Source organism: Chiloscyllium punctatum, chromosome 24, assembly GCF_047496795.1.
Source record: "Chiloscyllium punctatum isolate Juve2018m chromosome 24, sChiPun1.3, whole genome shotgun sequence".
NCBI classification, from domain to species: Eukaryota; Metazoa; Chordata; class Chondrichthyes; order Orectolobiformes; family Hemiscylliidae; genus Chiloscyllium; species Chiloscyllium punctatum.
The window spans coordinates 86,583,877-86,655,965 of NC_092762.1; the positions used below are offsets into that span (position 1 = coordinate 86,583,877).

A 72,089-nucleotide genomic window follows, 5' to 3' on the forward strand; every position below is an offset into this window, starting at 1 on the left:
CTATTCAACTAACATGACCGGTTCCTTAAACCACCTGCCCCTCACAAAGGTGGAGTAAAAGCGGAGGACTCTTCCAGTGTTATCTGCCACTTACAACTATGGTCACCATTCACTCAACATTGTCGCTTCCTTCCGCCATGGGCCCCTCACAAAGATGGCCGCGGACGCCCGCCTTCCATACAGGGAGCGAGATCCTTGAGGACCCCAAATTGTCCGCCGCCTCTGCAGCCACCCTTCCAATCCACAGCGAAGCACAAGATAAATTGTTGTCACAAATATTGGGGAAAAAGGGGCCCTGCTTTAATGAACTGCACTCAGCACACAGGCACCTGAATAGATAGGTTCTTGTCGTCATCAAGAGGCGCCAATGACAGAGAGTCAGCTGCTGGAGTGAGGTGCATTGAGTCCGTGAGTAATTCTACCTCTGATTAAAGACCTTCAGTCTTTAAACTTTTTCGTTCTTGGACTATTTGTTCTTTCATTATCGGGGTTTGGTGATGATGTGCCCCAGACGGTGAGGGCGGGGCGGGGGAAGGTTGTTGTCATGGTTACCAGGTGGGGTGAGCTCTGCCTTGGCTGTAGTTGCCATAGAAACTTTCAGTCTGAGCCTATTAGTTTTTGTCAAATGCCAAATGCGGCCTCACCCAGTTTAGGGGTTAAAGATTCTGCTGCATCCCCTCCATCGCCTATTCTCCTCCTCCTCCTCCTCTATTATCATCATCATCATTCCTGATCTGCAGTGGATCCCCTACATTGGCTGCAATTCAAGTTTACCAGCCATTTTTCTTTGGGCAATCCTTCTAGCTTTAAGTCAGATCTTTTATGGGTTCAGCTCTCACTCTGAAGACCTGATCTGTGTAATCAAGGCTGAACACCTCCAAGAGCAGCAGCGGGGTGGTGGTGCGCTGTTGGAGCTGTAGGTTTTTAGATTGTTTTCACAGATTGTTTGTGAAAGATTCTGTGACCGTTTTGGAAAATAACTTGGGAGTTTTCCCTCAATCAATGTCACTAAAACAGATTACTTGGTCATTTATTTAATTGCAGTTTGTGAGATCTTGCGGTGTGCAAATTACTTTACAATCATGACCACACTTTGAATGATACTTGGTTGACTGTACGACTTGTAGGGATGCACAGAGATTCTGAAAAATGCTGCAACAATGCAAATCTTGTGCCCTCCTCTCTCAAAACCTTAAGTAATTCTGGGATTCCAGAGAAGATCTATAGGAATTTACTAAAATGAGAGCTTATCTTGATTTAGTATTTTTTTTGAAGTAGAAAAATTCCCAGGTGCTTCACAAAGACTGAATCTGATAAAAATAAACAAAATAAAAAGACAGTGAAGAGGGTAAACTGAACCTTAGAATATGAATTATGGGGGTAGTTTACTTCAATAACTGTTAATGTTGATGCTGGAGATGACACAGTTCATGAAGGACCGTGTTGACCATTTGTTATTTTAAAATTCGTTAATATATGGAAATCTAACAATGACCAGGACATTGCTGGAGCTGGTCAGTTTATGAATTGGATTTTCATAATCAATTCTTCAACTCAAATTCTGCAGCATAACTTGAAGATGTGACAGTGGAAAGACTGGGATCCTGGTCAACCACAGGGACTGCTAGTGTCTCTCCCAAGTCACGAAACACAAGGATTGAGGGAAAGGAATGATAGAGAAGGAAATCAGCTGAATTAGAGTCAACATAGATACAGAAAAAGAAATAGAGAGAGAGAAATATTTGAAACAGAGGGGAAAATAATTCTTGAAAACAAAAAAATTGAAGTTATTCAGGAGCAGTTTCCTATTTGCCTGAGTAAGACTCCACAATTTCAATTGTTCCCTTTCTGGACTTCTGAGAATAAGTGATATAACTCTCATTAGCAAAACCGTGAAGCTATGAAATATCAACCAGAAGTTTCTATTTCGGGGTTAATTCGTATTTACTTTGAATACATGACAAATTCTTGAAAATCTTGGGATAGGTGATACCAAGACCTGTTTTCTAACAGTGGAATAATGTCAATCATCCAGCATTGTACAGCAATTCACTAACTCTTGGTATATTCACAAGTTGGATTCATTTTATTCACAGGATGACAGTGTCTCTGACTGGGCCAGCATTTATTGTCTATTCTAATTGTAGTTGAGAAGGTGCTGGTAAGGAGCCTTCTTGAACCCTGTAGACCATGTGATATTTGTATAATCACATTGCCGTTAGGGAGGTGGTTGTGGAATTTTGACCCAGTGACCGTGGGAGAAGGGCAAAACGGTTTCAGCTTAGGATAGTGAGTGATTGGAGGACATGATGATTCTATGTATTTGCTGCCCTTGTCCTTCAAATCTAATGACAGTAGAGATTGCAGGTTTGGACAATGTTGTGGAAGAAGCCTTGGTGTGTTGCTGCAGAGCATCTTGTAGATCATATACACTGCAGCTGCTGTGCACTGGTGATGGACAGAGTGAATGTTGAAGATGGTGGATGTGGTGCTAATCAAGTGAGCTGCTTTGTCCTGGAAGGTGTTAAAGCTTCTTGAGTGTTGTTGCAGCCGTACCCAGCCAGGTGGGTGTGGAGTATGCCACCATCTCTGACTCGTACCTTATAGACGGACAAGCTTTGGAGAGTCAGGTGGTGAGTTACTGGCTGCAGGAGTCTTGGTATCTGACCCACTTTTCTAGCTGCAGTAATTATATTGCTGGACAATAGCAACTCCCAGGATGTCAATGGTGGAGAATACAGCGATAGCAATTCCACTGAATAAAAAGTGGGATTCTTTCTTGTTGGAGATGCATAGTGCCTGTCATTTGTGTGATGTAATATTACTTGCTCCATATCAACCCAAGCCTGAATGTGCTCCAGGTCATGGATATTTCAGTATTTGAGGAGTTGCAAATCATGAGCAAACATTCCCACTGCTGACCTTATGATGGATGGAGGGTATTCGATGATGCAACTGGACATGATTAATTCTAGGCATTGCCATAAGGAATTAAGGTGTCTTGTATTATAGTGGTAGTGTCCCTACATCTGGACACTGGGAGGCCCAGGTGCAAGTCCCATCTGCTCCAGAGGTGTCATAACATCTCCGATGCCATCTTGATTAGATGATACCTACCCTGAGGAATTCCTGCAGTGATAGCCTGGAGTTGATTGATCTCCAACAACTACCTCAGCCTCTCTTTGCCAAGTATGACTCCCAACTGGTAGAGAGGTTTCTCCTTGATTCACCTTGACTGCAATTTTGCTAGGGCTCCTTGATACAATACTCAGTCAAATGTTGCTTCCCCCAAAGCAGCCACCCTCATTTTCCCCTGTTGAGTTCAACTTTTTTGTGTATGGCCCAAGCCTGTAAGAGATCAGGAGCCAAGTGGCAGAACCCAACTGAGTATCATTGAATAGGTTATTTTTGAAAAGCACTGTTTGATAGCACGATCATCAACAACAACTTTCATCATTTTGCTGATGACCAAGTCTAGATTGATGGGGCGGTAAATGGCCGGGTTGGATTTGATCTGTTTTTTGTGGACAGGACATAGCTGGACAATTTTCCACATTGTCGGATAGATGCCAGTATTGTAACTGTATAGGAATAACTTGGCCAGGGGTGCAGCTAAATCAGGAGCACATGTCTTTGATATTATTGCTGGAATATTGATAGGGCCCATAGTCTTTGCAGTATCCAATGGCTTCAGACATTTTTTGATATTGTATGGAGTGAATTGAATTGGCTGAAATCTGGTATCTCAGAAGGCCAACATAGATAATGGCCTTGGTACCCCTGGCTGAATGTTGTTGCAAATGCTCAACCTTATCATTTGCAGTGGTGTGTTGGCCTTCTTCTCCTCCCCCACACACATTGCTGAAGTTGGAGATTTTTATGGAGTCTTTTTCTCCAGTGAGTTATTTCATTATCCACCACCATTCGTGACTGGATGTGATGGGACTTCAGAGCCTAGATCTGACCCTTTAGGTGTCGAATTGCGTAACTCTGTCTATCACTTGCTACTTTGGCTGTTTAGCTTGTAAGTATTCTTGTGCTTAAGCTTCGCCAAGTTGCCTGGTGCTGCTCCTGGCATGGCCCTCCTGTACTCTCCATTGAGCCAAAGTTGATCCTCTGGCTTGTTGGTAATGGTAGATTGGGGGATGTGCCATGTCACCTCAGCTGTTCAATCATGTGATTAAAGCCTTGGACAAAGAGGTCAGTTTTAAGTAGTGTCTTAAAGGAAAAGAGCTTTAAAGAAAGAATTCCTGAACTTAGCTTTGTGCAGCTAGGTATTAGAGGGAATCGCAAACAACATGATCTTTACAATGAAGAAATTGTTTAACCAGGAGTGTGTGTAGGTCCACGAGTGTAGCAGTGATGGGTGAACGGGCCATGATGAGAGGAAAGGACATGTGCATCAATATTTTGGATGAGCTGAAGTATATGGAGGGTAGAATCTCGGAAGCTGGACAGAAGACTGTTGCCTTGTGGCTTGACTAGTTGAACAAAGATATGGATGAAGGTTTCAGCAGGAAACGTAGTGAGGTGAACGTGGAGCCAGACAGTGTTAAGAGTTAAAAGTAAGTGATGACTGTAGGGATGGTATCGATATATGTTCGAAAGCTCATCTTGAAGGCAAACCAGACGCCCAGGTGTATGTTTAATGCAGTAATAACAGGAAATGCCATTGTACCCACTATTGACCCTGAGTTTACTGGGAGGTTAATGTGTTTGGTATTATCACCTATTCATGGTCATTCTAACCTTTTTGAGAATGTTGTGACATTCAGTTAGATCTTGGATGATAAGTACAGAATATTTTATCTCCATCTACCCATGGTTTCTTAATCTTTTTTTCTTAACCATAACAGTTTAGTTTTAAATTATTTTAATAAGTAATTTATGAAACATTAGAGACATACAAGGAAAACGAAATGAGGAAACTCCTTTTCTGACCTACTTTACACAACTTTAATACAGCACTGGGAATGCTGTGTGGGCCTACAGCAATAAAATTGTATAAAATACTGAGTTTATCCTTACACTGTTACAGGAAATGGCAACCGTTGAGCAAGCTATGCTAGTTTGAAACACTGAAAACAATGAAACTTATCTTATTACAAATTTTTTAAAGCTACATTAGGAGCCAACCACAAACAGAATTTTTTAAAAAGTTTGATAAGATGGATCTTTGGGGATTGGAAATCTGGCTTGGTTGAGTATTCCTACTGTTGCAGACTTTACTAATATCTATATGATTCAGATTGTTATGTGTAACTTGGTCATTTTTATTATTTTAAAAATGTGTTGCTGGAAAAGCGCAGCAGGTCAGGCAGCATCAAAGGAACAGGAGAATCGATGTTTCGGGCATAAGCCCTTCTTCAGGAATGAGGAGGTTGTGCCAAGCAGGCTAAGATAAAAGGTAGGGAGGAGGGACTTGGGGAAGGGGCGTTGGGAATACGATAGGTGGAAGGAGATTACAGTGAGAGTGATAGGCTGGAGAGGGGGTGGGGGTGGAGAGGTCGGGAAGAAGATTGCAGGTCAGGAAGGCGGTGCTGAGTCTGAGGGTTGGGACTGAGATAAGGTGGGGGGAGGGGAAATGAGGAAGCTGGAGAAATCTGTGTTCATCCCTTCTGGTTGGAGGGTTCCTAGGCGGAAGATGAGGCGCTCTTCCTCCAGGCGTCGAGTTGCCATGGTCTGGCGATGGAGGAGGCCAAGGACCTGCATGTCCTTGGCGGAGTGGGAGGGGGAGTTAAAGTGTTCAGCCACGGGGCGGTTGGGTTGGTTGGTGCGGGTGTCCCAGAGGTGTTCTCTGAAACGTTCCGCAAGTAGGTGGCCTGTCTCCCCAATGTAGAGGAGGCCACATCGGGTGCAGCGGATGCAGTAAATGATGTGTGTGGAGGTGCAGGTGAATTTCTGACGGATATGGAAGGATCCCTTTCTCCTAGTTCACTTTTATTATTTACAATCAAATGTAACAAGATTAAGCAGCAAATGAGAAAAATGAAAAATGCTAGAGAAATTCAGGAGGAGAGACAAACTGAGTTAAAGATTCTTATTTGGAACCTATTGGACACAAAAACATTAATTCTGATTCTCTCTCCATAGATGCTGCCAGACCTGAGTTTTTCTAGCATTTTGTTTTCATTTCAGGTTTCCGGTGTCCACAGTATTTTGCTTTTATAACATATATATATTAATCTCTTTTGAAATTTGAAATTGACCATCAAGCTGTAATGTTTTGGGAGGGAGAGCTCTGACATCACTCCCGAATGGCCTGGCATCAATTTGAAAGGGTTTCCCTGTGCTCTGGTTTCCCCATGAAATAAAACATTTTTTCTCTATTGCTTTGATCTGCTACTTATTAAATTTTCATTACTTCAATTGGACTACTTCATAACCTTCTCTGAATGTGGCAATAAAAGACCAATCCATGCAATTTGACTGAATATTTAACCATTTCGAACCTCAGCAGCTTTTTGGTAAAACACAGAAAACAGGGACAGGAGTAGGCCATTCAGCCCTTTGAGCCTGCTCATCCATCTCAGTATCCTGTTCCCACTTTCTCCCCAATTCCCTTTGATCCCTTTTAAAATGAAGAACTATATCTACTTCCGTGAAAACATTCAATGTTTTGGCCTCAACAATTTTCTGTGGCAGAGAGTTTTACAGGCTCCCCACTCTCTGGGTGAAGACATTTCTTCCCATCTTGGTTTTAAATGCCCTATATCGGATCCTTAGACTATGTCCATGATTCTGGACCCCCTTGCTATCAGGAATCCCCTGCGTTTAGCCTGTGTAGTCTTGTTAGACTTTAATAGGTTTCTGAGATTCTCTCTCTCTTCCCCAGCAAGCACAAGCCCCTCCCACCACCCCAAGTTATGCCAAACACCTGTGAATATAGTCCTAACTGATCCAGCCTGACTTCATACAAAATCTTACCACCCCAGGAATCAGTCTGGTAAGTCATCTTCATTGCATGGCAGACGGTGGAATTTGAATTAAGTACATGTCTGGAATTTAGAATTTAATGATGACTATGAATCCATTGTTGGCTGTTGGAAAAACCTGCCTGGTTCATTAATGTCATTTTGAGGAAGGAAACTGCCATCCCTACCTGGTCTGGCCTACATGTGACATCAGACCCACAGCAATGTGGTTGACTCTCACCTGCCCTCTGGGCAATTAGGGATGGGCACTAAATGCTCGACTAGGTAGTGACACCCTCAAACTGTGAATGAATAAAGAAAACTCCCTCCATAACCAGTCATCCTTCCTCAGGCAAGGAGATCAAAATGCAATTTTTGTGAATTTTTGTGTTTTGCTTTTGCTCCAAGGTTCATACACTCCTTAACAGGTGCATAATTATGGTGAACTGTTAGACTGAAATTGTTTCCATGGAAGCCCTTAAATCTATTTATCAGAATCGTTTTGAGGCATATGGAGTTTGAGATTTCACAAAGGAGGTAAGGAAGCATTTGGCAATGAAAGCCGTGGAGAGGAGCGTGCTGGTGCATGCGAAATGATTGAATATTTTAAAGTTGGAAGGAGATGGGTTCTTTTTCAGGCAGGAGAGTTGAGGCTGGATGGAAATGTAGAATCCAGAACACACACCAGCCAGGATTATGTTGGAGTGGAGCGGGCCTGAAGGGCTGAATAACTAAGTTCTTCTCCTTATTTTGGGCGTTAGTAGTGAGCAAGCATAAGATGTGTGAAACACTCTAAACAGCATTACAGAGCCACAGGATTGTTATGTTGGAGGTGGAAGCCATTTAGACTGAGATGTATTGCATAAATGCTATACCCTCCACACTTCACATCAGCTCTGATGAAGGGTCATCTAGATTCAAAACGTTAGCTTGCCGTCTCTCCACGGATGCTGCCTGACCTGCTGGGATCACCAGCATTTGTTGTGTTCAGTAGATTCCCAGCATCTGTAGTAATCTGCTCCTATATTATGTCTAAACTGGTTCTCTGAATGAGCATTCTGACTTAATGCCATTCTCCTGCTTTTCCCTGTAATCCAGCAAATTTGGTTCTATTCCTAGAAACGTAGAGCAAGTGTAGGCCATTCGGCCCTTCAAGCCTGCTCTGTCATTCAACATGATAATGGCTGATCATCCAACTCGATGCCGTGTTCTAGTTTTCACCCTGTGTCCTTTGATCCCTTTAACCCTAAGTGCTATATCTAATTCCTCCTTGGAAACATTCAGTGTTTTGGCCTCAACCACTTTCTGTGGCAGAGAATACTACAGGCTCTCTGCTCTCTGGGTGAAGAAATCTCTCCTCCTCTCTGTCCCAAATGGCCTATGCTGTATCCTGATTCTAGACTCCCTGGTGGGGACCATCCTTCCTGCATTTAACATGTTTAGTCTGATTAGAATTTTATTGATTTTTGAAATCTCCCCCTCGTTCTTCTAAACGCAAGTGAATGCAGTCCTAACCAATCCGGTTTCTCTTCATCATGTCAGTCCTGCCATTTCAGGAATCAGTCTGATAAACCTTTGTTGCATTCCTTTCATATCCAGGACATCCTTGGAAGGAAAGCAACTAACGGATGATAGTCCATTCAAATAATCATCCAGTACCACTTGAATGCCTCAATTGAACTTACCTCCACCAGTCTTCCAGCCAGTGCATCCCAGACCCCTGAAATACTTCCAGAAATTTTTCTCACCTTGCATTTGCTTCTTTTGCAAACACTTTAAAGCTGTGCCCTGTAGCTCTTGATCCTTTTTAATGGGAACAATTCCTACCTTTCTGTCCAGAAACCTTATGATTTTGAAATATTCGATCCAATCTCCTCTTCGTCTTCTCACCAAGGAAAATAATGCCATCTTCTCCAATCAGTTTATGTAACTGCTCCTTCTTGTCGTTGGACTGGTCTTGTAAACCTCTTTATTCTGTCCAATCTATTCAAATCCTTGCAAGATTGTGGTGCTCAGACTGTACACAATCCTTCAGCTGAGGTCTCAACAGTTAGCATACAGCAATCTAGAGGATACGCCAAAAATGCTGGCTCAGCTAATGATGCCCTCAACCGGTGAATGATTAAAAAAAAAGTTCTGTTTTCAGAAACAAAAACAGAAATCATTGGAAAACTCAGCAGGATCCACTGACCCTTCTTCAGTTCTGTATTCATATATTCAAATGAAGAACGGATCATGTTTAGACAGCACCCATCACATTCTAGAAGCATTCCAAAGTACTTCCACTGTCTGCCATAGTGAAACACTGGGGTAATATACCAGTGAGGAAAGGTCAGTCTCTATGTAACACTGGAATACAGTATTGGTGGGGACAGGTCTGTCACTATATAATGCTGGGGTACAGTACTGGTGGGGACAGGTCTGTCACTGTATAACACTGGGGTACAGTACTGGTGGGGACAGGTCTGTCACTGTATAACACTGGGGTACAGTACTGGTGAGGACAGATCAGTCTCTGTTTAACACTGGGGTACAGTACTGGTGGGGACAGGTCTGTCACTGTATAACACTGGGGTACAGTACTGGTGGAGATAGGTCTGTCACTGTATAACACTGTGGTACAGTACTGGTGGGGACAGGTCTGTCCCTGTATAACACTGGGGTACAGTACTGGTGAGGACAGATCAGTCTCTGTATAACACTGGGGTATGGTAGTGGTGGGGACAGGTCTGTCACTGTATAACACTGGGGTACAGTACTGGTGGGGACAGGTCTGTCCCTGTATAACACGGGGGTACGGTACTGCTGGGGACAGGTCAGTCACTGTATAATGCTGGGGTACAGTACTGGTGGGGACAGGTCTGTCACTGTATAACACTGGGGTACAGTACTGGTGGGGACAGGTCTGTCAATGTAAAACACTGGGGTACAGTACTGGTGGGGACAGGTCTGTCACTATAACACTGGGGTACAGTACTGGTGGGGACAGGTCTGTCACTGTATAACACTGGGGTACAGTACTGGTGGGGACAGGTCTGTCACTGTATAACACTGGGGTACAGTACTCAGGACGCAGGTCTGTCACTCGAGATGGGAATAACTTGTGGTAATGTGTTGAGGTTTCATTGGCCTCCATGTTCTGTGTGTTTACATTGAAACAGCAGTTGGTGTTTCATGGAGCATGACTCCAGGCTGCATTGAGATGGCAGAAACACAATGGGCCAAATGGTCATCTATTGCTGTCTCAATCAATTGGTTCAGAACCAATCCTGACAGGTGCAGGATCCAGTCTGTGATTCCTGGTGTGAAAGAGGAGGCACCTTCCACCAGTCTGAGTGGAGTTAGTCAGCTAAAACATGTTGGACTGTTTAAAAGCCACAGCTTCAAGAAATGCAGGCAGTACAAGTGGTGAACCTTTTGTCCTGTGGCCAGTGTTGGATGAATTTTGAATAGGCTGTATATTTGAAAAGAAAATGAATAATTTTTTAAAGGAATGGAATAAATACTTGAAAAGGGGAAAATAATACAGTTTTAGGGAAAGAGCAGGGAATGGGGTAACTTGTTTCAAGAACCAGTGCAGGCACAATGGGTAAATGGCCTGTTGTCCTATAAAGTACTGTTCTATTCATCTGTTGCTCTATTTTCCTTTCGTTTGACAGTGTTTGAGATACGTGCTTTGCACAATGGAGTAACGTTCTTAGAGATTTGTGCTTTTGCTCTGTGAATTGGCCCTGCCTTCTTTCAGCCAGGTTTTGTTAAAACTGCAAAGTCATTCTGTGCAGCTTGACCACAGGCAGATCCTGTTCTGTGTTGTTGAACATCCTGATTTGTGTCAGTCTTTGAGTCACTGTGTATTCCTTCCTGTTTCTCCCCTCTTCACCCTCCATCTCAACCCTGGTGAGTGCTGACTCTGGCTGGGATTTATTGTGTGTCTGGGTGTTAAATTTAAAAGATTGAACAATGACTTAACCGAGGTATTTTAAAATGATAAGGGAATTTGATGGATAAAACGAATTCTGGATAAAACAAAACAGATTCTGGAGATCTGAAACGAGAACAGAAATTGCAGCAGAAACTCAGCAGGGCTGGTAGCATCTGTGGGAAGAAGGCAGAGTTAACTGGTTGAAGAGTTACTAGACTCAAAACGTTAACTCTGTTTTCTTCTGAAAGAGTTGGATGGGTAGATTAAAAGAAACTGCTTCCTCTCCTAGGGGAATCCCGATTCTTAGAAAAAAAACTTTAAACTGAAAGACAGCCTTTCATGAGAGAAATCAGGAAATGCTTTTTTCACAAGATAACAGTTTGTGAAATTTTCTTCCCACAAAACACTGGCTTAATTATAGTTTTTAAACATGACACCAGTAGAGTTTTGTAAATAAAGACATTAAGGTACGTGGTGCAAAGGTGAGTGCAAGGAATTGAATTGTAAATAAGCCATGGTAGTGAACTAGAACAGGTGGAAGGGGATGAATAGCCTCCAATCTCTATATTTTGTGGATACAAGTAGTTCTTCTATAATGCGATGGTTGTGTTCTTGTTCAACCCCACATTATAGAAAGGTTGCACTTTAGAAAGAGCACTTAAAGTGTTGGCAATGTAATGTTACAGCCAACACACATTTTAAAAGTTCGTGCTTTAGAAAGAGTGTCCTCAATTTGTCAATTGCATTACAGTGAATACATGTAAGCAAAACGCATATTATAGCAGAACGACCTGTATTGTCTCGGGGAGCAGTAAGGCACATCATCAGATTTTCGATGATTGCTTCATTAATATTTTATTCTGGTGAAGATGCCACATGCATACATATTGTTATCGTGAGTAAAAATTGCTCTTTAGAGAGATTAGAATTAGGGACTTCAGTGAGAGACCCCTTGTCTTTAAGACTTAGGGTGGTGAAGATGAGGTTTGTTTCTGGCTTGGTGCATTGAGAGTCTATGGAAATCTCTTCCCCAGAGAGCATTGGCGGATCGTTGAGTATTTTTAAGATCGAGATTTGTGACGAACAAGACAGTCAAAGGTTAAAGGGTGTAGGCCGGTACGTTGAGTTTGCAGTCAGATCAGTCGTGAATTTATCAAATGATGGAGCAGTCTTCAGAGGCCAAATGGCCTATTCCTGCTCCTGATTTATGTGTCTTATCGATAGTGTCGTTTGGGTGAAACTTTGTGTTTGGTTGAATAATAAGACGCCCATTAAATATTGAAGAATAGAGGGAGGTCACCTGGAGTCTTGGTAACATTTCTCTCTTAATCCCAGTCACAGAAAGTGGCCATTACCCAGCCGCTCACCTTGCTGCTGATTGATGCATCAAGGGTGGTACAATCAGCAGCAAGATGAGTGGCTGGGTAATGGCCACTTTCTGTGATACAATGCGACAAAATGCACATTTTTCTGTCACCGATGCTATAGGCTTTCAGGACTTGGCGGTAGAATCCAAGAGGGTTGCAGCACAGAAAGAGGCCGTGTTGGCCATCCCATCTGTGCCAGCTCTTTGAAAGAGCTATCCAACTGGATCTTGTGTCCTAAGCTTTACCCTGTACCCCTGCAAATTAGTCCTCTTCAGGTGCAAATTCACCAATGTTTTCAAAGTTTCTGCCAGACCCCAGATTGCTCCAGGCTTTCTCAAATCTGCATTCCAAATCTGAACTGACCTGTGGTGGGGCGGGGTGGGTGGGGGGGGGGGAGGGGGGAGCTGGTGGGGAATATCTTGCCCTATTTCCTCATTAACTGTCAATCCACTTGCTCTTTAAAAACCTCCTGCTTTTGAAAATCTCTATTAAAGTTCCAGTTAAACTTTTCTGCTCTAGGGAGAATAATTCCAGCTACTCCAGTCTCTCCAAATCATTGAAGTCCCATGTTCCTGGTGACATTGTACTGCAACTCCTCTGTAACCATCCAAATGTTTCGTACAATAGAATCATATCATTCCTTTAATGTGGAAGCAGACGTTTTGGCCCATCAAGTCCATACTGACCCTCTGAAGAATCGTCCACCCAGCCCCATGACCCCCACCCCTTCCCTGTAACCCTGCATTTCCCATGGCTAATCCACCTAGCCTGCTTGTCTCTGGACTGTGGGAGGAAACCAGAGTACCTGGAGGCAACCCACACAGACACAGGGAGAATATGTAAACTTCACACAAACATTCACTAGGGGGTGGGATCGAAACTGGGTCTCTGGCGTTGTGAGGCAGCAGTGCTAACCACTGAGTCACCATGCCGCCCATATCAATACCCAACATGAACTTAATCTATTCCCTCACTTGATCTAATCTCTGGGTTTGTTTTGTATGGGCGTTGCATTGTAAGAAAACCATTTCCAACATTTTTCTATTGAGTCACTCCATGAGTGAACCACAGCATCTGATGTTGACACTTTTTAAGGCTGTACTGAGGAAGGCACTAGCCTTCAGTTAAAACTGAATCTCTGTTTCCCCTCTCCACTGGAAGTAAACGATCTCTACTTTGAAGGCAAACAGGGAATTTCTTCCAGTAATAAATGCAAAATACTGTGAATGCTGGAAATCTGAAACAAAGACAGAAAGTGCTGGAGAAACAGAGTTAACGTTTTGAGTCCAGTGTGACTTTTCTTCCGAATGCATTCTTCCGTGTGTCGTGGCTGTTATTTATCCTTCATTCAGATTCCCCCAATCTGACTATTTGAACATTACCAAGTGGGCTACTTGTGGGAGCTAGCTATGCACATTATTTATGATTTTAGATCAGAGTGGTGCTGGAAAAGCACAGCAGGTCAGGCAGCATCCGAGGAGCAGGAAAATCAACGTTTCAGGCAAAAGCTCTTCATCAGGAATGGAGCCTCCATTCCTGATGAAGGGCTTTTGCCTGAAACGTTGATTTTCTTGCTCCTCGGATGCTGCCTGACCTGCTGTGCTTTTCCAGCACCACGCTGATCTAAACTCTGGTTTCCAGCATCTGCAGTCCTCACTTTTGCCTCAATTATTTACGGTTCCTACACAGCAATAGTCACGATAATTCAAAAGTACTTCATTGACTTTGAAGGTGCTTTGAAGGTTCTGGTGGTCAAGGAAAGACAATATGAAGTCTTTTTTTTATCAGATTGCTACTGATTGTGTCTGACTGCATTGGTCAGTTATTGTGGGACTGCGTGCCTGTGTCTGACTGTCCTCCACAACTCAAGGCCAACCCCACCTTCTCCCCTTCCCCAGAGTGTCTCTGAAATCTGTGCCCTTTCTTCTGGCAGGTGGCAGCGGAGGGATGCCCAAGAAGTTTCAGGGAGAAAACAGTAAATCAGCAGCTGCCAGGGCTCGGAAAGCAGAGCAGAAGGCAGCAGCAGACGCCAAGCGACAACAGGAGCTCGAAGACGCCTACTGGAGAGATGACGACAAACACGTGGCAAGGAAGGAGCAGCGGAAGGTGTGTTACTTCATCTGAGCCCTTTTCTGCTCTCACACTGTGTCTTTGTTCCAGGCTGAGTGCGCGCGCGCACACGCACACACACGCGCGCGCGCTTTACACTGCTGAGTAAGAGGCCAGTTTACAGTCTGTGCTTAGTTAAATGATTTCACCCTTTGCATTACTGTCTCCCTTAAGCACTCCCAGGACAGGGACAGCATAGAGTTAGATACAGATTAGAGCATCCTCTACTCTTTTAAACAAAAAAATAAAAGGTACCTTGCACGGCAAATGGGCCTTTACTATTTTAATCTGAAAGTAAAGCCACCTCAGCATCGTTCCCATCAGACGTTCCCAGACAGGGACAGCGCGGAGTTAGAGTGAAGCGCTGCCTTCACTGTCCACATCAAACACTTCAGGACAAGGACTGCACAGAGATAGCTATAGAATAAAGTTCTCTCTACACTTTCCATTGGACAGGGGCAGCACAGGGTTTAGATACAGAGTTAAGATCCCACTATTCTTTGAAGTAAAGTCACAAACTACGCTGACCCCATAAATCACTCCCAGGACAGATACATACAGGTTAGATATAGAGTAAAGCCTCTTCTACACTGTCTCCATTAGTCACTCCCAGGATATGGACAGCACAGAGTTAGCAAGCGTAAAGTTTCCTCTATTCTTTTAACAAAGTAAAGCTCTCTTGATACTGTCCCCATCGGACACTCCCAGGACAGGGACAACATGAGGTTAAATACAGAGTAACACACTCTCTACTCTTTTAAACTGAAAGTAAAGGTCTCTCTATGCCAATTACATCAAACATCTGAGAACACCTAGAGATATGAGGCAAGTGTCACACTGTTGGAGGTGCTACCTTTCAGATGAGACATTGAATTGAAGCCCCATCTACACTCTTGGATAGAGCGAAAAGGTATTACACAGTATTTCCAGGTAGAGGAGAGGTGTTCCTCTACATCCTTGGATCAATATTTATTTCACAACCAGAGATACAAAAGCATTCAATCATATTCTGCTGTGGGATCTTGGCTGTGTATAATTTGATTATAATTATTATTTTGGGTTAAAGCGACTGGACTTTGTTTAAAAAAAGGTTTTTGGCTGCAAACTACTTTGACACATCCTGCGAATGTGAAAATTCCTCCTGTTTATAAATGTAAATCCTTTCATGTCAGCTGCTGTGTATTTTTGGCACCGTCTCCCTGTGGTGTATGCACACCCACGAGGCAGTGTATCGGAAACACTGGTAGGTAGGGACTGTTTAGAAAAGCCAGTTTGGAGCTATTGGATTGTGTGTATTTGCAGTTGTAGACCATTGCCACAGAGTGGCAGAACTGCTCCAGTTATTGCTGCCAAAGCCCTTTTTCCCAAATTATTAAACCTATGTCCTGAATTTGTGGAAGAATTCTTCTGCAGCTCTATCTGTCTCTGTGTCCCTCTCCCTCTGTGTGTCCCTCTCCCTCTGTGTGTCCCTCTCCCTCTGTGTGTCCCTCTCCCTCTGTGTGTCCCTCTCCCTCTGTGTGTCCCTCTCCCTCTGTGTGTCCCTCTCCCTCTGTGTGTCCCTCTCCCTCTGTGTGTCCCTCTCCCTGTTTCGGTCCCCCCCCCATCTCTCTGTTTCGGTCCCCCCCCATCTCTCTGTTTCGGTCCCCCCCCCATCTCTCTGTTTCGGTCCCCCCCCATCTCTCTGTTTCGGTCCCCCCCCATCTCTCTGTTTCGGTCCCCCCCCATCTCTCTGTTTCGGTCCCCCCCCATCTCTCTGTTTCGGTCCCCCCCCATCTCTCTGTTTCGGTCCCCCCCCATCTCTCTGTTTCGGTCCCCCCCCATCTCTCTGTTTCGGTCCCCCCCTCTCTGTTTCTTCTCTTTCTCTGTCTCTTCTCTTTCTCTGTCTCTAACGAAAGATAGTGATCCAGAACAACTTGTATTTGCACGTAGCCTTTAATGTAATAAAAACAGAGACAGTAGGATCAGGGTTGCCCATTCAGCCCCTTGAGCCTGCTGTGCCATTCAGTATCATCATGGCTGACCTTTGAGCTCATACCCTATTCCTACCATTCCCTGTATCCCTCTAGCCACAAGAGCTATTATCTACCTCCTTAAACATTGACTCTCCGAAGAGCATTCCACCCAGATGCACCCTCCCTACCCTACCCTATCCCCGCATTATCCATGGCTAATCTATCTAGCCTGCACACCCTGGGATATAACAGACAATTTAGTATGGCCAATCTGCTTAACCTGCACATCTTTGGACTGTGGAGCGAAACCCATATGGATATAGGGAGAATATGCAAAATGTACACAGTTAGTCACTCAAGGTTGGGATTGACCCCAGATCCCTGGTGCTGTGAGGCAGCAGTGCTAACCACAGAGAGAGAGAGAGAGACACACACACACACACACACACACATACTTGATCTTAGCCAGTTACTGGGAGAGGGCTAGGATTCATAACTAGGGAAGAGATTGAGGAACCAAAAACAGTTGTTTTTATCTTTCCAGTAATGGATGGATGTCAGATAAAACTGTTGCCCAGTTGAGAGAGATGATGGTGAGAAAAAGCTGAGTACATGTTGAGGGAGAATCCACGTACCTTTTCAGCAAGACAAGGTTCTGGGTGACAAGTAACATTTGTGCCACACCAGTGCAAGGCAATGATCATGTCCTACAAGAGAAGATCCTACCATCACCTTCTGCATGCAGTTGGTGAAGAAGTCAAATGGGATATTGGCCTTCATAGTGAGAGGACTCGAGTATAGGAGCAGGGATGTCTTGCTGCAACTGTACAGGATATTGGTAAGACCACTCTCGGAGTATTTTGCCCAATTTCAGGTCTCCTTATCTGAGGAAGGATGATCTGGTTATGGGGGGTCTGCAAAGAAGGTCTACCAGACTGATTCCTGGGATGGTGTGACTGAGGTACAGTCAGAGACTGGATTGGTTAGGACTCTCTTCACTAGAATTTAGAAAAATGAGGGGGGAGTCTCATCAAAACAACGTATAAAATTCTAATAGCCCGATTCTGGGTAAACACTAGAAAGACATTCTCAATGACTAAGGAGTCCAGAAACATGGGTCACAGTCTAAGGATAAGGGGTTTTAGAACAGAGCTGAAGAGAACTTCTTCACCCAGAGAGAGGGGTAAGCCTGTCACTGGAAACTACTGAAGCCGAAACATTGAAGACTTTCAAGAAAGATGTAGATATAGTGCTTCAGGCCAAAGTGATCAAAGGATTTGGGGAGAAAGTGGACACTGGACAGAATTGGCTGATCAGCTATGATTATATTGTATTATGTAGCAGGCTCAGAGGGCCGAATGGCTGCCTCCTATTTTGTGATGTTCAATGGCATAACCAATGCTGAATCATTCACTATTAATATCCTGGAGGTATCATTGACTAGAAGCTGAATTGGACGAGACGTATAATTATTGTGGCTATAAAAACTGGTCAGAGGCTAAGAATCCATGTTGAGTAACTTAATTCCAGTCTCTCTGAAGCTTGTCCACCATCTACAGGATATAAGATGGAATACTTCCCACTTCCCTGGATGAGTGCAGCTCCCATGACTCAAGACGTTCAACATAATCCAGGGCAAAACAGCCACTGGATTGGCACCATATCCACCACCTTCAACATTCACTTCATTCACATAGTACACACTGCTATCACTGTGTGTCTAACTACAAGATCCACTGCAGTAACTCATCAGGGATCCTTAGAAAGCAACTTCCAAACCTACAGCCTCAACCATCTAGAAGGACAAGGGCTGCAGATCATAGGAACATCAGGATCGAGAGTGTAGTGCTGGAAAAGCACAGCAGGTCAGACAGCATCCAAGCAGCAGGAGAATTGACATTTCGGGCATAAGCATGTCGCAGAATATCTCTGGGTCACCCCGACCAATTACCACACCGCCCTGTGGCTGAACACTTCAACTCTCCCTCCCACTCCATCAAGGACATGCAGGTCCTGAGCCTCCTCCACCGCCAAACTGTCACCACCTAACACCTGGAGGAGGAATGCCTCATATTCCACCTTCAGACCCTGCAACGACATTAGATAAATGTGGATTTCAACAGCTTCCTCATTTCCCCTCCCCCCACATTATCCCAGTCCCAAGCGTCCAACTCGGCACCGCCCTCCGGACCTGTCCATCACTTCGCCCCTCTGACCTATCACCTTCTCCCTCACCCCTTCATCCATCTATTGCTTTCCCACCTAGCTCCCCCCAACCCCATCACACCTCTCATTGATCTCTTAGCCCCAACCCACAAGCCTCATTGCTAATGAAGGGCTTATGCTCAAAGCTTCTTCATCTTGGAGAACAATGTCAAAATTTACTTGTCTGTGGCTGGGACAAAATCCTGGCATTCCCTCCCTAACAGGATTTTGGGTTTACCTACATCCCAAGGCCTGAAGGGGTTCAAGAAGGCAGCTCACCACTATAACCTCCAGGGCACTTAGAGATGTGAAATAAATGCTGGGTGAGCCAGCAGCATCCACTACCCGTGGATGAACAATAGGTAAAGCTGTGTCTCCTCAGCACTGTGCCTTTGGCTGGTGGTGTTATAGGGCAACAAGTGGGTGAGAAAGAAGAGGGGACCAAGGGTTAATCAAGAGCTAATGGTACAGGAGCAGGAAGATTAGCAATTGCTGCTGCTGATTGGGTAGGAATGGGAATCGGATGAGGGCAGCCTGGCTGACTGTGGAGAGCGATTGGAGGACGACGATGTAGTCATTGGGCCACAGGCAGGTTAAGAAGGAACAGTGAGGGAACATTAACCTTTGTAACAATTGCACAATTTTGTGATTTTGATACCACGGCAGTGACAAAGATCTAAAGATGGACGCAGATTTGGGAGGGGACGTCGTGTTCATTTTGAAGCAGAGGGTGAGGTTGGGAATATTTAGTTGAGGGAACGTCTGACATGCAGAGCTTACTGGTCGACTTTTCCCCTTTCTCTAACCCAGGAGTTATGAGTTCAAGATGAGGGGGGGGAAGTTTAAGGGAGATGTGTGTAGAAAATTCTCTACACAGAGGGTGGTGGGTGCCTGGAATGAGTTGCCAGCGGAGGTGGTAGAGGTGGGCACGATAGCATCATTTAAGATGTGTCTAGACAGATACATGAATGGGCAGGGACCAGAGGGATACATATCCTTAGAAAATAGGTGACAGGCTTAAATAGAAGACCTGGATTGGTGCAGGCTTGGAGGGCCGAAGGGCCTGTTCCTGTGCTGTAATATTCTTTGGTCTCTGGTCAAGGGTCAACAGCAAGAATACAGGCTGATTTCCCCCTTCTGTCCATTTTCCCCCTGCCAAACACCCCCTTCTGTCCATTCCCCTACCCCCCACCTCCCCCACCACCACCAACTTTCCCTTCTGTCCACAACGCCCCGCCAAACACATCAGAATTAAATGCTTCCCCACTCCACACTCATTGGTCAGACTTGCCCCTGCAGTAACTGCATTCACTTTAGGATTGCAGCTCTTGTTAGAGAGATCGGGTTCAAGGTTAATGCAGGTCTGATCCAGTCAGCAGAGAAGGAGATGCATTCTATCTCTCTCTCTCTCTTGGGCTGGAATTGAAGAACAGAGGAGAGTAACTCGGTCACAAAGCTCAGCCACAACAAGCTGTCTCCATGTTCCACTAAGTACTGAGTGCTGATTCTTTAACTGTGTCGCTGTTGAATTTTTCAGGAAGCTACCCCTTTCTGCTCCTTGTTATACTAATGAGTTTTGAGCAGTGCTTTTCCTTAATCACTCCAGAGCCTTGGGTTGTAAGAAGTGGTGAATCCAAGAGAGCAGTCTCGTGTTACATCCAACCTTTTGTGCAATTGATCCTCGCCTTCATGAATATAAAATGCAGATTCCAACAAACCCTCTCTCACCATCTTTCCGCTTCACCAAATTAAAAAGCTGCAATTTAACCCAGACTGGGCACTCTGCCTTCCTAGAATTGCTAACCCATCCTTGGGCACCACTTCTCTGCTTGCTGTGTCCACAACCCATTGAGTTAAAATTCATCCTTCAAATATCCAGAGCTAATTAAAAGAAAGATTTACATTTTACCCTGTCGTGGGCAACCTCCATGTTGCAACAGTGCATTACAAAAAGCTGCGTACTTTTCTGAATTGTAATCACTGTTGTAATGTACAAAATACAACAGTTAAATTGTGCACAGCAAGATCCCATGCCCAATATGATAACAATCTGTTTTAACAGTGTTAGTTCAGATAAATATTGGCTCCAGAGCACCACAGATGACCCCTTGCCTCGAGCTGTTTTTTTTTGCAATAGTGACCATGGAATCTTTTACATCCGTCTGAGAGGGCAGGTGGAACTTCAGCTTAACTTTTCTCCTGGCAGACAGCACCTCTGACAGTGCAGCACTCCTCAGTACTACAATGGGAGTGTCAACTCTGATGATCAGATCCACTGTCACTGGATTGGCTCTGAACACACACTCTTCCATCTCAGTGATGGGCGCGCTGCCTCTCGAGTCAAGTTAAATTCTGAGAAGTTGGATCGAGGGCATCATGAAGAGAGTGGGTAAGTATTCTAGAGAGAGTATTGGAAGGACTGGGTGAGCTGGACATTGATCTTTCACAAACCTCTAACCCTGTGCTGTACCTCTCCTTGGAGTATCCGTTGGGAATAGTGTTGAGGGAGCTTTATTTGTATTTTAAAAGAGCTTGAGAGAGCTTTATTCTGCGTCTCTAACCCTGTGCTGTCCCCCTCCTGGGTGTGTGTGTCCTGTTAGAGGGCTACCAAGATCAGATTTAGTTAAGTCCAACCCCTCAGCTTGGCCCCGACCCCCATTCCCTTCCTTGTGGGCTGGGCTTCAAGTCATGTTTTTTCTCTCTCTGGTTCTGCTCTGGTTCTGCTCTGTTTCTGAAATGGCAAAAAAAGGTTTTTTTTGGATTGCTCACAGTGTGAGAACAGGCCCTTTGGCCCAACAAGTCCACACCGATCCACCGAAGCGCAACCCACCCAGACCCATTCCCCTACACTTACCCATTCATCCAACACTACGGGCAATTTAGCATGGCCAATTCAGCTGACCTACACATTTTTGGAATGCGAGAGGAAACCGGAGCAAACCCACGCAGACAAGGGGAGAATGTGCAAACTCCACACAGAGAATCACCTGAGGCGGGAATTGAACCCAGGTCTCTGGCGCTGTGAGGCAGCAGTGCTAACCACTGTGCCACCGTGCTGCTGGACCCTGGTCCTTCCTATAACTCATTTAAATGATCAATGATTGCTTTTGAATTGTTTTCTTTCTGAAATTCATGGTATCTGTTAGGAAACCAGTGTATGTACTATACGTGGATTTATAGAAGGAATATGATAAGTTGCAACATCAAAGATTATTGTAGAAAATGAAGGCTCATTGTATGGGTGTAACATTGATAGGGGTAGAAGGTTTGCTGGCTGATAGGAAACTAGGACGAGGTATACAAGAGTCATTGTCTGTTTGGCAAGATATAATGAATGATGTGCCACAGGGGTCAGTGCTGGGGCCTCCTCCTTTTACAGTTTATATAAAAATGGATACAAGAACTGAAGGTCTGAGGAAGAACGTTCTTACTATAGAGTTAGTGTTGCGAAGGTTTACCCAATTGATTCCTGTGATAGCAGGACTAACATTTCATAGAATCCCTACAGTGTGGAAACAGGCCCTTCAGCCCAACAAGTCCACGCTGATTTCCCCTACCCTCTATTTATCCCTGACTAATGCACCTAATCTACACATCCCTGACTACTATGGGCAATTTAGCATGGCCAATTCACCTAACCTGCACATCTTTGGATTGTGGGAGGAAACCGGAGCACCACACAGACACAAGGAGAATATACAAACTCCACACAGACAGTTACCCGAGACTGGAATCAAACCTGGGTCCCTGGTGCTGTGAGGCAGCAGTGCGAGCCATTGAGTCACCATGCCACCCCAAGGTATAGTAGCTAAGTTCGCTGATGAGACAAAGATAGGAAAGTAAATTGTGACGTGAGTATGAGGAGGCTATAAAGGGACATTGATAAGTAAAGTGAATGGGCAAAGATGTGGAAAATTGAGTATACTTTAGGAAAAGTGTCTTATTGCCTATTTGGAAGGGAAAATAAAACTGAAGCATATTATCAAAATAGTGAGCATTGTAGAGCTCTCAGATGCAGAAGGATCTGGATATCCTTGCATGTGATTTGCAAACGATCAAGTAATCCTGAAAGCTAATGTGATTGTTTATTGTGAGGAGAACCAAGTGCAAAAGGAAGGATGTTATGCTTCAGTTATACAGGGTACTGGCGAGAACCTATTAGAAGTATTGGTCTGCTAATTTAAAGAAAATTATAAATGTAACGAAAGCAGTTTAGAGAAGGTTTACGAGACTATTATGACCGTAACGTCTACTCTCCTGCTCCTTCCTGACCTGCTGTGCTTTTACCAGCGCCACACTTATCGACTAATACTGGATTGCGAAGTTTGTTTTTTGAGGATTAGTTGATAGAGTAGGCTTGTATCCACTTGAGTTTAGAAGAGTAATTGAAACATTTAAGATCTGAGGGGCCTTGACAGGGTAGATGAGGAAAAGATGTTTCCACTTTGTGGAAACTCTTGTGGGATCACACTTTCAAAATAAGGGGAGATCCATTTAAGATAGAAATAAGGAGATTTATTCTCTCTCAGGATTGTGAGTTTTTGTTTCCTTCAGGAAATGAGTTCCAGAATCTTGGAATATATTTAAGGCAAAGGTTGTTTATTATTGACAAGCAAGAGTGTTAAGGTCTATTGTAGGTAGGTGAGAGTGTAAATTACTTGGATCCCCCATTGATTTTATTGAATGGCAGAGCAGGTTGGAGGAGACTGCTTCTAATTCCTATATCCTTCAGCTTTTCCTTTTACATGTGTCTGTATTGTTCCTATCCAGTGGGTTCAAATGAGCATTCCCATGTGTGTTGACCTCTGTTTCATTGCTGTCCTTCCTCTTGCTGACCAAATGGCATCTTCACCTTTTCTCCCCTTGGCCTTTGGTTACAGATGGAAAAGGAGAAGAAGCGGGTGGAGCAGCTAGAGCGCAAGAAAGAGATCCAGCGACTGCTCGAGGAGGAAGGGAGCAGTATGAAAACAAAACCCTCGAAACCAGTCACAGCGCCCAAGATAACCCGGGCTCAGATTGAGGAGACCCTTAAAAAGGACAATGTGGGGCAAAACACAGAGGAAGGAAAAGGTATCACAGTGGTGTCTGGAGTAGCTGTTATACGCTCAGCAGTGGATTTGGCAACCCCTTTCCTGGGTCTGGTGTCATCAATTTAAGCTCCTCCTGGTCCACAAATGGCTCTTTCATGTTTTGAAATTAACTTTACAATTTTATCATCTCCTGCTTCCTAACCTCCCCTATCTCTACAACCTGCCCACAAATCCACATGCTTGCACACAATCCCATTTTGTTTGTATGGATTCATGGGAATTCAGCATTACTGACTAGGCCAGCATTTACTGCCCATCCCTAATTGCCCCAAAGGGTTAGCCACGTTGCCGTGGGTCTGGAGTCACATTAGAGCAGACCAGAACAGCTAAGGACAGCAGTGTTCCTTCTCTTAAATCAGATGGGTTTTTAACAATAAATTGATGATGGTTGGGTGGTCACAATTGGGCTAGTTTTTAATTCCAGATTTATTTTTCTTTTAAAATCAACATCTATCCCATTGGGATTCATTCCAGGTCCCCAGGATATTGGGCCTGGGGTTTGGGATTATTTCTCCAGTGATACAACCAAATGCCAGCATACCTGCCATCCGTTCTACTCCAGCTTCCTTTACTGATGCTCTGGAATTCCTCCCTTACAAATAAAACTCACTGCCCCTCTACCCTACCCTACCCTCTTTGTTAGCCAAGCTTTTGGTCATTATTCCTCCTCAAGGAGCAGGAGAGTCGATGTTTCAGGCATAAACCCTTCACTAGGAATGAAGGGCTTATGCACGAAACATCAATTCTCCTGCTCCTCGGATGCTGCCTGACCTGCTGTGCTTTTCCAGCGCCACACTCTCGACTCTGATCTCCAGTGTCTGCATCCTCAGGCTCTCCTCACCGTGGTTCCCACTGTCTCCTTTGGTTTGCTGATAGACTACCCACCTGTGAAACCCATTTGAAAGCATTGGTACATTGACAGTGATATATCAATGTAAGTTTGTTGTTTAGCTGCAGGGTTCACTGCTTTCCTGTCAAGGCTGATCTCAGTCTGAATAGATTTGAGGTCTGATCTTAGTGGTGAAAAGTCAATGTGTACCATGTAGCTCCATCTGGTCACTTGTCAGAGAGAGTTACAGCTCCTCTGTCTGACTTGATGGATCTTAGTGCCAGGGACCATTTTTCTCCTTCATATCAAATGATTTATTAAGCCATCTCCATTTTCTGATGATACACTGTATTTCTTTGACTGTCTGCAGACTCACTACTTGAATAGAGTTCCTGACATGCCTTGGCTGATTGACCTCATTATATTTTTGAAAATGACAGACCAACCTGGATAGATACATGGTCTGAGGAAAATACAAAGGGCTTTATCTTGTCTCTAACCTGTGCTGCACCTGCCCAGCAGTATTTCTCCGATGCTAACATCTCTGTAAAGGATGGATCAGGTACTTTCTAGATGGTATGAAGTAAAATACCTACAAGTCATGTCCAGAGTGACATGGAAGTTCAGGAGCATAAATCTTTAAAATGTCACAAACAGGTGCGGAAAATAATTTAAAAAAACTAATGGACCTTTATTTGCTCCCCATCACATAGCCTAGTGATATTACTATTGGACTATTAATCTGGAGACCCAGATAAAGGTCTGGGTTCAATCCTGACATGGCAGACAGTGAAATTTGAATTCAATAAAGAAAATCTGGAATTAAGTGTCTAATGATGACTATGTCAATTGTCAGAAAAACCCATCTGGTTCACTAATGTCCTTTAGGGAAGGAAACTGCCATCCTTACCTGGTCTGGCCCACATGTGACTCCAGACCCACAACTGTGTGGTTGACTCTTAATGCCCTCTGGACAATTAGAGATGGGCAATAAATACTGACCCAGCCAGCGACGCCCTCATTCTGTGAATGAATAAAGACAAAAATAGTTTAAAGGACTGGAGTACAGAGATGCAGTAATACACAATCCTAGCTGGACCCCTGTGCTGTGGGCAGATCTCAGCACCTTAGGAAGGGTATACTGATCTTGGAAGGAGTACAGTGTAGATTACAAGAACAATAACCTGTAATTACAATAACTTGTAATCCAGACCTAAGGATTAAGTTATGAGTAGAAAATGTACAAATTAGGCCTGTTTTCCCTTAAATTTACAAGGTTAAACAGTGACCTGATAAAAGTCTTCAAGATCTTAATGAGAAAAGACAGGGTAGATAAACTGTTTCCACTGGTTGGGGATCCTAGAACTAGTGACGTAGTTTGAGAATTCGAGCCAGACAATTCAGGAGGGATGTTGGGAAGCACTTCTGTACACAATGGCTGGTGGAGGTTCGGAATTCTCTTTCACAAACAGCAGTGCATGCTGGATCAGTTGTTGACTTTAAATTTGAGAGAGAAATATTTTAATAAACAAAGGTATGTAGGATTTTGGATCAAAGGTCACAGATCAGCCATGATCTTATTGACTGGAACAGGCTCAAGGTGCTGAATGGCCTACTCCTGTTCTGATGTCCTTCTCTGCGATTATACAATATTAATCCCTGCAGTGGAGAAAAGAAGAAAATTACTGATTGTTGGAACTTTTTTTTTAAATTGCAGTGAAACAGATGAGCCATTTAGACATGCCATTAGAGGAGAATATTAATCGCATTGTCCCCAGCGAGGGGGATGTGGATGCAAGGACCATTGAAGATGCTATAGCTGCCCTGAGGTAAGTGGAGCAACTCTGTCCCTGTTTGATCAGATCTGGAATAACCCTCTTGGTCCTAGACTTCCTGAGCTGGTAAATAAGGGCGGAGCACAGATCAAAAACAGCCTAAAGTCTGTGATGTTAAAAGGCTGTTAGTCTGAAGCAGGCTCCCTCATTCTCTTTGATGAACCTCCCCCTGCCCCAGACCCACCTCCCCACCACAGGACACTAGCATAGAAGTGAGGAGAAGTTGTGTTTAAGCTGTATAAAGCACTGAATAGACCACTCCTCGGGAACTGTGAGTGAATCTGTGTGCTATGTTGCAGGGGTTCTGACTAGCCTCTGAGGGACCCCTATCAGGAATGATTCTAACCCATTAAGGGTTAAGCTGTGTGCCAGTGTTGTGTGTTCTGTCTCCTATAATGCTGCGATTTCGTTTTTTCCCTTTCAAGTACTGACCAGTTCTTGTTTGAAAGCTCCCAAAGCATCTCTTTTCACATCTTTTGGGAACATGTTCTCTATCACAACAACTTGCTGTCTGTCCTAATTTCTCCCATAGATTTTAAGATGCAGGAGAAGCCTATCTTCTCTGGTTACTGATCTTCCTACCACTGGAAAAGTTTCTCAGTTAATCTAACAAAATCCTTCATAATTTTGAACACCTCAATGCCATCCTCCCCTAACCATCTGTACTGTGAGGAGGAGAATAACCCCGGCATAGAGTCACTGATAGCCAGTCTCTCCACTGTGCCACCGTGCCGTCTCTCTGGGTGGCATGGTGGCACAATGGTTAGCACTGCTGCCTCACAGCGCCAGAGATCTGGGTTCAATTCACGCCTCAGGTGACTGACTGTGTGGAGTTTGCACATTCTCCCCGTGTCTGCGTGGGTTTCCTCCGGGTGCTCCGGTTTCCTCCCACAGTCCAAAGATGTGCAGGTCAGGGTGGATTGGCCATGCTAAATTGCCCGTAGTGTTAGGTAAGGGGTGAATGTAGGGGTATGGGTGGGTTGCACTTCGGCTGGTCGGTGTGGACTTGTTGGGCCGAAGGGCCTGTTTCCACATTGTAATGTAATCTAAAGGGTGGTCCTTAGCCTTTATGCCATTCTAGGGAATTTCCAGTGCACCCTCACCTTAACACCCTCCCTTCAGTTTGGGGCTGAGAACTGAACATAGTACTCCAGATAGGGTCCAGCCCATCTTTTATAAAGTTTCAATGCAGCTTCTTGCTTTTGTATTGTTCTCCTCCCCCTCCTGTAATTCCCTGTGACTCCATTGTGGAATTGGTAGCCAGTTTTCCCAATTCTGTGCTCATTATTCTCTGACTTTTCTAACACATTGGAAGTAAAAGTAGCGACCAGCAAGCACCAGGCAGTCTGCAGCAGCACACTGTTGACTAATATCGCTGTGTCTTATTAATAGCAGAAACCTTGCACTCTCTCTCACACTGACACAACACAGCATTGACTCAAACACATGCTGACGCATTAACACATTTGTACCTTTGTGCATGTACTAACATAAGAATCAGTGCACGTGTACACACATGCGCACACACACACACATACTCCTGATCGTATCCACCCCTCTCTCACACACTGACAATTCGCACGTGTGCCAACACACATCTCTTGAGCGCACACTGATAGTTTGTGTGTACATATCATGCCTCTTACAGATGCTTGTTATTGATCACACGTGCACTTTGACATTCTCATGCATTCCGAGGGACACATACATTATTAATCATCACCGCTGTGATTTCAGCACGGGTCAGAGTGTGGATCATCACCCTGAGCGACGATTGCGCGCTGCCTTCAATGCCTATGAAGAGATAAATTTGCCACGATTGAAAAAGGAGAATCCTAACATGCGCTTGTCACAGCTCAAGCAGATGCTAAAGAAGGAGTGGATGAAATCACCTGAGAACCCCATGAACCAGTTGCATGGAGCCTACAACACCAAGTAATCAGTCCAGGAGGAAGCCTGTCTTGTGAACTTGAACCTAAGCATCAACATTGACCTGGTGGCTTGAATGTGATAATCGATTGGGTTTCTTTATTTTTTAAAAAAAAAGCAAATAGCATAAAATAAAAGGAACTGCATCACTGTCCCAGTGGCTGCACTTTCCTTTAAACATCCATTTTACTGTCCAGATGTTCTTTGCTGCAAAGTTTCAACAGTATATTTGTAGGTGCCAAATCTCCCTACCCACTTAACACAACCCTCACCCACCCCGATGACTCAGTCCCCTCACCGCAATCACCAGCATTGGTTTTAAAACCAGTGCCATTTCCATTGACAATACAGGAGTCCCTAGCTGGGAGCTCACTTGCTCTTGAACTTGGCTCCTCTAGTCATTGAGGCGACGTGTTGGGGTGGGAGAGGGAACAGGTGAGGAGTTTGGGTGTTGGTTAATGCGGGGTGAGAGTGGCTCAATTTGAAATGGTATGGTTAAAGTAGCTGACCTGTGTCAGGGTCTATGTTGCCAATATGAGCTCCTGTTTTTTTTTTCCCCAATTTTAAACATCAAACCTGAGCAGACCCTGGCTTTCCTGGGTGAGACAGTAGTTCTTTCTTCATTTGTTTTGGGAGGTTGGAGTGACTGTGTCAGGAGGTGATTGCCATTGGCTGCTCTAGGGCTCAACAGGTGATTGATAAGTGGGGAGGGCGGGGCTCAGTGGGTGGTCAGTGATGGGGGAGTCAGGTCTAGTTGGAGGATTTAGACATCAGTGCTTATCTGGTATGAGACTTTCAGGGCTCTTGGTTGTTGATGTTTGCCTTTATACAAACTATTTGATGGCAGAAGATGCACCATCACCTTTTCCTTCTGTTGGTTACAGTGTGTACCAGGTGAGGGAATGTCCCATAAAGCTTGTGCAATGTTGGTTAATTAGCCCCTTTTACAGTTCCTTCTCGAGAATCCTGGTGAGGATTTTAGATATTGACCCTGCAGGCATCTATATTTTTGAGATCTGCCACCAGTGGTCATGTCTGGGAGAAGGTAGGGGCTGCCGTTATGATTGCTACTTTGCTGATACTTTATTGATGCAAGAGGGAGCTGATCTTCAACTCTCCCATTCTAGGTGAGGCCAAGCCAAAGTACGTGGGGTATAAGTCACCAAGTCCCTTAGGACTGTTGCCCACCTGATCCAACTTTTCCCAAGGGCTCAGCTGGTCTTTACTGTCACCCTGACCTGCCTCCTGGCCTCCCGTCCCTAAACAGGCCAGTGATGGCTGACTGAATCTATATTAACTTCGTTAGATTTTCTCTCATTTGCTGTGCTGGTCTCGAAGGGACCTGGATCGTTTTTTTTGGCATTGGGTGTAAATCTCGATCAGAATGCAGTGGGCAAGCAGCGAATGGCAGGCAGGGGTAAGTGGAATGCCCGTTGGTGATGAACTAACGCATAATCATCGGGGGTGGCCAAAATTGAATGCAACAGGTTTATGAGAAATGAAATGATTGCATTTGTCCAGAGTATGGTGCATCTCCGAGTCTGGCTGGGTGAGGGAGAGCAGAGAGCTTGGAAAACATTTGGTGTGTGTGATTTCCAAAGTGAAATTAAATACTGAAATGAACAAATTGTTCTTTGTGTGGGATTATTTCATCAACCAAGTGCTAAATAAAGAGATGCTTTAAAAAAAAACAGACATCAATGAAACTGAATCACTATCTTCTGAAAAAAATCTGAAGGTTTTTTTGGTCAATTTGTTAAGGAGCAGGATGCTGCTGCAGCAGATTTGAATCCTCCTTCCTGTTTCAAGAGCCCATTGCTCCCCTCAAATACACCCAGGTTAGGTTCAGCACAGGGTTTTATATACAGTATAAAGCTCTGTCTATACTGTTCCCATCAAACACTCCAAGACTAGGTTAGATACAATATCCCAGATACCACCATCCCCATCCCTGGATATGTCCTGTCCCAATAGCAGTATAGACCCAGCAGAGGTGATGGCACAATGGTACAGTCAGGAAGGGGTTGTCCTGGGAGTCCTCCACATTGAGTCTGGAACCCACAAAGTGTGTTGGCTTTCCATTAAACATGAGTAAGGAAACCACGTACTGTCCTCCTTTGGCTGATGAATCATAACTGCCCCTTTTGAACAACAGGAGGAAACATGGAGAGTGGCAAGGGTGCAAACTGTACTCGCCGTAGAGAATATCAACATTTAGCATCGAGAGTGGCTCCGAAGTAGCACTACTGATCAAGCTGATTGGATCCTCGAGGACATAACTGCTAGACTGGGTCTGCAGTAGGTGGTGAGGGAACCAACAAGAGGGAAAACATACTTAACTTCATCCTTTCCAGCCTGCCAGCTGTAGATGCATCTGTTCATGACAGTATCGGAAAGAGTGACTGCCGTACTGTCCTTGTGGAGACACAGTCATGCCTTCACATTGAGAATACCCTCCAACGTGTTGTGTGGCATTGTCATCGTGCTAAATAGGACAGACTTAAAACACATCCAGCAACTCAGGACTGAGCATCCATGAGGCACTGTGGGCCATCAACAGTATAGAGTCATTGGGGACATTTAAGTGACTGCTGGACATGCACATGGATAGCAGTGAACTGAGGGGTGCAGAGGTTAAGTTATCGTATTTTGCATTAGGATTAAACCTCAGCACAACATAGTAGGCCTAAGGGCCTGTTCTGTGCTGTACTTTTCTGTGTTCTATGTACACCAGTGCAATCTGTAACTTGGTGACCAGCATATCCATCACTCAACTGTTTCCATCAAGCCAGGGGACCAACCCTAGTTCAATGGAGAGTGCAGGAGGGCATGCCAGGAACAGCACCAGGCACGCCTGAAGATGAGGTGTTAACATGGTGAAGCCACCAAAACGCGATCCCACAACCAACAGTTCAGGCCTAAGTCCTGCCCCAACCAGTGTGAATGATAGTGATGATTAAACAATTCACTGGAAGCGGAAGCTCCACAGATATCCCCATCAATGATGGAAGGGCCCAGCATCTTGGTACAAAAGAGAAGGATGAAGATTTCACAGCAGTTTTGAGCCAGAAGTGCTGAGTGATCTTTCTCTGCCTCCTCCAGGGGTCCCCAGCGTCAGAGATACCAGCTTTCAGCCAATTCGATTCACTCCAGGTGATATCAACAAATGGTTGGAAGTGTGTTGCTGTAAAAGCGCAGCAGGTCAGGCAGCATCCAAGGAGCAGGAGAGTCGACCCTTTGGGCAAAGCCCTTTATCAGGAATGGGGCTGTGAGCCAAGAGGGTGGAGAGATAAATGGGAGGGGGGGTGGGGCCGGGAGGAGGGAAGCTGAGAGTGAGATAGTTAGATGGAGGGGATGGGATTAATGGTAATAGGTCGGAGAGGAGGGTGGAGGGAATAGGAAGGAAAATGGGCAGGTAGGATAGGTCATGCGGGCAGTGTCGAGTTGGAACTGGGATAAGGTGGGGGAGGGAAAATGAAGAAACCAATGAAATCCACATTGATGCCGTGGGGTTGGAGGGTCCCAAGGCAGAAGATGGGATGTTCTTTCTCCAGGCGTCGGGTGGTGAGGGAGTGGCGATAGAGGAGGCCCAGGAACTGCATGTCCTTGGCAGAGTGGGAAGGGGAGTTGAAGTGTTCAGCCATTGGCCGGTGGGGTTAGTTGGTGCAGGTGTCCTGGAGATGTTCTCTAAAGCACTCTGCAAGTAAGTGCCCAGTCTCCCCTGTGTAGAGGAGACCACATCGGGAGCAATGGATACAGTAAATGATGTGTGAAAGTACAGGTGAAACTTAAATGGATGTGGAAGGCTCCTTTTGGGGCCTTGGATGGAGGTAAGGGAGGAGGTGTGGGCACAGGTTTTGCAATTCCTGTGGTGGCAGGGGAGGGGGGGGGGGGGGGGGGAGTGGTTGCGGAGTTGTTGGGGACGTGGACCTGACAAGGGAGTCATGGAGGGAATGGTCTTTACGGAAAGTGTATAGGGGTGGGAAGGGAAATATATCTCTGGTGGTGGGATCTGTTTGTAGGTGACGGAAATGGCGGAGGATGATGCGATGTATATGGAGGTTGGTGGGATGGAAGATGAAGACCGGGGGTTCTATCCTTGTTGCGGTTGGAGGGGTGGGATTCGAGGGTGAAGGTGCAGGAAGTGGATGAGATGCGCTGGAAGGCATCATTGACCACGTGGGAAGGGAAATTGCGGGCTTTGAAGAAGGAGGCCATCTGGTATGTTTTTGTGGTAGAATGGGTCATCCTGGGAGTAGGTGCAACGGAGGCAGAGGAATTGGGAATAAGAGATAGCATTTTAACAGGAGGCAGGGTGGGTTGCGGTGTAATCCAGGTAGCTATGGGACTTGGATGCTGCCTGACCGGCTGTGAACCAAACTCTCGACTCTAATCTCCAGCATCTACAGTCCTCACTTTCACCTAAATGGTTGGAAGCACTGATCCTGACAATATTCTGGCAATAATACTGAAGACATGATCCAGAACCTGCTGCTCCCGTAGCCAAGCTGTTCGAGTACAGTTACAACACTGGCATCTACCCAACAATGTGAAAAATTGCCCAGGTATGTCCTGTACACAGAAAGCAGGGCAAATTCCAGCCCTCTCAATCATCTGTAAAGTGATGGACGGTGTCACCAACAGGGCTATCAAGTAGCACCTGCTCAGTGATGCCCAGTATGGGTTCTGCCAGGGCCACTCAGCTCCTGATCTCAGTTCAGCCTTATTTCAGACATGACTTAAGGAATTCCAGAGGTGAGGTGAGTGTGACAGCCCTTGATGGCAAGGCTGCATTTGACCGAGTGTGGCATCGAGGAGCCCTGGCAAAACTGGAGTCAATGGGTATCGAGGGTAAACTCTCCACCAGTTGAGTCATACCTGGCAGATATATAGTTGTGGTTGTTGGAGATCAGTCATCTTAGCTCCAGGACATCTCTGGGGTAGTTCCTCAGGGTAGTGTCCTAGGCCCAACCATCTTCAGCTGCTTCGTCAATGACCTTCCCTCCACCATAAGGTCAGAAGTGGGGATATTCGCTGATGATTACACAATGTTTAGCACCATTCACGACTCCTCAGGTACTGAAGCAGTCAGTGTTCAAATGCAACAAGACCTGGATAATATCCAGGCTTGGGCTGAAAAGTGACAAGTAATTTTTGTCCCACACAAATGCCAGGCCATGACTATCTCCAATAAGAGACAATCTAACCACTGCCCCTTGACTTTCAATGGTGTTACCATCACTGAATTCCCTCACTATCAACATCCTTGGGATTACCATTGACCAGAAACCACACAATCACAGTGGCCAGGAGCAGATCAGAGGCTAGGAATGCTGCAACAAGTAACTCCCCTCCTGACTCCCCAAAGCCTGTCCCCCATCTACAAGGCACAAGTCAGGAGTGGGATGGAATACTCTCCACTTGCCTGGATGGGTGCAGCTCCAGTAACACGCACGAAGCTTGGCACCATCCAGAACAAATCAGTCTGTTTGATTGGCACCACATCCACAAGCATCTACGCCCTTCACCACCAACAATCAGCAGCAGCAGTATGTAACATCTATGAGATGCACTGCAGAAATTCATCAAAAATCCTTCGTGAGCACCTTCCAAACTACTTCCATCTAGAAGGACACAGGTGCTAGATACATGGCAATAACACCTTCTGCAAATTCCCTTCCAAACCACTCACCATCCTGACATCCTTTCAGTGTCACTGGGCCAAAATCCTGGAATTCCCTTCCTATAGAGCAGTGTGGTCTACCTACAGCACATGGACTGCAGTGATTTCAGAAGGCAGCTCACCATTACCCTCTCAAGGGGCAACTAAGGATGGGGCAATAATAGTGCTGGGTAGTCAATGACACCCTTATCCCATGAGTGAATTTAAAAAAGTAAATTTCCCTTTGCAATATTCTTATCAATCACTCTCATGGCAAATATAACGTCAAGTTAGATGCAGAGTAAACAGAATTTATATTTCCTTCAATAGTGGTGCAGAGTAACACAGCTTCTAGTCTTTTAAACTAAAATTAAAACTTCCTTTACACTGTCCCCATCAAACTCCCAGAATAGTTGCAGCATGGGGTTAGATATAGAATAAAGCTCCTTCTACACTATTCCAATCAAACACTCCCAGGACAGGTACAGCACGGGGTTGAATACAGAGGTAAAGCTCCTTATACACTGTCCCCCGTCAAGCACTGCCATGGGGTTAAATACAAAATAAAGCTCCCGCTACACAGTCCCCATCAAATATCTTTGAGAATAGAACATGTGTTAACTACCATTTGGGACTAAGTATCATGTTAGCTAACAGATTCCAATGCTTACCAGAACCACTGGAACTACTCCCCTGTTTACGATCAGCTAAAACTGCGCAGGTTGGGAATTATGCTGAGCGGTTCAAATCACTCATGACAACAAGGGGAGTTTAGCTCCCCAAGTTAATTCAAGTGTGCCAATTGATTTGAGTTTTACTGTCACAGCATGTGATTATTCACCTAATTTCACCCTTTGATTAACTATTTGTATTAGTGAAACCCATGCCACAGTATCCTCATGGTAAAAAGGTTGAAATGAGACTTGGAGAAAATGATTTGAGGCAAGTCATTCTGTTTTGAAAAGAAATAGGTGAACTCATAATTCAGTGGCAAGTTATTTTTGATTTCCAGGCATGTTTTGCTCTGTGTGATCATTTTAAATTATCCCCTCAGCATTTAACTTCATTAATGAGAGGGAAATTTCCACCTTGGATGAAATGAAGCAAAAGTTATCACCAACATGGGAATTCTCACGATTAAAATAGAGCGGAGGTCAAGGCAACCTCTATTCTGCGCTGCCATTGGGCTGACGCTTACCATTACAGAGCTCCTGTGGGTTGCAGAGAGAACATAAAGAAACGGATTTTATTCTCATGAGAACTTTCACAATAATACCCTGCTTTCTGTTAAGGAGGATAGTAACGGTCTCAGTTCAATAGTTTATCTGGAAAACCGTACCTCTGAGAGTGCAGCACTCCCTCCATACTGCAGTGGGTACATCAGCCTCAATTTTATGATCAAGTCTCTGCAATGGGACCTGAATCTAACATTTACTGTCTCAAAGGCAATCTGCTACCCACTGAGTCAGGTTGATGGTATGATGACAGGGATATGAGCTCTCCATCATGTTACTCACTTGCCCAGAACCTGTTTCTATTCCCAATCTATGCATTAACTAACATTCTGACCCATTTTATATTTATATAACATTGTCTGTAACAACATAAAATTAACAAATTATGGTAACCCCACCTACGTTATAAATTCAGGTTCTGCTAATTAAAAAGAAATTTCACATAATTAAAAATGGAAAATAATTAGTACTTAGTATTAGATTACTTACAGTAGTGGAAACAGGCCCTTCGGCCCAACAAGTCCACACTGCCCGCCGAAGCACAACCCACCCATACCCCTACGGGCAATTTAGCATGGCCAATTCACCTGACCTGCACATCTTTGGACTGTGGGAGGAAACTGGAGCACCCGGAGGAAACCCACGCAGACACGGGGAAAATGTGCAAACTCCACACAGTCAGTCGCCTGAGGCGGGAATTGAACCCAGGTCTCTGGCGCTGTGAGGCAGCAGTGCTAACCACTGTGCCACCGTGCCGCCCCTGTACATCTCTACCTTTTTATTTTCCTAAATTTATTATTGATTTATTACTATTGGCAGATCCACGCTGAGTAAATTAATTGTTTTTCTCCTGAGCTTCCCACCAGTGGTTCCTTTGGGTGCTGTAATGTAGGGAGTGTTTCCTAACAGTGAGTGGACTGCACTGTCTTTAATCTCTGCTCTCTCCAGCGTTCCAAACGTTTAGCTTGACGTCACTTTCACTGAGCTGTAAAGAACAACAATCTCATATCTGCCTGGCACTTTCTCGGCCCCAGACTGAAACTTCCATTTCTCTATCGTCTTTCACAGCCTGAGGATGCCCCAAAGTGCTTCATAGTCAAAAACGTGCAGCCGCTGTTATAATGCAGGAAGCATGGTAGTCAACTTGCACTAGACTTATAGTCAACTTATAGAAATGTATAAAATCCTGAGGGACATAGATAGGGTAAACAGAGTTGGAGAAGTCCAGAAATCTAATCTAGTCCTCGATAGTATAGTGGTTTGTATCCCTGCCTGTCACGCGGGAGACTGGGGTTCAATTCCCCGCTGGGGAGGCTGTTGTGTTTGGGTGGCACGGTGGTACAGTGGTTAGCACTACTGCCTCACAGCGCCAGAGACCTGGGTTCAATTCCCGACTCAGGCAACTATCAGTGTGGAGTTTGCACATTCTCCCTGTGTCTGTGTGGGTTTCCTCCCAAAGATGTGCAGGTTAGGTGAATTGGCCATGGTAAGTTGCCTGTAATGTTAGGTGTAGGGGAATGGGACTGGGTGGGTTGCTCTTCGGAGGGTCGGTGTGGACTTGTTGGGCTGAAGGGCCTGTTTCCACACTGTAAGTAACCTAAACTAGAGGGCATAGGTTTAGAGTGAGAAGGGAAAGATTTAAAAAAGACCTAAGGGGCAATCTTTTCAGATAAACGCAAGGTGCTGCATTTTGGGAAAGCAAATCTTAACAGGACTTATTCACTTAATGCTAAGGGCCTAGGGAGTGTTGCTCTACAAAGAGACCTTGGAATGCAGGTTCATAGCTCCTTGAAAGTGGAGTTGCAAGTAGATAGGATAGTGAAGAAGGCATTTGGTATGCTTTCTTTTATTGGTAAGAGTATTGAGTATAGGAGTTGGGAGGTCATGTTGTGGCTGTGCAGGACATTGGTTAGACCACTATTGGAATATTTCATGGAATTCTGGTCTCCTTCCTATCAGAAAGATGTTGTGAAACTTGAAAGGGTTCAGAAAAGATTTACAAGGATGTTGCTAGAGTTGGAGCATTTGAGCTATAGGGAGAGCCTGAATAGGGTGGGGCTGTTTTCCCTGGAGCGTCGGAGGCTGAGGGTTGACCTTATAGAGGTTTTCAAAATTATGAGTGGCATGGATAGGGTAAATAGGCAAAGTCTTTTCCCTGGGGTGGGGGATAGGTTTAGGGTGAGAGGGGAAAGATATAAAAGAGACCTAAGGGGCAACCTTTTCACACAAGAGGGTGGTACGGGTATGGAATGAGTTGCCAGAGAAAGTGGTGGAGGCTGGTACAATTGCAACATTTAAGAGGCATTTGGATGGGTATATGAATAGGAAGGGTTTGGAGGGATATGGGCCGGGTGCTGGCAGGTGGGACTAGATTGAGTTGGGGACTAGATTGGGTTGGGATGTCTGGTCGACATGGACACGTTGAACCGAAGAGTCTGTTTCCATGCTGTACATCTCTATGACTCTATGACTCTGTAACTAGAAGTCACATGACACCACATTATAGTCCAACAAGGCACCTGATAAAGGAGCAGTGCTTTGAAAGCTTATGATTTCAAATGAGCCTGTTGGATTATAATCTGGTGTTGTGTGACTTCTGGCTTCATCCAAACCCAGTACCTTCACATCACATACTTGACTAGAGAGATAGAGATCTACAGCACAGAAAATGATCCTTGGGGCCATCATGTTTGTGCTGGTCAAAAACAACCACTTGTCTGTTTGAACCCCATTTTTACCACTCAATCCATACCCTTGTATGTCTTGTCATCTCAGGGGCACAATTAAATATCTCTTCAATGTGATGAGCGTTTCTGTTCCTAGCACCCTGAGAGACAGTGAGTTTCCAATTCCCACCACCATCCTGGTGAAAAAGTTTTCCCTCGCATCTCCTTTACACCTCCTGCCCCTTACCTTCAATCTATTTTCCTTGTTATTGATCCCTCCATCAAAAAAGAAAGATTTGTGTCTACCCTATCTATGCCCTTCATTATTTTATACATCTCAAACTTGTCCCCTGTCAATCTCTTCTGCTCTAAGGAAGAAAATTCCAGTCTGTCCAATCTTTCTTCATAACTGGAACTCTCCAACCCAAGCAACATCCTTGAAAATCTCCTCTGTACCCTGTCCAGTGCTATCACATTCTTTCCATAATGTGGATTAACCAACTATTTATTACGATTAATTAAACTTTTGCTACAGGTCAATAGTTATAAACACTAATCCCCTTATAAACTCTCCCTTAAACACACAGATGTATAGACAGGAAAAAAGACATAGGCATGGAGGGAAACAAAACTGGGAAGACATTTTGATATCTTTGTCCACAAATTCTGTTGAGTTGGTTCATGCTGGCCTGAAAGTCTCTTCCTGGTTTCTCTTTTCTGACTACTTCCACTGGTTTGCAAAAGATACAGGGTGTCTGGTTCACTTCTAAAATGTCTCTGATGTATCAATGAGAATTTAGAGCTTTCTGTAATCGCTGACAGAAAGGTGAACTGGCTTTCTCCAGGTTTAAAGTGATAGTTGACTGCAGAGAACAGCGAGACTGCTCCTGAGATCAGATCCCTTCTCGGTATCCTGTTCCTGGCTCTGAGCTCTTCAGCTTCATGACAACCAATCACAGCCATTGAGAGGCAAGAGGCCTTTTGTCATTGACAACTAATCCATAGACCATGACCAATTAACTTCTTATTTCCATCCAAAGCTATGCAAAGTTTCTTGGCTCCCATTTGTCCGCAAACATTTCAGTTATTGCTTGTTCAACCAATTATTTACGATACTTACTATGAGTGTCAGGTTATTCACATTTCAAAACATGCAGCCATCCTTCAAAACACTGGTTTTTTAACATTTGTTTCTCATTTCCCCCCACAACTTAAAAACACACAAAATAAAAAGAAATGCCATTTCAAAAACACATTTCATCACAACGCATGATACAAAAACAACAAAACACAGGACTTCATTCTTCCTCCTGCAGGGTGAGGTATGACCACACAATCTTGCACTATGTGCTGAGTCATTGTTACTAACTCAATCACTGCAGCTTAAGAAATGTGGAGAATGCTCATCGATTGAATTCTGTGAGAAGACCCCAAAGCTTCAAATTCTTTATCAAATAAATAATGGCTGATCCATCATAAACCTTAGAAAATGCTCAGCTGCAGGTTAGCATTAATACTCAGCTCTGCTCCTATTTAAAGAAGTTTAGTAGTGTTACAATTATACTGAGGGACTAGGAATTTTCAAACAGGGGTTCACATACCACCACAAGTATTGGGAATTTAAACTCGATTTTGAAGAAAACAATGGTGAAGCAATCAGACTGTTGCAACTTGTTCAATGTTACTGTTTGAGAGAAGGATTTTAAAACAAATTATGTATGGGATATGGGCAGCATTGGCCAACCCAACATTTATTACCCATTCCGAGTTGGTCAGAGGGCAGTTCAGAGTCAACCACATCACTATGGGTCAGAAGTCACCTGGTCAGGCTGGCTGATTTCCTTCCCTGAAGGACATGAGTGAACCGTAATGGTTTTTACCCACAGTGGTCATCCTTAGACCAGACTTTTTTGCTAAATTGATTTAATATTTCTCCATCTGGCATAGTGGGATTGTGAATGCATGTCCCGAAGCAGTAGCCTAGAGGTTCTGGATTACTAACCCCAGTGGCATTACCACTACATCATCTCCTCCTCTTCCAACCTGCTGTCGTTTTCTGATGTGGGCCTATATACGACTCTCCTGTCTCACACCAATATAATTGACTCTTTATCACCCCCTGTAGTGGCCCAATAAACCACTCAGTTGCTTTTAGCCAGCTACAGAGTATCTCAAGGAAGTGCACGTTAAGGGCCTAGTGGTATTGTCACTGAACTGTTAATCTAGAGACCGAGGTAATGTTCTGAGGATCTGGGTTCAAATCCTGCCACAGCTGATGGTGGAATTTGAATTCAATAATTAATCTGGAATTAAGAATCCAATGCTAACCATGAATCTGGTTCATTAATGTCCTTTATGGAAGAAAGCTCCCATCTTCACCTGGTCTGGCCTATATGTGACTCCAGACCCACAGCAATGTGATTGACTCTTTACTGCCCTCTGGACAATACATGCTGGCCAAGCCAGCCACATCCCACAAATGATTTTTTTTTAAAAATCAGTTGGAGGGAAGCGATAATTCATGGGATATGGGTGTCACTGGTATCCCACAAATAAATTTAAGAAGTCCCTTTAACAGATGACAACTACATTCCAAAAATTAATCTCTCACTGGCAAGTCTGAGCAAAGTTTCACCTCCTCCATCATCCCCAAACTCTGCAGTTGGAATTGGAGACAAAGCAATGAATTTGGAGAATGCAGCGCGGAACTGGGTGAGTTCTATTGAAGTCTGATTTTCCTGTCATTGATGGAGTCTTTAAATGAAGTGGAACATGTCAGCCAAGCGTCTCACAGAGAATCCGTCATTTTGTATTCTGCGTTAATGCTCAGTGGTCCACTTCTAACTCAGAGGGCCCTAGTAAATCATGTCACGTTTTATATTAATAGCTAATACCTCGAGCAGTGTCCTGACATACATATCTGAGAATGAATAGAGAAGCTCGCTGGCCCCTTTTTTTCCAATGTCTCGATCACAGAAGCTAGTTCCAGGCAATGACACATGAAAACAGCAACAAGGACAAAAGGAATCAGATAAACTAAAGAGCAGCTATTCTGTATTCAGATCAGCATCACTTCCCTGATTGCTTTAAACAAATTCCACAGAGCAGTTCAAAAACATTCTTTCTCACTTTTCTAATCCAGAATGTAATATTACTCTGTATCTAACACTGTGCTGTCCCTATCTTAGGAGTGTTGGATAGAAGATAGTGTTGAGAGAGCTTCACTTTCTGTTTACATTTAGTTTAAAAGAGTAGAAGGAGCTTTGCTCTGTATCTAACCCCGTGTTGTCCCTGTCCTGGGAGTGTTTAATGAGGACAGTGTAGAGCAAGCTTTACACTGTATCTAATTCTGTGCTGTTCCTGTCCATGGAGTGTTTTATGATTCAGTGCCAGGCAATCCATGGTTTCAATGAGCTGAAGGCCAGAGAACTTAAAATAAGTTGATGCAAAAGCAAAGGGAATGTTTTGTGGATGACTGCATGGGCATCAATACCTCCCCCCCCCCCCCCCCCCCCCCCCACCTCTCCAAACACACACACACCCACAATACCTCCCCCAGCTTTCCTTCAGTCTTTTCCCTTTCCTGAATTGTTCTCAAACATTCTTCTTGGAATGACCATAGCTCCTTGGATCTCATTGCTATGGGTAGCAATTAGCTCAGTTTCTGATGAATGTTTATATCTGAGACTGGATTGTTAGCTGTGAAAGGAGATTATTTAATTGTATCTCGGAGAGATCTCTCCCACCACATTATTGACTCCAGTCAGATTTACAGAACCAGTTTTCTCAATCAGAGACCTGTGAGTAAGCTTAGTGTCACAGCTATCAAAAGATCTATTTACAGCTACAGAATATGTTTGTCAAAAAGTTTTCAGTCAAAATTCCATGAGAACATACTGAGATGAAAGGAGTTTTGTTTCGCACAAAGTCTGCAAGTCAATCTTTTGGTTGTGGAGTTTCAGTCACTATTTCTGGGATTTCTTTGTTAGCTGCTTAAAGTGACTCCACCAGGCCCAGCTGGAACAGAAATGGATCATTTCCCCATCACACACTGCTGTCAGATACTGGGATTGATTTTACTCTTAATCTCAACCTGAGAGTGATTCTAATTGGAATTTGCTCCTCACTGCCAATTGATTTTACATCTCCCTCTCTCTCATGCCCCTCCTCACTCATTCCTCCTATTCTCTCCTCTCCCTCCATCTTTCCACCCCTCCTGCCTCTTCTTCTCCCTCTCTATTCCTCCCACTCTTTCTCTTGCTCTCCCTCCCTCTCTATCCGTCTCTCTCCCACCTTCCCTCTCCCTCTCTGTTGCCTTTTTCCTTTCTCTCTCAACCTCCCTCTCCCTGTCTCCCTTTTTCTCTCTCCCCAATCCTCCACGCACTGTCTTCCTCTCCCTCTATCTCTCTCTCTCTCTCCACCTCCCTCCCTTGTTCTCTTTTCCCTCTGCTTCTCTTCCTCGCTCTCTCTACCTCTCCTTCTATCTCTCTCCCCCTCCCTCCTTCTTCCTCCCACTCTCTCTCTCCCCACTCCTTGCCTCTCTCCCCCTCTCTCTCCCATTTTCTATCCATTCCTTCCCCCTTCCTCTGTCTCCATCCCTCTTGCTCCATCTCTCTCTTCCCTCCCTCCCACCATCTCTCTCTCTCTATCTATCACTCTCCTGGTGTTGATGCTGAGCTCAGTTGTAAACCAGCTGCAGGAACAGCAATGGAGTGAGACAGAAGCAGTACATCCTCCGTCTCTAGAGAAACGCACAAAGACATTATAAACTGAAACAGTCTTTCGAAGAACAACTTAATGAATGGATTTGCTCAAAGTCATTTAAACATTTCATTCACGAGGCTGTAATTAATGAGTACAGAATTCCATTCTCCACTTGTCTGCTCTGATTAAAGTGTTAATAATTCTCACTGTTGGTAAAAGCCCTTCTTATTGATCAGCACATCAAGCAATCTCATCCCAGTTGACAAGGTCATACAGTTGCTGTTAAGCATTGAGTGAATTTCAGTTCACCTCTAATTTTCATCAGTGCTTCATCCACCTGCCTTCCGGCCTCTGGTACCATCGCTCATGCCTGGAGCTGGACTCCATCCCCTTCAGTCCACTGTTAGGGACCATGTCTGCAGCTGCCTGATCCCTCAGCTGTGGAATTCTCCCCCTAACCCTCGCTGTTTCGGTCCTGAAGGACTCTCTTTAAAAATGAACCTGTTTAAGCTTTTCTTCATTTGCCAGAGTATCTTGTCATAGAGTCACAAAGTCATACAGCCATGCCAACCATAATCCCTTACTAAACTAGTCAAACCTGCCTGCACTTGGCCCACGTCCCTCCAAACCAATTCCTATACATATATTTATTCAAATGTCCACCACTTCCTCTGGAAGTTTATTCCATACACAAACACTGTGGAAAAATCTGCCCCCATGTCTTTTTTAAATCTTCCTCCTCTTACCTTAAAAATGTGCCTCCTGGTCTTGAAATACCCCATCCTCGAGAAAAGACATTCACCTTATCTATACCCCTCATTATTTTATTAACCTCTATAACAACTCTATAGACCTCATTATTTTATAAACCTCTATATGTCATGTAGTTCAGTGTCAAATTTTGATAATTGCTTCTATGAAGCACTTTGACACATTTTGTTAAAGGTAAAAGTTATTATTGCAATTGTACTTTGGTTTGATTACACTGGGAACTGAATTCATGCAACTTCTCAGCATTAAAAGTGGACCCGGGGAGTGGTTGAGGGGAGCAGTGTAGATAATGTTTAAGGTGAGTGGCTCGGTAGCACTATCACTGACTGAGCTGAGTAGGTTGTAGGTTTACAGAGTTAGTCTATATCTGCAGCAGCTGATGAAGGAACCAAAAGAGGGAAAAGCCCACATGACCTTGTCCCACATCAACCGATTGTAGGTCGATCTGTCCCTGATGCTAGTGGAAGAAGTGAGCAGTCCAACATTCCCGCCAATGTTCCAATCATGGTGACTGGTTCCAGAAGTTACTGCTGAGCATACACCTCAGAGACCTGTGGAGATGGAGTGTTGTCGTTGCATTGGGAATCCCCTCCATCATGTTGTGTGGCACTATCTCTGTGGTAAATAGGTCAGACTTCAAACCAATCGAATAACTCGAATCTGGGCATCCATGCCATGCTATGGATCCTCGGTAGCAGCAGAACTGTACTGCAGCACAGTCTGCAACCTCATTATTTTCTTAATCTTTGACATGGAGCCTTGAAGATTTCCTTTGAGTGTGTGGATGGGCAGGTTGTGAAGCTACTGAATAATTTCACCAGCTTCAGATTTCTCCTGCTCTCTCTGCAGTGACCTTGGTTTCCAAAAGCAGTTTCTTTTCAGATTCCGCCCTGCACCAGTTTGTCCCACTTGTCCATGACGCTCCCATCTGTCTGCCTGCTCCCACGGGGAAACAATCTGCAGAAGAAAAGCTGTCCCCATCACCAGAGACACATCCAACATGAGTCTGAAATGTGACAGAAGTATTTTCAGGATAAAAGGGGAGGACAGAAAGAGAGATGGGAGGGAGACAGGAAAAGAAGAGGGAGGAAGAGAGAAAGAGTAGGAAAGAGGGAAAATGAAGAGAGAGCAAAGAAGAACAAGGGAAATTGTCAAACAGAGAAAGGATGGGAGAATGGAGAGAGGGAGAGGGACAATGCAAAGAGGGGAGGGGTAATGGACAGAGAGTGAGGGGGAGAAGGAGGAGAGATGCGAATAGTGACAAACAGAGAGAGTTGGGGAAATGAGAAGGAGAAGAAGAAAGGGAAAAGAAACTGGTGGAAAGTGGTGGAGAGAGGAATTTGAGAGGAGAGGAAATGGAGAGAAGTACAAAGGGGACAGAGAACAGAGAAGATAGACCAGAGGAGGAGGTAACACACACACAGCTGTAAAAAGAAAAGATGGAGTACACAACCGATGGCAGAGAAGGAAGAAGGAGCTGAAAGAGAAGATAAGGCAGAAGAGGGAAACAAGATTGAGGAACACATGAATTAAATCTGGGAGCAAACATTTCTCTGAAGCTTGAGTGATAGTTTTGGTGGGTGGGAGTAGTGTCAGGGTTGGGGGAGTAATCAGGTTAGTCAGTGTTGACATCGTTAATTGACTGTCTGTTCATATCAAACTGACCATAGAACTAGGACTGAGCTAATCTGTATGCATCTTCAAACCATACCCTCTGATAGCTCAATCCAAGATATGATAATCCAGGGGATTTCCACTAGACCTGATTTTTTTGGGGGGCTGGGTGGTGGGAGTGCAGGGCAGATCAAGTTGTCCTTATTAGATTGAAGAGCTCTATAAAGATTGGGCCTTTGATCAGTTTTGTTGTTGGGTGAGTCGGGATTTTGGAAGAGACTGAAAAATAAGAATTGTTGCTTAATTAGATGGCTGTAGCATGTTTATAATGATGCAACAGTTGTTATAAAAATAACTGGGTCACCATGAAGAGATTGAAAGCAAATGCTGTTTCTTCCTCTGGCCAACCTTCACCTGGAAGGGATCTTGCAGGGAGTGATGGTCCCATGTACCTGCTGCCCTTGTCCTTCTAGATGGAAGTGGTCATGGGTTTGGAAGATGCTGTCTAAGGATCTACTGCTGCTACTGACTATCAGTGCTGGAAGGAATGGATGTTTGTGGATGTAGTGCAGCTGCTTTATCCTGGATGGGGTCAAGCTTCTTGAGTGTTGTTAGAGCTGCACCCACCCAGACAAGTGTGGAGCATTCTGCCACACTCCTGACTTGTGCCTTGTAGATGGTGGTCAGGCTTTGGGGAAGCAGGAGGTGAGTTTCTACATCAACCCTACCGTGTTAGGTAACACTTTCATAGTCTGAATCGAAGGGGTGTGAGTTTGAGTCCCATTGTGTAGTTGGTGATCCAAGCTGACTCTGATTGGGCAGCACTGAGGGAGTTCTGCACCGTTGAAGATGCTTCCTTTCCAGTCAATCCTTGGCTCCATCTATCCTCTCAGCTGAGTGAAAATGATCCTACGGCAATATTTCAGAAAATAGCATGGAGTGTTCTGACCATGTTGTGAAGCCAATATTTATCACTATCTAAACACCATTGAAACCCAGACATTTGGTTGATATCAGATTGCTGTTTGTGGGAACTTCCCATGTGCAAATTGGTCGTGGTGTTTTCCACATTACAACAGTGACTACACTTTGAAACATTCTTCTATGTCTGTTTTGGCTCAGTGTTGTTATGTTAGTTGTTTTATAAATGCAAGTTTGTTCCCTCTTCTAAGTTCCCAGCCTAAGCTTAGGTACATACACAGTGCAGCAATACACATGAATTACATTATCTATGAGTTTGTATGAACATATGTGTATTAAATGTCTGTATTCAAAAACACACTTCTACAGACCATGAGAACTTCCAGTTCCTTTACAACCCATCACTTTATGCAGTATCTCCCATTGCCTTCAGCCAAAGAAATTCATTGAAGGATAGTTTCTATTGTGAAAGTTTAATGTAGGAAGCATTGGACAAGAAACTGCCAAAGACCAATGTTCCCCATGATACAAGGACAATGAAGTTATCATAGCTGTTATAATTGCTCAGATCTGATATGATTCCAGTAAATGTTGTTTTTTACCTTCTCCACTACCTCTTTGTAATATAGAGACCAGAACAGAGAATGTTTTCCATAATCAGTTGTTGAGGTAAAGGCGAGAATATCATCTGAGGGGAAATTGGAAAAATACTTTATAAGGTGTGAATAGGAAGGAATAGGAATGGGAAGAGGAACAAGAATGGAAGAAGAAGGAACTTCTCCAAGTGAAGACCAGCAGAGACATGATGGGTGAATGGCCTCTTTAGACGATGACAGTGCTGCCCACCAAGGAAGGGTTGATAAAGTTCTATGAATCATCTTTAACCAAACACTTCTCATTATTTAAAAAAAAACAAAGAAACTGCAGATGGTGGAAATCACAAACAGAAATTGCTGGAAAAACTCAGCAGGTCTGGCAACATCAGAACTGTTTTGAGAAAGGGTCACTCAACCTGAAACAGTGACTCTGATTTCTCTCCACAGATGCTGCCAGACCTGCTGAGCTTTTCCAGCTGGTTTTACTTCTCATCATTTGCTAATGTTGATTTGTTTTTTGTTTCTTTTGTTTCAAAAGTTCAATTTTCAGTTTCAATTTTCAGACTAGGCTGAGACAACCAGGAAGTTATTAGACAGTTATTGAAATAGAAACAATGTTCAGGGTTTCAGGGATAAAGCAGGAGATTGTCACTAAATCTAAATGCTCAGGGGGCCAGTACAGACATGGTGAGATGAATGTCCTCCTTCTGTTCCTGTAATTCATTGTGTCAAATGAATTCCAATTTTTATATTTTAAGAAGGGACAGACATTACAGATTTGTGTTGAATGGCTGAAGAAACTGGAATTGTTCTCCTCAGAACAGAGAGGGTGAAGAGGAGACAAAATTCAGGTGTTCATATTGGGGAAAGTTAATCTAAATAAGGAGCAGCTCATGAGGCAGAGTGGCAGCATCCCAACCTCTAAGCTAGGAGTCTCGGGTTTAAATCTGACCTGCTCCAGAGCTGTGTAATAACATGTGTGAACAGGTTGATGAGGAAATTGTGTAAATAAGGAGAAAGTGTTTCCAGTGGTGGGAAGGTGATGGGTATCTAGAGGGAAACAATGTAAAATAATTAGCAAAAGGAACTGGGGGAAGTTGTGAGTCGTGATACCTGGCAGGTCAATGGAAGCACTTTCAATAGTAATTCTCCAAATTGGAGAAATACATGAAGAGTGGGCCTGTTCGAATTGCCCTCTCAAAGCCTCTGCTTTGATAAGAAGCTCTGATTCACTGCTATCAAAAAGTAATGAACACTCCATGTTTAGCTCTTAGCCAGGAAAGATTTAACTCACCCAGGTATGGGTCAGAGGGGAAGGTCACTTTGCTGAGAAAGTGCTAACACAAAAAGCCTGCACATTACTGACACACTGCATCACCGTGTCTCCTCACAGAGCGATGTGTGGAGCACTCGGTCACCTGATGAGGCAGTGCTGGGGCATTATTGATGGAGTCTCATATAATTTTCCACAGTGTCCAGCGAAATTCACTTTCCCTCGTTGCTATTTTAAACGCAAATAAATTTATAATTGATCAACCTGTTTTCTTTTTAACTTCAGTGCCTGGAACTTTTCACCATTAACAGATTGAGAATACAGCGTCACCGAGATGTTGAGTAAAAGGTGGCAATGTTTAAACAAACAGGGTGGGGCTGGACCCACACTAAGGTTAGTGTTCACTCAGCTACCTGGTTTGTGATGCAGAGGTCACTGTGAAGGTCCATCTTCTTAACCTTACCTGAGGCATGGTGACCCTCAGGTTAAATCACCACCACTCACTGAATCCTTACAGTACAGGAAGAGGCCATTCAGACCATTGAACTGCACAGCTCCTCCGAAGACCCAGCCTTAACCCTATCCTGTACATCTTTGGACTGCAGGAAGAAACCAGAACACCTGTAGAAAACCCACGCAGACACAGGGGGAATGTGCAAACTCCACACAGACAGTCACCCATGGGTGGAATTGAACCTGGGTCTCTGGTGCTGGGAGACAGCAGTGTTAACCACTGAGCCACTATGCTACCCCATGTCTTGCTGTAATGAGTGAGCAGCCCTATGATCTGGTAGGATTTTGGTGACTTTTCCTTGCTGATATGTTTGGTAGTTTGAGGGTAGGGGGTGGGATTAGGTTTACCAGGCCGGACTGATGTGTTCTCAGTTCGCAGTCCCCTTCCTCCACCACACACCCTCTCCCCAGCGTCCCCCAGGCCCCTGCAGTTCAGGTTGGCCTGTTCTCCCAATCTGTGGACCAGTTAAACAATTCCCCTCCCAAAAACATCCCTTCGATCTTCATTTGATGATTCTGTGTGGGAGGGTGAGTATTTGAGATGGGGTGTGTCTATGTGTGTGTGTGTGTGTGTGTGTGTGTGTGTGAGAGAGCGAGTGTGGGTGTGAGTGTGTATGTGTGTGAGTGTGTGTGGGTGAATGTGTGTGTGAGAGAGAGTGTGGGTGTGAGTGTGTGTGTGTTTGTGTGGGTGTGTGTGTGTGAGAGAGAGTGTGGGTGTGAGTGTGGGTGTGAGTGTGTGTGTGGGTGTGTGATTTTGTGTGTGAGTGTGTATGTGTGTGTGCATGTATTAGTGTGTGTGGGTACGAGTGTGTGTGTGGGAGGGGAGGGGAGGGTGTGGGTGTGGGTGTGTGATTGTGAGTGTGTGAATGTGTGTGTGTGATTGTGAGTGTGTGTGGGGGTGTGAATGTGCGTGGGTTTGAGTGTAGATGTTTGATTTTGTGTGTGAGTGTGTATGTGTGTGTGTGTATTAATGTGTGTGTGTGTGTGTGTGTGTGTGTGTGGGAAGGGGTCAACTTCCCCTTTGCACTGATTTGATGAGGCACAGACTTCTCAGTGAGAGATGGAAAAATTGTGAACACTGAGACAGATAGTGAGAGACAGAGAGAAAGAGACACATCCACCAAAATAAATGGGGGAGGGACACAATGGTGCAGGGAGAGAATGACCAGCAGAGAGAGAGCACTGCAGGTAAATGCGGAGAGAAATCCCACCACACAAAGGGAAGGATTAGGAAGGTGGAAGCAAGGAAGAGACACCATTAACGAGATATAGAGAAAACCAAGAAAGAGTCAAGGAGAGACAGAGAATAATGAATAGCAGAGAAAGAGGGGATGCAGAATAAATGCAGAGAAGAGCAGCAAAACAGGACAAAGAGAGAGAGAGAAAATCAAACATGAGCTAGAGAGAGATTAATGTGGTTAAAGTCTGACTTTAATTTATACCCTGACTGGAAACTGCCAACATTTGAAGGGAAGCCCATTACTGAACCTCCCAGTGGAGCCCTGGATGAAAATAACTCGGGATTCCCCTGCCTTTCAGAATCCAATTTCAAATCCACTCTCCTTGTTTATAAATCCTTCTGTCAGCCGTTGGTTTGCTCATCAGAAACGATGGTGGTTGCCATGACGACCAGGCTCTTTCAGAGATTGTCCGGGGGGGATTCGGCAAATGAGAAAAATTGAGGAATTACCTGAAAGCAGCAGCTGCGAGGTGGAGGAGCTGGGGATGCCCAGAGATAGTGAGCTGTCAGATTCTGAGGCACTTCATGTAAAATACATTAACTGTTCCAAATGACCCTGACTCAGAATAAAACCACAACCTGGAAGAGGCAAAAAAAAAACCCCGGATTCTGCTTCCTCATTTCATTTATTCCTGCAGTTGCCAATTCTGCAGTATTGCCTGGGAACCTCCAGGGATTAAAGGTTTATCACCCAGAGTGGAAATCTGGAGAAAATTCAAAGCGGGGTATTAAAGAGAACACGTTGAGCATTTTATTCTCTATTCCTTGGGTCATTTGACATCCCTCCACCCCCCAAGAAGATTCTGGGGAAGGGGAGAAGTGTTGTTTGACAAATATCGTCTAACCAGGTAAGGGAGAGTCTGTTTGTTGTCCAGTTGATAGAGGAAGGTAAGGCACTGAGCTGATGGGTGTGCTGAATAACCAATGGTTTCGGTGCATGTGGGTGTGGGTGTGTGGTCAGGATATCATGGCCTTTAATTTCCAAAAATATTGCCAAACAGACTTGGCAACGCCAGGTTGTGAGATTGTACACTCAGAAGCAAGTACCCTATGCAGGGATCTCTTGACATTTAATATTATTATAGAGGGTCAAAGAGGTGAGGGCTGGTTAACAACACAGTGATAGCAACAACATTGGTTCAATTCTTGAACTGACTGAGGTTGCTACAAAGGGCTCCCTGTTTGATTTGCTTTATTATTGTCACATGTACCGAGATACAGTGAAAAGTATTGTTTCGTGTGCTAACCGGGCAAATCATACCTTCCCATAAGTCCATCCGGGTAATAGAACAGGATGCAGAATATAGTGTTATAGCTACAGAGAAGGTGCAGAGAAAGATCAACTCTAATATATGAGAGGTCAGTTCAAAAGTCTGATAACAGCTGGGAAGAAGCTGTTCTTGAATCTTTTGATGCGTGTTTTCAAACTTTTGTATCTTCTGCCCGACGGAAGAGGCTGTAAGAGGGTATAACCGAAGTGGGAGGGGTCTTTGATGATGTTGGCTGCTTTCCCAAGGCAACGGTAGATGGAGTCAGTGGATGGACGGCTGGTTTTCCTTATCAATGTCTCCTCAATCCTGAGGTATGGGGACCGTCAGGGTAAACTACCACCACCACCTGCAACTACAGTAACTTTACCCTTACAGTGAAATGCTGCAGCTATTTGGACAGCAAGACCCTAGCCTCAAGACAAATGACCAACTAGTAAGGAAAGAAAGTCCTGCATTTCAATAAAGCCTACATTCTGAAAAAGTGCTTTCCGACCAATGAAATATTTTTGAATTGTAGTCACTGTTTACTGTAAGGAACGTGGCACAGTGGGTGAACAGCGAAATCTCACAAAAGGATAATTGCCAACTAACCTCTTTTTCTGGAGATGTTGATTGATGGGTCAATATTGGCTCAGGACCCTCGAAAGATATTACCTGCTTTTCAAGTCACTTCATGGGATCTCTAGCATTCAGTCTTGAAGCCAAAAGATCAGAGTCTTGTTTTGACAGCTCGTCTGAAAGGCAGCACCACTACCAACAATGTTGCACTCCCTCAGTACTGCACTGGTACATCAGCCTGGATTGGAAACCCAAGGACCATAGAATGGAAAAGGAAGACATTCAAGCATCACGCCTGTGCCAGCTCTACAGTCATTATTGGCCTTTCTTCTCTGCTTTTATTCCATAGAATTGTAATATTTTTTCATTGAAGTAGGTACCCAATTCTGTCTCAAAAGTTACTATCATATCTGTTTCCACTGTCCTTTCACATTGTAAGAGAGTGTCAATGTTTGCCCCTTTTCCTGTACTTATTTTGCCAATTACTTTGAATCTATTTCCTTAGGTGACTGACTCTCCTGCCACTGAAAGCATTTCTCTTTGTTTACACCATCAAAAGTTACCCGGATGTTTAGGCCATCTGGCCCCTCGAGCCTGCGCTGCCATTCAGTATGATCGTGGCTTATCTTTGCATGGACACAGCTCCACTTACCCACCGCGTCACCGTGTCCCTTAATTCCTTCACTGGCCAAAAATCTATCCATCTCTACCTTAAAAACATTCAACACTGTAGCCTCAACTGCTTCACTGGGCAGGGAATTCCACAAATTCACAACCTTCTGGATGAAGAAGACTCTCCTCAACTCAGCCGTAAATCTGCTCCCCCCTTATTTTGACGCTATGCCCCCTAGTTCTAGTTTCAATCTCCAGTGGAAACAACCTCCCTGCTTCGATCTTATCAATTCCCTTCGTAACTTTATATGTTTCTGTAAGATCCCCTCATTCTTCTAAATTATTTCTAAAATTATCATTTTGAACAGCTTTATAAAATCTCTGGTAAACCTTCTCAATTCAGAGCAGAAGTCCCAGCAAAGTCCCACATTCCAGGGATCATTCTAGTTAGCCCCTCCCCCACCCCAAATGGGGATGGGCTTTTATCTTGAATGACTATAGTCCACGTGAGGAAGGTGGTCCTATGATGAATGTTGATTAAGTCAACGGTGATGAGGGAACAAGTCACCCGTGCCCAATTATCTCAAAGGAGAAGAACATGGATTGGAAAATTTATTGTCAACAGAAATATCATATGTGCCATCTTTAAAGTTTCAAAATAATGTTCTAAAAGCAGGGGTCAATGTATACATGCTATTACAGCTCTGGAGCAGTTAGCACTTGAACCAGGGCTTTCTGACTCAAAGGTGGAGATGCTATCACTGTCACTAGAGCCCCAACATTCTCTCTGAGCCTGACATGTTATGAATACGAAGGGTTAACTTATGCACTGAGTACAAGATGAGAATTGCCTGTGATGGTTCCAGTGGTCACCCTTTCAAAATGTGAAAATAACTCAGATAATTCAAATTAAATCAATGTATCATGCTTCATTTAATAAAATACCTCAGCAAAAATAATATTTTAAACACTCACATTCATTGGCTTTGTTGCAAAGAGTTCATCAAAATCCTCCTGGGTTACTTTGGCTGTGGCATCATCATGGGATCCCACTCTGGATCAAATTTGACACTTTCAGTTTCAGTTTCAGAATCAATTCTCCACAAACCTTTTGTCCTTTGAATTGGGTATTCCATGTTTGTTGAACGATCTGAATGTTGCTGATTGTGCTGAAATTTAGGGGCATTTCGTGTGTTGCTGATGTGGTGTAAGGTGTAAGATAAAGGAGTGTAATGGGTACCTGTGTTTCCACCACAGTCTGATGATGGACCACTGGAATCTGGTCATTTTCTCATTGTGATCATTTGGGATCTGGACAGTCCTGGTCTTCTGCTGCAAGACTGGGTCACTTTTGTTCCACGAAGCAACTCCATCAGCTCATTGTACTGATGTCTTTCATGGATTCGCGTTTGATTTAGTTCTTCACTTGCATTTCTGGTGCAATGTAACCATTCGGATGACTTTCAAAGACCCAGTCCAATGGATGCTGCCAAAGGTCAGGCCAGTGACTGATTCTGATCTCATGGTCCATGTGGTCTTTGGCATCATCGTCAGGACTGATTTCTTTTTCCATTCCCACAAAGCTTTCTCATGGAGACGGAATCCCCGGCCTGCAGGGGATTTGATGAGTCAGCAAATGGTACAATTTTTAGCTTCAGACAGCTTCCCTCTCTTTGCTAGAGGTCCATTTCTGATTGTCACTCGCCAAACTGAGTCTGCTCCTTGTGGTCAAGTCTAAAGCTCCCATGTACCATCTTGGTGACACTTTATTGCCTTCTTAACCCTGTGCACAAAGACAAGTGGAGAAATATTAAAGTTGGCTGTTCATCTCAATCTAGCTGTAAACATGCCATTTTTAGTGTACATTGTTAACCTATACACCAGGTATAGACTTAAACAGCATGTTGGTACTGAAAGTTTGGGTGGTCTGATATGTTGGATCAATTTATACAAAACTGTCTTCTCTGGTCATCAGATTAGAATGTAGTCAAAGCCACAAGACTGTGATCAGGAGAAAATGGAAAGGAAAGACGTTACATCTTTATCAACTTGTTCATCTCTCACCTCTTGCCAAATTTCTCACCTTCCTTTCTCTAGACACCATTCTTCTGAGTAATTGTTATAACGTTTCCATGGAGGTGTGTCAATTGATAAAATGTAACTTGTATTTAAACTGTTCCCTCTCGGAAGCAATTGATAGTTTCTAAATGTAAGGAAATGTTGGTCCTAGATGTATTCATTATTCTGTGTCTCTGTGTATTGCCTTCATTAAGTCTTAAATAAATGGAAGTTATTAAATCCAACACCGTTCTGCTCAGCCTCCCATCCTCCAGTCTGTAACCTTGAGTTAATCCCAAACTCTGCAGCCTGAATTCTGAGCCAAGTTTCATTTAGCCCTCACCCCGTGCTGTTTGATCTATACTAGCTCCCAGCTCCGACCACACCCGTTTCAAAACTGGCATTTTGCTTCCACGTCCTCCCATGGTCTTTTCACCTTCCTCTCTCTATAATCTCTTTCTGCCCCACGACTCTCAGTGCTCCTTCCCATTCTGACCTCTTGGCCATCCCAGACTTTAATTGCCCCATCTTTAACATCCATGCCTTCAGCTACCTGGGCTCCAAGATCTGGAATTCCCTGCTCAAGTGCCTCCCCATCTCTGCCTTTCTCTGTCCTCCTTTAAGATGCTCTTTAACCCCTTTGGTTGAGCCTCTGGTGATCTTCCTTTGTGACCCAGTTTCAAATTTCATCTGATAGCAGTGACTTTAAGAAGTCTCTGACATCTTAAAGAAGAAGACTTCTTAAGAAGTCTCTGAATTGTCTCTAAAATGCTGTTTGGACATTCTTGAGATTGTGAGCAGCATTTTAGAATTCACGGTACAGGCCATTGTGCTATAACGCATGTCTCATTAGAACAAATTCGCTAGAATACAATTGACAAAGTCATAGAATCCCTTCGCTGTGGAAACGGGCCCTTCGGCCCAACATGTCCACACCAACCTTCTGAAGAGTAACCCACCCAGACCCATTCCCCTACCCTATTATTCTGTGTTTCCTTCTGATTAATGCATCTAGCCTACACATCCCTGAACAGGTCTGGCAGATCCAGCTGAGTTTTTCCAAACAATTTCTGTTTTTGTTTCTTTTCTTTCTGACTTGCTTGAGGTAGAATTATGACAACAATAAAATACATAATAAATGTCTTCATAACAATGATAATAAAACAAATACACATTAGGCTCAGTATCTGTTGAGGAGTAGAGGCAGAAACCCTGATCACATTGGAGAAGTTGTTAAATGTGCCATTGATGTACCAAGGCAACCAAGACTATGAGCCAAGTGTTGGGAAATGGAATTAAAATGGGTGGTTATTTTTGACCCAGGAGCTGGGAAATCATGTTGAGGTTGTACAGGACATTGGTGAGGCCTCTTCTGGAATAGTGTGTCCAGTTCCGAGCACCCAGTTTGAGGAAGGATATGATTAAGCTGGATTGGGGTTCAGAAGAGATTTACCAAGATGTTGCCAGGTATGGCGTTATAAAGAAAGGCTGGATAGGCTGGGACATTTTTCACTGGAGTGGAGGAGGTTGAGAGGTAACCTGATAGAAGTTTATAAAATAATGTGGGGTTATAGTTAGAGTTAATGGTAGTTGTCCTTTCCCTAGGCTGAAGGATTTCAGACTAAGGGGCACATTTTTGAGGTGAGAGGGGAGAGATTTAAAAAAGACATGAGGGCCAAACGTTTTACACAGAGGGTGGTTCATGTGGGAAATAAACTTCCTGAGAAAGTGATCGATGTGTGTACAATGAAAACATTTGAAAGACATTTGGATAAGTACATGAATAGGAAAGGTTTGGAGGGATATGGGCCAGGACCGGCAGGTGGGACTAGTTCAGTTTGGGATTATGTTTCTGTGTTGTATGATTCTATGACCGGCACAGACTTGATGGGCTGAAGGGTCTTCTTCTGTCCTGGAGATTTCTCTGACTATCGTTGCTGTGACACTCAAATACTGATTTGCTGCAGTGACTATGATGCCTGCCTGAATTCCACAGCCACACCAGGGAGATATATTTCAACACAGCTCATTGGGGTCTCTGTGCACTAGCCTCCAGCAGACAAGTTGCTGTAATTAGTTTGTTTCCATACAAGAAAGTTTATTGCTGTTGGCAAGCTGAGGGGTACATGGGTTCAAAGTCCTAACTTTATTCATCTTGGAGATTTGAGTGGGTGAAATAAAGGTCAAAACTCATTGCTCTGGCTTGTAATCAATCCCTTGCAGAATCTTATATTTTGTGAAGCTCTTGCTCTCTCTCATTCTCACTGTACAATCGACAGATTGGAATCAGCCGTTGCGTTATTGCAGTTTCTTCATGTGTTTTTCCTTCTCAATCGCTGACCTTCATGGTGGTTTTCACAGCAATGTGAGCGAACTGATTCTCAGTCAGCAACGCACACATCTTTTGCGATGGATAATGACTGCGCCATGTTGGACCCAATGAGGCATGCAGAAAGGATTTCACTTCACTGTGCACACACCCCGCGTTTCTCCCTTGTGATTAATAGTCAGCTCTTTGTCGTGTTTTGAAATAGAAACCCATAGATTCAGCAGCGAAGCACTGTCAATGACAGGTCATTTGTACTGAGCCAAGTCGAAACATTAATAAGATGGATGTACTAGCAAGGGCATCCCACCCCAAGCGTGACAGCTGTTTGACAGAAAGGCAAGGTTTGCATTTATATAGAGACTTTCACAACCTCAGACCATCTCAAAATACTTTACAACCAAATAAATACTTTCACAGTACAGTCACAGTAATGGAGCAGCCAATTCGCACACAGCAAAATCTCCCAAACAGCAATTATAATAACAATAACTGGATGATTGTTTTTTGTCACCTTGCTTGAGGGATAACTATTAGCTCCAACACCTGGATCACCTTGAAATGGTGCTGTGCAACTTTTAACAAGCCTTTGAGTTCAAGTTCACAGCTTAAGGACTACAGCACTCCCTCATCACTGCACCGGGAGGGTCAGCCTGATGTTTGTACTCAACTTGAGGGAGTGAACTGACCAGACCCTTCTTCCACTATTAGTGTGGTGACACATTTATTGTCCGTTTAGACAGGTTAGCAAGGTCTCTGTGTTATGTGAAGAATTCGAGTGGTGCATTGTAAGTTTAAATCTCTCTGGGAGGAAGTAAATTCCAGGCATTTCTAATTTGTTGGAAGCAGAGTGATCTGCAATATTTACTCTGAATTCCCCAGGTTGATGGACCCCAGTTATGAATGATTGGAGACCATCGCTCTTGTATTTATTTGCTCATGCTTGCCTGGCAAGCATTTCACAGCAAATTAACTTTCACAACAGTGCGTTAATGTAGCTAAATCACTACGCTCCTAATCCACCTGAATTTGAAAAATGCTTGGCATAGTTCCCAGGCCATAGAAAGAGTGTTAATCACTAAGAAAATGTTTAGCTGTGTTCTGTGAAATTAATGTTCATCGAATTAATCCTGGAGTACTCATTAAGATGCTAGTTACGTCTCCAAGATGCAATGATTAGACTGGAATGGCTTCTTGGAGTTGCTTGCTCTCCCTCCTTCCTGTCCCACACAATAATAATTGGTGCCTTCACAGGAAGGGATCCAGTAGCTTCTGGAAGTTTCCAGGGCCTCTGCAGGACAATGATTTGCCCTCACATCTCCAGAGGAGCTGGGATACAAGACTGGTCACTGCTGCTCCCTTGCTCCTGATAGAAAATGGCACAACACGGCACCCAACACAATGCTGTTCTTGACCAACGTTCAGGATTCTGAAAACAAGCGTGAAATCCTGGCCTTCTCCTCTCTAAATCAAAAGACTATGGGCTCAAGCCACACTTTAGAGACTTGAGCACAAACCTCTTCCCAGGTTGATCCCCTTCCCAGCGCAGTGCTGACAGAGTGCTGCACTCCTCGAGTTGTCATCTTTTTTATCCAACATTGAACCAAAACCAGGTCATCTGGTCCTGCTATTTAATTAAATCTGCACCTCAACTGCATTTAATTTGCTCCGTATTCCTTGATACTGTTTATCAAACTATAATTAGAACATAGAACATAGAACATAGAACATAGAACATAGAACAATACAGCACAGAACAGGCCCTTCGGCCCACGATGTTGTGCCGAACTTCTAACCTAGATTAAGCACCCATCCATGTACCTATCCAAATGCCGCTTAAAGGTCGCCAATGATTCTGACTCTACCACTCCCACGGGCAGCGCATTCCATGCCCCCACCACTCTCTGTGTAAAGAACCCACCCCTGACATCTCCCCTATACCTTCCACCCTTCGCCTTAAATTTATGTCCTCTTGTAACACTCTGTTGTACCCGGGGAAAAAGTTTCTGACTGTCTACTCTATCTATTCCTCTGATCATCTTATAAACCTCTATCAAGTCACCCCTCATCCTTCGCCATTCCAATGAGAAAAGGCCTAGCACTCTCAACCTATCCTCGTACGACCTACTCTCCATTCCAGGCAACATCCTGGTAAATCTTCTCTGCACCCTCTCCAAAGCTTCCACATCTTTCCTAAAGTGAGGCGACCAGAACTGCACATAGTACTCCAACTGTGGCCTAACCAAAGTCCTGTACATTTCTATTAATTCTATTAATCTCAGTCTTGAAAAGTTTCTTTGTCACTTGCGGCTGTTCAGAACAGCAGTCGTTGACTCAGTGGGGAGCAATGTTGTTGCCTCTGAGACAAATCATTCCAGATTTTCATCCCATTCCAGAGACTTGGGCCTGGATTTCCATGAAGCAGATAAGAGACTGTGGGAAAAGATTTGCTAACCCATGATAGGCCCACAAAAGCAAATTGGTCTAATTGTACCAGGACACCCAGAATTCCCGAGCAGCTCACAAACTGGGTCAGACAGTACCCAGACAATGGAATACGCTTTAAGCTCCCATGGACATGACAGAGATCTCAAAGCCCTAAGGACAGTTTCACAATCCAGCAATACCAAAGCCACACAAAGAGCAGGACAGACAGACAGGCACCACAGGACAATGGAAGTACCTCACCACTTCAGAAAAGACTTTAGCACCTCTCTGTGAAGATGAATGGAACCATGATACTGTCAGGATGTTGCATTGTGTGAAGGAACAGGACATTCATCCGATAAACTGTTTTCCAATTAGCATCTTTGCAACTAAATTACTCCATTTCCAGAAACATTGTAGTTTCCCATTTCTTAATCAGTGTCATTGTGCAGCATTACTATAAAACTGGTCTCATCCTCAGCTCTGAGAGGAGAAATCTGATCTGTCTGTGCAGACTGTCAGTTCTGTGTCAGCCTGGGTCAATTTCTCTTCCAGCTATAATCTTGCAATAAACTGTTTGTCAATTTCACTTCGAGCTGTGTTTTGTGATCTCTTACCTATTGGGCAAATTTCTCTGACAGAGACATTACTCAAAGAATTCCTAACTCTGCAAACTCATCAACATTAAGGAAGCACTTGCTTGGTATATTTTCATCCTGGGAAGTTGGGGAGGAGGCAGACAATGGAGGCAATGGATGGTAAGGCTGACAGGTTAGAATGTTTGTGACAGTCAGGTAATCAAGCCATGAACCCTCACAGGGCAATGCTGGTCATGTTGACACAACCTGCAGGGGAGGTTGGCATAGTCATAGAGTCACATTGCATGGAAACAGACCCTTTGATCCAACCAGTCCATGTTGACCACAATCCCAAGCTGAACTAGTCCTACCTGCCTGCTCCTGGCCCATATCCCTCCAAATCTTTCCTCTTCACGTATCTATCCAAAAGTCTTTTTAACTCTGTAATTGTACCTGCATTCATCACTTTCTCAGGAAGGTAATTCCACAACGAGTCACCCTCTATGTAAAACTGTTACCCTTCATGTCTTTTTTAAATCCCTCTCCTCTCACCTTAAGAATGTACCCCCTAGTCTTGAAATTCCTCATCTTAGGGAAAAGACACCACCCATTATCCCTAGATATAATACCCCTCATGATTTTATAACTTTAATAAGGTTATCTCTCAACCTCCTTCACTCCAGTGGAAAACGTCCCAGCCTTTCTTTATAACTCCTTACCTGGCAACATCCTGATAAATCTCTTCTGAACCCTCTCCAGCTTGATAATATCCTTCCTGAAGAAGGGCTCATGCCCGAAACGTCGATTTTCCTGCTCCTTGGATGCTGCCTGACCTGCTGCATTTTTCCAGCAACACATTTTCAGCTCTGATCTCCAGCATCTGCAGTCCTCACTTTCTCCTAATATCCTTCCTATATCAGGGTGACCAGAACTAGACACTGTATTCCAGAAAAGGCCTCACAAATGTTCTGTACAATGTCAACATGACTTTCCAACTCCTAGACATCTTTAGAACCTTGTAATAACTTATTCTTTCTTTGTTATGGTTTCATATCAGAGCATGTGAAGTGGATAATGCCTTTTTGTTAGTAAAACTATGTATGACTGTGATTGATTGACAGTATTAAGAGGAAGTATAAGTGGAAACAGGTTTTCAATGGGAGTGTTGAAAGAGTTTTGATTTGACTCCCCACTCAGGACTAAGGTTACCTGGAATTCAGGAGTTAATTGAAAAGCCTTGATCTACATCAGAAACTACAATGATATTGCTGAGGGTGGGTGGTGAGTGCTCACTCCCAGTAACGGAACCAGCAAGAACAGGAATATTATAGAACATAGAACAATACAACGCAGAACAGGCCCTTCGGCCTCGATGTTGCACCAACCTGTGAACTATTCTCAGCTCGTCCCCCTACATTATCCCAAAATCATCCATCTGCTTATCTAAGGATTGTTTAAATCTCCCTAATGTGGCTGAGTTGACTACATTAGCAGGTAGGGCATTCCACGCCCTTACCACTCTCTGAGTAAAGAACACTCTCTGACATCTGTCTTAAATCTATCACCCCCCAATTTGTAGTTATGCCCCCTCGTACAAGCTGACATCATCATCCTATGAAAAAGACTTTCACTGTCTACCCTATCTAATTCTCTGACCATCTTGTATGTCTCTATCAAATCCCTCCCTTAGGCCTTCTTGTTTCCAATGAGAAAGGACCCAAGTCTCTCAGTCTTTCCTCAAAAGACCTTCTCTCCAGACCAGGCAACATCCTGGTAAATCTCCTCTGCACCTTTTCCAATGCTCCCACATCCTTCCTGTAATGAGTCAAACAGAACTGTACACAATATTCCAAGTGTGGCCGCACCAGCGTTTTGTATAGTTGCAGCATGACATTGCGGTTCCGGAACTCAATCCCTCTACCAATGAAACCTAACACACCGTATGCCTTCTTCACAGCACTATCCACCTGGCTGGCAACTTTCAGGGATCTATGTACATGGACTCCAAGATCCCTCTGCACATCCACACTACCAAGAATCGTTCCATTGACCCAGTACTCTGCCTTCCTGTTATTCTTCCCAAAGTGCATCACCTCACATTTAGCTGCATTGAACTATCTGTGCAGTGGATACCTGCATCCTAATCACATGCCAATGAAATTTCTGGAAATGAAAATCCCAGAATCAGGTCCTGCCCACCATTGTAAGAACCTGTCAAATCAGCCCCACTCCACAAAAATCTGGACTTTGAGTCTAACACTGACATCCCGGGGCAGTATTGAGGGAGTGCTGCACAGTTTAAGATGTTGTTGTTTAGGTGAGTCTCTGCTGCTGCTCATGTCCTATTAAAACATTACCAGTAAGTGTTCACAGAGCTGGGGTTACAGTACAACTTACAATTGGTACCTAACCGTGTGGGAAATATTTATACCTACTTAATGCATCATTAATAGCCCTTCTTAAAAGGTACCATTACCCCTCAATAATACACATGGTCATCATGTCAAAGAGACAATATAGTTCAGAATAAATCCATTTTGTGTATGAACTCCAGACCAGGATTTCTATCCAACCATTTTACCTACCTCGTATGAGTGAGTGTGTGTGTATGTGAGTGAGTGTGAATGAGTGAGTGTCTGTGAGTGTGAGAGTGTGTGTGTGCACGTGCGCGCGTATGTGTGTGTTTTCATGACTTTGCGGTTTCCTGAAGTATGTTGCTGGCAATGAAGCAGTTTTGGAAAGGGTACTCACCAACGTAAGGTAGTTAAGTATGGCAACCATGTTGTGGACAGCAGAATCCCACAAGCAGTCATGGATTATTGACAAAAAAACCATTATCTACTTCAGATGATGATCAAATGAAGTGTAAGTTTGCCACAACATCAGAGAGAACAACCATACTTTTTGTCAAATAGTGACCTCGGGATCTATTACATTCACTTGAGATAAGGGCATGGCTGCCTTCATTTTCTTTATTCACTCCTGGGGTGTGGCACCACTGGCTGGGCCACCACTTATTGCCTGTCCCTAGTTGCCCCTCGAGAGAGTGATGGAGAACTGCCTTCGTGAACCTCTGCAGTCCATGTGCTGTAGGTAGACCCACAATGCCCTAAGGGAGGGAATTCCAGGATTCCGACCCAGCGACAGTGAAGGAATAGCAATATATTTCCAGTTTGGAATGGTGAGTGGCTTGGAGGGGAACTTGCATGGGATGGTGTTCCCATTTACCTGCTGCCCTTGTCCTTCTAGATGGAAGTGGTTGTGGGTTTGGAAGGTGCTGTCTGAGGAACTTGGTGAATTTCTGCAGTGCATTTTGTAGATAATACACACTGCTGCTACTGAGCGTCAGTGGTGGAGGAAGTGGATGTTTGTGGATTTGGTGTCATGAAGCGGGCCGGTTTGTCCTGGATGGTGTCAAGCTTCTTGAGTGTTGCTGGAGTGGCCCCCATCCAGGCAATTGGGGATTATTCCATCACACTCCTGACTTGTGCCTTGTAGCTGGTGGACAGGCTTTGAGGAGTCAGGAGGGAGTTACTCACTGTGGGATTCCTGGTCCCTGACCGTGCAATGTATTTATATGGCCAATCTGCTTAGTGGTAACCCCAGGATGTTTATTATTGATAGATTTGCATGCTCTGAGACTACACCTTGTGTTCCTTCGAGAGTCTGCAGGAACACACCAAGAAAATTTAGCTTTGTCTGAGTGAGCCGCCTGATAATCCCAAGTTACACATGAGTCTTTACTGAACAGTTTTTTAATTACCCAGAAGCCCTAGGTGACTGCTCAGGACCAAAGAGATTGGTCTTGGCTGGACATTCCAAAAGGTGGCAGGTTGTGTTGTAGCTTTCTGTACGACAGCCCAGGAGACTTCCAATTCACACTCAGCTAGCTGCTACAGGCAGTGATGTGATGCAGTCCAGATCATCTTTTCTTTAATGATGTTGATTGAGAGACTAATATCAGTCTGGAACACTGGGGAGAGCCCCCAGAACCCCTCACCCTTCTCAGATAATGGCCACGGGGCCCATCTGTCCCCGGAGTGGGTGGATGGAACCAGACTATCTCCTATGAAAGACAACGCCTGTGGCAGTGCAATGTTGGCAATGGAATTCAGCAGAGAGTCCCCTGCAGCGAGTTTAGGAAGCAGCTGGCAGTGTTGGGGAAGCCCTCCACACGAAGGGTGATTGGAGCTGGTTGATGGCTTGATGATGGTTTCAGACACTCACCAGGAGGTGCCTGGAGGATGTGTGAAGAGACGTTCACAGTGAGCTCAGCTGGCAGGAATCCCTGCCACGCTTGGCTAGTACTGAAATGCTTTGACATTTTGCAATCACATCCTGTCAAGGCAGATTAAACCCTTAGTTTCCAAGCCACAGCCTGCACGCTCCCTGTCCAACGTCATAGGCTGAACCAGACTCTTCACAACTGAAATATTTTATATGCAGCTGACACCAGCTCCCCCGATCTCTCTCACAATCTGTACTATCACCCAGCTCCTATCCAGCCTCAGCCCAGCTGGTGCTATAACCGTTAACCAACACTTCACCTCGAGATCTCCCTTCATTCCTAATTCTCAGCTTGTGGCTTTTGGAAAGTTCTGTCCTTCAGAGCTCTCATACTTGTAATGGCATTCGCTCTAAATGTATTCACCCAGCTCCCCTAGGGCTTGCTGACCTACACTGATTCCCAAGCAAACACTGCCTTGATTTAACAATTCTCATCCTTGTGATCAGAGCCTCCATAGTTTCACCCCATCCTTATGTCTATTGGCTCCTCCATTCTGACTTCCTGAGCACCTCAATGATTACTCATCTATTGTCGGGTATGTGTTTAGCTGGCTGGACCTCTGGACCTCCCTGTCTCTCTTCAGTTTATCTTTGAAATATCTCAGAGGCCCAAGATTTAGCATTTTAAAAATGTTATTCATTTGTGGGATGCAGGTGACTCTGGCTGCCCAGCATTTATTGCCCGTCTCTAGTTGCCCTTGAGAAGGTGGTGTCGTCTTGAACTTGCAGGGGGTAGTGTTCTCATGCATCTGCTGCCTTTGACCTTCTAGATGGGAGTGACAGTGGGTTTGGCAGGTGTTGTCTGGGGATCTTTTGGTGAATTTCTGCAGTACATCTTGTAGATGGTACACAGTGCTGCTACTGAGCATCGGGTGGGGCAGGGTGTGGATGTTTGTGGATGTGGTGCCAATGAAGCTATTTGTCCTGATGGTGTTGAGCTTCTTGGATGTTCTTGGAGCTGCATCCATCCAGGCAAGTGGGGAGTATGGCATCACACTCCTGACTTGTGCCTTGCAGATGCTGGACAGGCTTTGGGGAATCAGGAGGGGAGTTATTCCCAGCCTCTGACCTGCTCCTGTAGCCGCTGTGTTTCTGTGGTGAGTCCAGTTGTGTTGAATTGAATTGAATTGATTGTCACGTGTACCAAGGGACAGTGAAAAGCTTTGTCCTGCGAGCAATACAGGCAGATCACAGAGTTAAGTAGCATAGATAGTAAATAAAAGGTAAACAGCAGCAAAAACACAGGGACAGGTGACAGTTAAGAGTTTGTGAATCCATTCAGTATTCTAACAACAGTAGGGTAGAAACTCTTTTGAAACTGGGGGCCTGGTAGATGGATTCTATAGATGGGAGGTTGGCCTTTGTGAGTGTCCGGGCCGAGTTCATCACTCTCTGTAACTGCCTCTGATCTTGAATGGTACAGTTGCCATACCAGGTAGTGAGGTAAAAACAAGGACTGCAGATGCTGGAAACCAGAGTCTAGACTAGAGTGATACCTGCGTTGAAGAAGTTCTCCTCCTCCCTATACAAGAATCTCTACTTTCTCCCCATCCCCACCCCCCTCTTATTTATCTCTCCACACTGCAGGCACCCTGCCTCTAATCCTGATGAAGGGCTTTTGCTGAAATGTCGATTTTCCTGCTCCTCGGGTGCTGCCTAACCTGCTGTGCTTTTCCAGCACCACTCTAATCTAGTGATACCAGGTAGTGATACATCCAGACAGAATGCTCTCGAAGGCACACCTATAAAAGTTGGCAAGGGTATTCACCGTCATGCCAAATTTCCTCAGCTGCCTGAGGAAGAAGAGACATTGTTGGGCCTTTGTAACCAGTGTATGCACATGAAGAGTCCGAGAAAGCTTGTTGTGGATGACCATTCCCAGGAGCTTGACACTCTCCACTTGTTCCACGTCTGTGCTGTTAATGTGTAGGGGGGGCCGAAAGTCAATAATGAGTTCTTTGGTTTTGCTGGCATTGGGAGCTAGGTTGTTCTAAGTGCACCATTTTTCCAGGTTTTCCACCTCCTGTTTGTTGTCTGTTTTGTCGAGTTTTTGACTAATGATAATCGCCAGGATGTTGCGAGTGAGGTTTTCAGTGATGGCAATGCCATTGAATGTCAGGAGACAACAATGGTTAGATTCTCTCTTGGTTGGAGATGGTCACTTACAGGTGTTCCAGAAACTGAGATGAAACCAGTACCTTTTGTCAACCAGTCACTGTTCAAACAGGCTCAGTAAGGTCTTCAACAGAGCAACTCATTGTCACCAGGCATGTCATTTGAAATAAATATCACCAATGCCCAAAGTGAACTTTCAATCATCTCTTTTAGAAAAACCACTCCAGGTATGTCACAGAACTTTAAATAAATTCCCACAATCCTTCAAAATGTTTCCAGTATTCGCACCCACAGCAAACTGATTATTGTATTTCCAACAAACCAAGAGTCAATTTGAGAAGCATTTAATTGGCTGGAAAGCACTTTAGGATATGCTGAGGATTTGAAAGTTGTTATGCAAATACAATTCTTTCCTTCTTTATACAAATGCAGTGAATGCAGAGTCTGTTGAATGAGAACATTGTCCCCACACAATCCAGTGGTGATTCACTAAAGCTCCATTCCCATGTCATTGTGTAAGGTAATATAGGTATGCGCATCATTGACAATCCTGCAACGTTTCAGGACATTTCATGATATTTGAGACGCTGCTTAACTGTATAATCTTGATGTTTCTTTTCGTGTAAGGCCCCATTTGCGATGTGTGAAGTTTCATAAGGCCCTGCAGCTGTTGGTAATATCCAAGTGTAAGACCATAAAAATCAAGTGATATGAGAACAGAAATAGGCCATTCAGCCCATCGAGTCTACTCCACCATTCAATCAGATCGCAGCTGACCTGATCATCCTCAACTCTACTGTCCTGCCCTTCCCCCCCAGCCCTTGACTCCCCTTACTGATTAAAACTCTGTCTGTCTCAACCTTGAATATACTTAATGACCCAGCCTCGACAGCCCTCTGCAGTAAAGAACTCCCCAAATTCACTGCCTGCTGGGAGAAGAAATTCTTCCTCATCACTGTCCTAACTGAGTGACCACTTATTCTGAGATGATACCTTCTGGTCTCACGTTCTCCTACAAGGGGAAACAATCTTACCACATGTACCCTAAGAATCTTATCTTTGTGTGTGTACATCAGGATTGTAAAATACTCATTCTTTTCATATTACTCCATGGCGTTACCCCCCTGGAACTTCCTCCTACCTCACAATCCTCATGTAGACCTTCACATCTCCATAATCCTGGCTTCTTGACATCATTCAACCATTGGTGTCTGAACCTCAAGTTGCAACTGACCTGGTCCTGGAATTCTCTCTCTACACCTCTCTAATTCACTTTTGTTCTCTAAAATTTGCCTTTTAGTTCCATTTTTCATTCTGGCTACTGATACAGGCATTTTCCAGGTTGTGAATGTGTTCCATTCTGGAGTCTGTTCACAAGTTGGAACACATAGAAACAACATAAAAAACAGATGCAGGAGTGGGCTATTCAGCCCTTCAAGCCTGCATCACCATTCAATACGATCATGGCCAGTCATACAATCTCCATATCCCACTCCTGTGCGCTCTCCCCATACCCCTTGATCCCTTTAGCTGCAAGCGCCACTTCCGAATCCCTGTTGAATATCTCGAACAAACTGGCCTCAACAACTTCTTGTGGGAGAGAATTCCACAGGTTCACAACTCTCTAAGTGAAGAAATTCTTCCTCATCTCAGTCCTGAATGGCTTACCCCTTAATCTTAAACTGTGACCCCTAGTTCTGGACTTTTCCACCATTCTTCCCACATCCAGTCCAACACAATGCAGGACAATATAAAACAGCTAGCTGTAAGTACAGGCAATGTCTGTAAGTCCAGGTCCCTGGATGGGATCATGCTCATATTTTAGCTGGTCGCAAATCAGGGATCTCTGCATTAATATCTCCTCATGTAACTCCAGCTGTTTTCAGATGTTTTAGGATACATCTCTGGAATAGGTGGGACTTGAACCTGCACCTCTTGGTTCAGAGGTAGGGGCTACCACTAGGCCACAAGAGTTCCTTTGCTGTGGTTTTATAATGATCCTGGTAAATGTGTCTGGGTGTCCTGTGTTCCGAAAGCTGGTGTGTAAACTGCTGTCACGGTGGGGGCTGCTGCAGCTGTGCCCCTCTGCTGAGTAAAGCCAATTGGCCTGGAATAAAACAAAATGCAGGCACCATCTTACACACGAACAGATGCTAGTTTTATTCGTGAAATGATAAATAATGAAGTGGGTCTGAAGTCTGTGCTGCTTCCTGTTGGTTCTGCTTCTTTGAGAGAGGGATCTCCAGTGAATGTGATCTGGTATCTCCATTTCAAAAGGCAAGTGCTTTTGTTTGTGGACAGTCTGATTATCAGGTAAATGCTTTCTGCTTGTTACTGAATGATCATTATCCACTGTTCAGCATTTCAAAGCCACCAGCATCCACAACATGGAAAGGTACAAAACAGCATTTTCTTTCTCTCTGTGAAGACAGTTACGTAAATAAAAATGCAAAGTGAGGAAGGTTTCAGATCAGATTTGGAGATTTGTTTAGCTTAATGTCTAGGACTGGGTAAAAGGAAAATGTACACGATAAATAAAGGCTTCCTTTGCATTTCCTTTACTAGATGCAACAATCATTACCGTCTTAGGGTGTCCATTCCCCTAAAGAACCTGATTTGAAACATTGCTGTCTATTCCCAGACCAAGCTCCTATTATTTTAATTTGGTCCCTAGGGAGAATCAAGAGGGAGAGGCAGGGGAGGAGAGAGGGGTGCAGAGGCCAGAGTGGGAGATGAGGGAAGTGAGAGAGGGGGTTGATAGGGAGAGAGGAGGTGAGGGAGGAAAGAGGGGGCTAAGAAAGAGAGAGTGAGAATGTTGAGGAAAGAGAGGGATGAAGAGAGAGAGGGAGCTAAGGGAGAATGAAAAGGGATTGAGGTGAAGAGAAGGTGTGAAGAGGAGGGAGAAGGGGTTGAGGGGGCTAGTGTATTGAGGAGGTAGTTGAAGAGGAAAGAGGAGTTGAAACTGTGTTGAGGGGAGGCAGAGAAGGAGGCGAGAAAGAGAGAGGGAGTTGAGGGAGAGAAAGGAGCTTGAGAGGAGACAGAGAGGAGTGGAGAGGAGAAAGGGAGCTGACAGACAAAGAAAAAGGGTTGACAGGGAGAGAGTGGGGTGGAGAGGAGAGTAAATGTATTGAAATAACTCCACAGAAGCCAGCATCCTGTCACCAAGTCACTTTTTACTTACACATCAAGCGTTCTTGACTACTACTGCTCCCTCTGAACCAGCTCTCAGAGTGAGCAGAACCTCTGACCCTCCTGATTATACCTGTCAGCCAGGGCTCACTATTTGGACCAAGTTAACAGCCCCAAACATGGAACTCATATTCTATGAGGTCGACCTGGCTGACCTCATTGCAATCACTAGAGGTATTGTGTGGGAAGGGAATGAAGTGGAGAGAGAGAGAGAGAGAGAGAGAGAGGTGTTGAGGAGAGAAAGGGTGGGTTGAGGGTCAGAGAGGAAGGGTATTGAAGGAGAGTGAGAGAGAGTTGACAGTAATAGGACAGGATTTAAGGAGGAGAGGTCCAAAGTTTGGGAGAAGATTTGTAGTTCGGGTGCTCGTTGTTGTGGTTCTGTTCGCCGAGCTGGGAATTTGTGTTGCAGACGTTTCGTCCCCTGTGGAGAGAGTGTGAAATAGGAGAGAGATTGGCCGAGCAGGCGAGGGTCTCACATAGAAATGATTAGGGAAGGTTTAAGCTGGACAGTTCCTTGTTTTCTGAAGGATTATCAATGTCTGGATCTAGTTGACAGTTTCTGTGGGATCGTTATAAGCATCTGTATGATAAATCTGAATGGTTCCTGGCTGATGCCACAATCTGAGTTGGGAGCAGCTGTCTGTCAGGAATAGCACCATCAGTGCCACCTTCTAGGCCAGAATTTTTAAACTTTTCCAGAAGGTGACCCCATCTGTTCTCGGTGCAGGGTGACTGTTCATGAAGCTTCAAGCATCAGAATGGTGTGCTTTTGTTTGGATGGATCTGATTGTTTCTTGTCCATAGCTCAGCCCCTGTCCTCCCTGGCTTCCAGTGACACAACATGGCCATTTTAACAATCTCACCTTCCATTTCAAATTGCCCCATGACCTCGCTTTATCCTATTTCTGTAATCTCCTCCAGACATACAAACCTGTCCGCCTTCCTATCCTCCAGTTCTGGCCCCTTTGGCAGCCTCGATTTCCACCTTTGCTCCACCACTGGGGATCATGCCCTCCACTGTCTCACTGAACCTCTCCATCTTTCTCTCATTTTTGTTTTTGTAATGTTTCCTGGAAATAACATGCCTGTTGATGAATGCTTGTTTTGCTGTAGGCCCTGCTGGACCCATTTGAACAGTGACTGGCTTGTTCTCGAGATGCTAATTTTATCTGAGTTGGAGGAAAGCCTCCAAAGAACAAGCTGAATTGGAGGAAATTTGCAGTAAAAGAGTTCATAGAATTCATAGAATCCCTTTAGTGTGCAAAAAAAGGCCAATTGGCCCAACAGATCGACATCGACCCTCCGAAGAGTAACCCACCCACATCCATTCCCCTACCCTATTACTTTACATTTACCCATGCCTAATGCACCTAACCTGCACATCCCTGAACACTATGAGCAATTTAGCATGGCCAATCCACCCTGACCTGCACATCTTTGGACTGTGGAAGGAAACTGGAGCACCCAGAGGAAATCCACACAGACAGTTGCCCAGCTGATCTCTCCCATTTCTGAAAAGTGAACCCTTGACATCAGTTCAGAGTGAAATCTATATGTTCTTTTGAAAGAGTGATTGAAAGACCATCTCAAGTTTGTATTTTCGAGCAAGCTGTGTCTGCATGGATTCAGAGACAACCATGTCTGGTTAAATGCAATTGGTGCAACAAACTCCAGCATGATCTATGCATTATCATTTTGGCTTGGTGAATGACAGATTGGCTAACACAGTATCTTGTTTATAGGAAGCGAATCTCTGCAGAATCATCCATCTGTTTTTCCTGAAGGGTGTGCATGTGTTTTGGGGACTGGTGGAGGAATAAGCATTTATGCTTTTGTATTACTGACAGGGTATGCTTCTTATTATTCACTCAAGGGATATGAGTGCAGCTGACTGAGTCAGCATTTATTACCCGTTCCTAGTCGCCCCTTGAGAAGGTGGGGGTGAGCTGCCTTCTTGAACCGCTGCAGTCCACGTGCTGTAGGTAGACCCATAATGTCCTTAGGGAGGGCATTCCAGGATTTTGACCCAATGACAGTGAAGAAACAGCGATGTATTTTCAAGTCAGGACGGTGAGTGGCTTGGAAGGAACTTGCAAGCGATGGTGTTCCTTTGTATCTGCTGCTGTTGTCCTTGTTCCATCCTTCTCAATGGAAATGGTTGTGGGTTTGGAAGTTGCTGTCTGAAGAACCTTGGTGAGTTATTTTTCAGAGTTAGGTTAGTGTCAGAGTTAGGTTTCAGGTTAGTCTCAGGGTTAGGGTCAGGATTAGGGTTAGGGTAAGGTTTAGGGCCAAGGTTAGGGTCTGTGTAGATCCAGTCTAGCAGCTATGTCCCCTTTATGACTCAACCAGCTCGATCAGTAGTGCTGCTGCCAAGCCACTGTTAACTGAGTATTGTATCTTTATTGAATAAGCTGTTTGTTTTAATAATAAATCCAAAACTGTGCTTATTGCAAAACCTGTTGATAGCTGTTTTTGACTAAAATTCAGTACATTTAATTAGACATGTTGGTAAGTGGTGAAAGTATTTTTGTTTTATTTATTTGTTTATTTGTTCAGAGGTTGGACCAGCATTTGTTGCCCGTCCCTATCTTACTCGACCAATCAACGACATTGCTGTGGGTCTGTAGTCACATGTGGGCCAAACCAGGCAAAGATAACAAATTTCCTTCCCTAAAAGGCATTAGTGAACCAGATGGGTGTTTACTACAGTTAAGATGGTCCAGCTTCGATATTTTCATTCAAGTCATAATTTCAGCATCTGCTATGGTGGGATTCCAACCCACCTCTCCAGAATACCAGCCTGTGACTGTGGATTACTAAATCCAATGATATTACCACTGCCATAATCATATTGATCTGTGGAGTGGGACCTGTGTGACAATGTACATCTGCAGCCTCAGTCATAACACTTTGCCACCTCACCTGCACTATTCCAAAGCAATGAAGCAGGGCAGAGTTGGAGGATGTTGTGAAAATGGAAACAGGTGTCTTTGTGAAGATCTGTCAAATCTGACACCAAGGTTGTGAATATTCTGATTCCATCTGAGGCAGTAGCTATGGAGGATGAAGTTAATGGTTGTCAAAAGTAGAGTTTGTGACAAGGTCTGAAGATAATAACTTATCTTTGCTGAATTCAATAAAGAATCTGGACTTAAGGGTCAAATGATGACCATGAAACTATAGTCAATTGTTGGAAAAACCCACCTGGTTCACTAATGTCCTCCAGGGATGGAAACTGCCATCCTTACCTGGTCCAGCCTACATGTGACTCCAGACCCATACCAATGGGGTTGACTCTTAACTGCCCTCTGGGCAATTAGG

General features: G+C 44.4%; 1 protein-coding gene across 2 annotated transcripts; it reads left to right on the top strand.

Moving 5' to 3' along the window:
• The first annotated feature begins 279 nt into the window (after nt 1-279).
• ccdc124 (coiled-coil domain containing 124) lies at nt 280-29,779 on the top strand. 2 transcript variants are annotated; one of them, XM_072594410.1, is made up of 5 exons: nt 280-408; nt 14,137-14,309; nt 23,350-23,539; nt 26,106-26,217; nt 27,961-29,779. In XM_072594410.1, the coding sequence occupies exons 2-5, from the start codon at nt 14,151-14,153 to the stop codon at nt 28,160-28,162; spliced, it is 663 nt and encodes a 220-aa protein (XP_072450511.1). In that variant the 5' UTR covers nt 280-408; nt 14,137-14,150; the 3' UTR covers nt 28,163-29,779. The 2 variants fall into 2 exon arrangements, with proteins under 2 accessions (XP_072450511.1, XP_072450512.1); XM_072594411.1 differs by lacking the exon at nt 280-408 and adding an exon at nt 6,836-6,946.
• Nucleotides 29,780-72,089: the final 42,310 nt, after the last annotated feature.

What these genes read in the sequence shown, in the direction of transcription:
- ccdc124 (XM_072594410.1), top strand. Translation starts at nt 14,151, where the DNA reads ATGCCCAAGAAGTTTCAGGGAGAAAACAGTAAATCAGCAGCTGCCAGG. An exon ending in AAACACAGAGGAAGGAAAAG is followed by an intron (nt 23,540 to 26,105) that starts GTATCACAGTGG and finishes TTTAAATTGCAG; the next exon opens with TGAAACAGATGAGCCATTTA. An exon ending in GATGCTATAGCTGCCCTGAG is followed by an intron (nt 26,218 to 27,960) that starts GTAAGTGGAGCA and finishes CTGTGATTTCAG; the next exon opens with CACGGGTCAGAGTGTGGATC.